Source organism: Hyaena hyaena, unplaced genomic scaffold (genome assembly GCF_003009895.1).
Source record: "Hyaena hyaena isolate Hyena2069 unplaced genomic scaffold, ASM300989v1 scaffold_1224, whole genome shotgun sequence".
Taxonomy (NCBI): domain Eukaryota; kingdom Metazoa; phylum Chordata; class Mammalia; order Carnivora; family Hyaenidae; genus Hyaena; species Hyaena hyaena.
In genome coordinates, this window is record NW_024081846.1 from 436,984 (window position 1) to 499,926 (window position 62,943).

The 62,943-nt window shown below is 36.3% G+C and overlaps 1 protein-coding gene and 1 pseudogene across 1 annotated transcript; one reads left to right on the forward strand and one right to left on the reverse strand.

Moving 5' to 3' along the window:
- Window positions 1-8,549: 8,549 nt before the first annotated feature.
- Window positions 8,550-10,238, reverse strand: PGK2 (phosphoglycerate kinase 2). The gene has a single exon (XM_039222908.1). The coding sequence runs from the start codon at window positions 10,132-10,134 to the stop codon at window positions 8,881-8,883; it is 1,254 nt and encodes a 417-aa protein (XP_039078839.1). The 5' UTR covers window positions 10,135-10,238; the 3' UTR covers window positions 8,550-8,880.
- Window positions 10,239-19,384: 9,146 nt separating this feature from the next.
- On the forward strand, window positions 19,385-48,437 carry LOC120224639 (annotated as a pseudogene).
- The last annotated feature ends 14,506 nt before the right edge of the window (window positions 48,438-62,943 follow it).

The window sequence follows — 62,943 nt, forward strand, 5'->3', positions numbered from 1 at the left end:
AGTGTATCATATAGGGGTGCCTGGGTGGCTCAGTCAGTAGTGTTGGACTTCAGCTCAGGTTATGATCTCATGGTTCCTGGGTTCAAGTCCTGCTTCAGATTCTGTGTCTCCCTCTCTCTCTACTCCTTCATGCTCTGTTTCTCTGTCTCTCAGAAATAAACATTTAAAAAAAGCATGTCCGTGTAGTGATTTAAATTTTTTTAATGTTTATTCATTTTTGAAAGGTTGAGAGAGACAGAGCATGAGTGGGGGAGGGGAAGAGAAAGCAAGAGACAGATTTTGTAGATTTTGTAGATTCCTAAAAAAAAAAATTAATCAAGAAAGATTCAATATGAACATTTAGACATATAGTGATTTATTTCCACATGAGAAAACAAATATAGCCCATGCCATTGGAGAAAACCTATGTGATATTTCAAATTTAATGTACAAAGCCAGCCTGGCATTGTAGAAATAAAAGGGTTAAAAAGCTGAGTTATATTTTGGACTGAGGGATAGCTATGTGCTGACTGAAAATAATCCCATGCATAAAGTTTCTAGTGGATGAGTTTTGCTTGAAGAATGGATAATTTTAGCCAACTTAAAACCTATTATTTCATTGCCCTAATTATAATGGATTCCATAATATAATATCTATAAAATATGTTAAGATATCAAGAATATGTTTGAGTCTGAAAACAAAAATAAAATCTTCAGTCTGTTGTCCAGCATGGAAGAACCTTACAAAGTGAACAGTCTGTGCTAATATAAATAAGGCTGAATGAACTGAAAAATAAGCTCTTCTTAATTTTTTTAAAAGTTTATTTATTTTTGAGAGAGAGAGACAGAGTGTGAGTGGGGAAGAGGCAGAGAGAGAGAGGGAGACACAGAATCTGAAGGAGGCCCCAGGCTCTGAGCTGTCAGCACAGAGCCCGACATGGGGCTCAACCCCACGAACCGTGAGATCATGACCTGAGCTGAAGTCAGACACTTAACCAACTGAGCCACTCAGGTACCCTAGAATAAGCTCTTCTCAGATATGTCAGAGCTATTAACCCATGGGACAAACTGCTGCTTCCAAAACTATACAGAGAATATAGACAGATAGATACAGATCATCACAGCTTACCAGAGTGGAAATCCATTAGCAAAACTGTGACTGTAATTGAAGAATTGCCAGAGGCTCAGGGTAGACAAGCCCAAGAGATGAAGACTTCATCTCAGCCCCTAGCTACTTGGTCCCCAACACTCTTCGTGTTTTAACTCCAGAAGGTCTGTCAGTCCTCACAGTAAAGATCAGAGAAAAATCCACTCAGGTTTCTGGCTAGAGGTGGGAAGAAACTAGCCATTTCAAATTTTTTTTTAATGTTTTATTTATTTCTAGGAGAGAGAGAGAGACAGTGTGAGCAGGGGAGGGTCAGAGAGAGAGGGAGTCACAGACTGAAACAGGCTCCAGGCTCTGAGCTGGCAGTCAGCACAGAGCCCGACGCGGGGCTCGAACCCACGAACCGCGAGATCATGACCTAAGTGAAAGTCGGACCCTTAACCAACTAAGCCATCCAGGCGCCCCAGAAACTAGCCATTTCAAAATATGACAGAGTGTTCGGATCTACTTAACAAAGCTTGCCTTCAAGAGAAACTATTTTACCAGGGCATAATTTGCTGGGGACTTTTCAGAGCTTAGAGGACTTGGGGGAAGAAAAAAACCCAACTTCGGTTGTTCTGGCCTTCCATATAGGGTAAGTTCCATACCAACTCCAGCCCCCGCAACTCCCTTGTACCACCAAAGGGGTTGAAAACAAAACAAGTCACCAAAGACCTGACACTGAATCATAAGACTATAGAATAATTCCTCTATGCCCACACCTTCCAAGTATATTACTGAAGGCCTGTTTGCCACAGTTCCTTGTACTTAGTACATCCTGTCTTTCCACACAAAAATCTGCCTATAGATGTTTATAGCAGTTTTGGTCATAACCAAAACTGAGAAGCAATCAGGATGTGCTTCAGTGGGTAATGGATAAATAAACTGTGGTATATCCTAAAGAGAAAGGAGCTGTCAAGCCATGAAAAGATATGAAGGAATCTTAAACGCATACCATAAGTGAAAGAAGCCAACACATCATGATTCTACCCGTGTGACATTCTGGAAAAGGCAAAACTATGGAGATAGAGGGGGTATCTGGGTGGCTCAGTATGTTGAGCTTTGGACTCTTGATTTCAGCTCAGATCATGACCCCCAGGTCATGGGATCGAGCCCTGTCTTGGGCTCCACACTCAGTGAGGAGCCTGCTTGGGATTTTCTCTCTCTCTCCCTCTACCCCTCTCTCTTGCTCTTGCACATGCTCTCTCTCAAATTAAACAAACAAACAAACAACTATGGAGATAGTACAAAGGTCAACTGTTACCAGAAGTTAAGGTCAGGGAGGGATGATTAGTCAGAACACAGAGAATTTTTAGGGCAGTGAAAGTATTCAGTATGATATACTATAATGATGGATACATATTGTAACATAGTTTACAAAACCCTTGGAATGTACAACATCAAGAATGAGCCCCAATGTAAACTATAGACTTTAGAAATGATAATGTGTCAATCTAGGTTCATTGATTGCAACAAATGTACCAGGCAGTTGCTAAACATTGATGGTGGGGGTTGTACATGTGTATGGAGACAGAAGTACATGGACACTCTGTACTTCCTGTTACATTTTGCTGTGAACCTAAAACCACTCTAAAAATATGTTTTCAATATGACCTTCCAAAAATACAAGTGACTCTGACCAAGAAAAAAATATATTTTCTTACCAAAATTAGAAAAGAAAGGATGACAAATTTAAAAGCTGGATCTTTAAAAGATTATTAGTGGAAAACTCTGAAAATAAATGATTCAACCCTCTTACTTCTGATTCAGGTGGAATAGCAGAGAGCAGATACACCTTCTCATCTGAACAAGTGAAAACCAGGCAAAAAATATGAAACAACACTCAAGGGGGAAGAAACAAAGAAGGTAAGCCCACAGTTGCACTGTTTACTGTCAGGCCACCAAATAAGGAAAGGAATCTTGGGGTCTCTATGGGAAGGATATACCAACTAAAATTTTATATATAAACTCACATGCTTTTCTAATTTGTCACTTTCCAAATATTTCACTCTTAGTTTTTATCAGACATTCCCCACCTTTCTTGGTTTATTATCAACATGCATTGAATTAGGAAACCCAAGCTTTGCTACAATCCCTAGGAGACTTCTAGTAACTAAATAAAATATGAAATTACTTAAAAGCAAAGTTAATGGAAGCATAAGGCCATGAAATACAGAACCTGCTTTTTAAAGCAAAGCTTCTTCCCAGCTTTATTAATTAACATTGCTTGAAATAAGCTACATAAATAAGGGATTTTTAAGTAAAAAAATAGAAAATTGGGCACCTGGGTGGCTCAGTAGTTTGAGTGTCTGACTCTTGATTTCGGCACAGGTCATTATCTCACAGTCGTGTGATCAAGTCCCGCATCAGGCTCCTGACTGTGTGTGTGGAAACTGGAAACTGCTTAAGATTCTCTCTCTCTCTCTCTCTCTGTCACTCTCACTCTCTCTCCCCCTCTGTCCCTCTCCTGCTCCCACTTTCTCTTTTTCTCTCAAAAGAAAATGCACAGAAAATAAGTGAATAGTATCCTCCAAGTGTGTGTGTTAAGTAATTCAAGTTGCAACCTTGGAGTAAACAAGTAAGTCCCACACTTTCAATTTGAACCAAAAGCCTAGGGCAGTCCCACCATCCTGTGGTAATACCTTCATTTTCAGTTTCTTTTTAAAATTGGTTTTGGGCACCTGGGTGGCTCAGTTGGCTGAGCATCTGACTTTAGCTTAGGTCATGATCTTGCTATTCCTGAGTTTGAGCCCCACAATGGGCTCTGTGCTGACAGCTCAGAGCCTGGAGCCTGTTTCAGATTTTGTCTCCCTGTCTCTCTCTCTCTGCCCCTCCTGACTCATGCTCTGTCTCTCAAAAATAAATAAACATTAAAAATTTAAAAAATTGGTTTTAACAAGTAGAAAACTAAGTATTTTTAATGTATATAATTACTAAATGTAACTATAAAATTGGGTTAAATAGGTGATGGAGATTAAGGAGTACACTTTTTGTGATGAGCATCAGTGATATATGGAAATGTTGAATCACAATATGGAAATATTGTACATCTGAAACTAATATTACACTGTATGTTAACTATCTGGAATTTGAATGAAAACTTTAAAAAATAAAAAAAATAAAAAAATAAAAAAGAAAATTTCCATTACAACTATATACTATATACTATTCATAAATATATATGTGATATATGTATGTATGTGATATGTAGGTATGTGTATATATATTAACACACACACACACAAAAATTTCTTACTCTCTAGTTCTGCTTGAATTCTGTTTTTTCCCCCAATCTTCTAATTCAAGGCATTAATTCTTTCCCTTGCAGTTTTAATTCTTTTATTTAACCGTTCTAACACCATTTAATATTTTGTGCTTGCAGTACTTGAATTTTACCTTTTGCCAGCTTATTTTCAATCTCATATTGTTTTCTTAACTCATTTTACTTCCTTCATATTTTTTTTTGTCCATGAAGTGTACTTAGTCTCTAAGTGTACAGAAACATGATCTTGAGGATCTCTCAGTGTCTTCTAAAGTTTTAATAGGTCTTTCTGTTTGACTTGTTTTAAATTCAACTTTACTTATTCTTTTTTTTTAGTAATAGTTTCATCTGAGCCCATGGTCACTTAGTCAAAGAATGCCTTGCCTTTGTTCCCTGTGAGCTAGATATGATCACATTGCTAAGTTCAGACCAAAGGAACTCCTTGTTCTTTTTCTCAAAGACATGATGCTTGCTCTGGATTCCACTTTCCCTAACCAGCTGACTGGAGAATGTTGACAACTGAAGTGATCTTCCTGTTCCTAAAGAAGAAAGCCAGGCGCAGGGGTTAACAGAGCCATTTTCCTAGCCTGAGTCTTTGGATCAACTCAAAAAGTGCCTACTTACCCACAACCACCCTGGGGAATGTCACATGAGAAAGAAAGAAATCTCTGTGTTGACATTTTGGGTTGGATCATTCTTTGTGGTGAAGGTTGTGCTGTATTGCAGGTTGTTTAATAGCATCCCTAGCCACAGCAACAAGATGCCTATAGTTAGTTCCTCTTCTAATCCCAGTTGTGACTAACAAAAAATGTTTCCATTCTTTGGCTAATATCCTCTATAAGGAAAAATTGTCCCTGGTTGAGAATTAGTAGTATAGAGACTAATGTAGAAATTGCTACCTGTAGGTGGGGTGCTGCCTTAAAAAAAAAAAAAAAACACCTCATACAACATGACATTCACATAGGGGTCAGGTGGAAGGAAGCGAGTAAACTGGCACGGAAGGCTGGGAGGTGTGGATCATTTTTCTGCTGTGGCATTTGGTAAAGCTGTGTAGTGGGCACAACACATTCCTATAGAGCTTAAAGCTACAGAGAAAGTGTTCAGAAAGAGGCAGAATATCAGTACATTTTGGTTATTACATGCTGTCTTAAGCAAAATACTGCAACCCCAAAAGTTGAGAGTGTTCAGGAAATGTTGGACAACTTCTTTATTGCCTGAGACCTACATTGGCTAATCCACCAGGAAAGTAAGTTCTCTCAGAATTGGAATAGCTCACTGTCTCCTCCCACAAACCACATGAGGAAGACTGTTACGATTTTACTCACAGGACTCCCATTTGAACCTTTCAGCCAAAGATAATGAGGAGGCCACAGGCAAATATTAGGTGATAGGCAGTGCCTTCCCACTGCCTATTCTTTTGGAGGGCCACAGGTTAACTAGTCTTAAAATGAAGAAAAGGAAGTGAGCCCACTAAAGCAGCCAATTAATTAAAAGCAAGAGTCAGGAGAATAAGAAACACTAGAAGATACTTTTGGGTGTGCTTCTTTCACACAGAGATCTTGATTCTTTTTTTTATTTTTTTTATTTTTGAGAGAGAGATAGATACAGTGTGATCGGGGAGGGTCAGAGAGAGAGGGAGATACAGAATCCAAAGACAGGCTCAGATCTGTCAGCACAGAGCCCGACATGGGGCTCGAACCCAGAAACCGCGAGATCATGACCTGAGCCGAAGTCGAACACTTAACCGGCTGAGCAACCCAGGCACCTCGAGATCTTGATTCTTAAGATAGTTGAAAAGTCACTAGTCTGGCCTTCATTTGGATTTCAACTGTGTGATGTATGAAGAAATCCTTGATTTTTTTAAAACGACAGCAGCAGAGAAGCTAGGAGAGCCATGCGTTGGGCTAATGTGGTCCAACCCTCCAACATCAGTTTCAGAAGGTGGTATGGAAGATTAGGAAACAAAGAAAATTCCCTGGGGATCAAACTTGGGGCCATAAAAGGGACAATAGAAAAGAAAGTTCCTCCCAGAGAAGAAAACGAGTCTAAGCACAGAAGCTGTTTCACTGCCAGGTGAGGGAGCTTTTGAAATTCTGAGCCAGCACTATTTATTTCACAATCATAATGAATCAGTGACTTTTTAGGTGAGCGTTTTTAATTGCTGCTTTCCTATTTCTTCGCCACCCTTGGGTACTGCGTGTGTATGAGTACTGGAGGTAGGAGGAAAATAAATGACTGCACTTTTCTGTTCACCAGACTGTTGGGCTCCCACTGGGATAGTAAAAAGATTGTGCATCACCCAGAGATACTCAGTTTTGAGTGGGATACAGTAACTGGGCATTTCATTATATCTCTTGGAGAAAGGGTATTTTCTTTTATGTAGGAAGAAGGATATGTGGATACTCACACATGGATACTGGAGTGGCCAGCGTGAAAGTCTATCAGGAGACGTTACTTTTCCCCTGGTATTTATCGCCCCTCCACTTCCTTTTAGAAACAGAATCTGTTTATTTTTATGTATTTATTTATTTTTTTAAATTTACATCCACGTTAGTTAACATATAGTGCAACCATGATTTCAGGAGTAGATTCCTTAATGCCCTTTATCCATTTGCCCCATCCCCCCTCCCACAACCCCTCCAATAACCCTCTGTTTGTTCTCCGTATATGAGTGTCTTATGTGGATTCTGTTGACTTTTAGTTGAGTACAAGGTATCCAGCTACAGATACATTCCCAGGCCTCTCTTGCAAAATGGGCCTCATCACACAACTAATAGCCAACAGAACACAAAATGGCCAATAGAAGAAAAATTCCTGAATTTTTTGGGACATGTGTGTAAAAGAAACACATTGCCTTTCACTAACGTCTCCTTTGGGCTGGATATCAAGTAGTAAAAACACAGACTGACACCTCACACACAGAAATGTAACTTACTGGGGCACCTGGGTGCCTCAGTTGGTTAAGCGTCTGACTTTGGCTCAGGTCATGATCTCATGGTTCATGGGTTCGAGCCCTGTGTTGGACTCTGTGCTGACAGCCAGCTCAGAGCCTGGAGCCTGTTTCAGATTCTGTATCTCCCTCTCTCTCTGACCCTCCCTTGCTCACCCTGTCTCTCTCTTTCTCTCTCAGAAATAAATAAAACATTAATAAAATATAAAAAAAAAAGAAATGTAACTTACTTATCTAGAGTAACAGATTTGTTTCACTAGGTTGGTTTTCTACATGACCTCATGGAGAAAAGTCCACCTCTTTGCCCTGAACTTTTATGCAAGAAAATAATATTCTATAACCTTTTTTCAGCTACTGTAATTTTGGTTTTTTGTTTTACTTCTTTTTAAGTTTTTATCTTAACTCCTATATTTTCTCTGGAATTATCATGGCATTATGAATACTGTCCTCAGAAATATGTTGAGTTTTGGGCATATTACCATTATATTTTAAGTTTAATTTTTTAATTAAATCTAGTTTAATTTAAATAAGTTAATTTATAGAATTGATCTAGTGCTATGGGCCATAGCCCATTACAACTGGGATAAATTTCCCTGCATTTTTACTCTAAAATTGTTAACAGCATTGCATTGTGACAGCTCTTTGTCTACAGAACTAGGTAAAATATTTTCCAGTAAGTATTTTCATTTCTTCTACATTTCCAGATATTTTCTCATTCTATTTTCTAATAGGAAAGAATTTTTATATCCCTATTTTTCTCATGAATATAAGTATATATTTTTATCTCAAAAATCTAGGTTTAAGATTTAGCAGTTATATATATTAAGTATTTATTTAAACTATATCTGCCTTAAAAATTAAGCAATTCTTTATTTAAAACATAGATTGAATTTGTGCCTCCCGTACATGAGAGTACACAGACGTATATATGTACAATAGTGCCTCCACACATACAGATATAATTCCTTTCTTGGGTTTCATTTCTTTCCTTTTTTTAACTTCTTGACTTTAATAAATATCTTTTATTTCTCTTCTTTCCTATGTAGTAAGAAACTTCCTTTTAGCTAAACAAGAATTTGTTTACCCACAAATTCTTAAACACAATTACTTTTCTTCATTTATTTAGACACTTTTATTGTTTAAGAGTTTGTTAGCTTCTACCCAATCCTTCCCCAACAGTTTGGGTTTTCTTTTGTTTTCCATGTTTCAAGTAGTGAAACAGTAACAACGCTGAAGTAAAATAAAAGAGAGAGAGAGAGAGAAAGATTAAGCTTTATTCAACTCACTTTAATATGCAATGTAAGAATATGTCCTTCCTATGAATCACAATGGTAAAATTCAAATGAGATCTTGAAGAGAGCAGGCAAATGCATGACCAAATCGAGTTGCATTGCTGTACTGATGTAAAGAGGTCCTGAGAGCCAATATCTTAGTCATTGCATAGGTCTTGATATGGAGGTAACTAACAGAAGTCAAGTTGAAATGTAAAGCACTAAGTTGAATTAAAGCCTATAGACAGGAAATGGTAGAAAGGAATATTGTCAGCTATAGGTTGCTGAGGGCTTCCACGCCAGGAAGGACTTTACCTTCCAGAAGTTCCAGACTAGCACCTCCTCCAGTGCTCACGTGGCTTACTTTATCTTCGGTGTTCCATTTGGCACAGCAAGTAGCAGTGTCTCCACCTCCTATAATGGTGATACAGCCCCGGGAAGTGGCCTTCACAATTTCATCCATGAGGGCTTTTGTTCCATTAGCAAAGGCATCCCATTCAAATACCCCTACAGGTCCATTCCACACAATTAGCTTGGCATGGGCCACAACTTGAGCATACTTCTTGCTGGTCTCAGGACCACAGTCCAAACCCATCCAGCCAGCAGGTATGCCTGATTCTACAGTGGCGTGGCCAACCTTAGCATTCTCCTCAAACTTGTCACCAGTGACAAAGTCAATAGGAAAGGTAATGTTCACACCATTCTTACTGGCTTTAGCCATGATATCTTTGACAATCTTGGCCCCCTCTTCATCAAAGAGGGATGAACCAATCTCCATGTTGTTGAGTACCTTAAGGAAGGTATAAGCCATTCCACCACCAATAATCATCTCATTGACCTTGTCTAGCATATTTTTGATGAGTTGGATTTTGTCTGCCACTTTGGCTCCACCAAGTATAGCCAGAAAGGGTCTCTCTGGGTTTTCCAAGGCTCTGGCAAAGTACTCTAGCTCCTTTTTCATCAAGAATCCAGATGCCTTCTGGGGCAGATTTACTCCCACCATCGAACTGTGGGCCCGGTGAGCAGTGCCAAAAGCATCATTGATATATACATCCCCTAGTTTGGAGAGTGATGCTTGAAAGGCTTTTATTTTGCCTGGCTCAGCTTTAACCTTATTTCCAGAAGGATCTTGGCCTTTTCCTTCTTCCTCCACATGAAAGCGTAGGTTCTCCAGCAGGATGACTGAACCAGCAGCCGGGTTGGCACATGCTTTCTCTACTTCTGGGCCCACACAGTCCTTTAGAAATAGAACATCCTTGCCCAGCAAGGATTTGAGCTCAGCAGCAACAGGCTCTAAAGAGTATTTCTCAGGCATGGGAACACCATCAGGTCGACCTAGATGACTCATAAGAACTACTGAACTGGCTCCATTATCTAGGCAGTACTTGATGCTTGGGATGGAAGCTTTGATTCTCTGGTTGTTTGTAATCTGGTTCTTCTTCATGGGAACATTGAAGTCTACTCTCATGATGACTCGCTTTCCTTTAACATCCACTTTGTCCAAAGTTAACTTCTTAGAGAGAGACATCTTGATAATACAAAGACAGATGCTAATACCTGGATCCCAATACGGAAGAACCACTTCACTGCTGTTGGGAGGCTGGATGGGTGGTACTTTCCAACGCCTTTCCCCTTGGCCCGCCCCTTTTTTTTCATCACGAAGTCCCCCACAGGGCAGGCTTGATTGAATAGGTGAAAAGGAAACCTGGCTCTGTGATTGGTTAATGGCCCTGTCAATCTGGACTTGGAATCTGTTGCCATGAAGATTCAAACTGACCGTGCGGAACACGAACCCCAAAGAGTGAGTGGTACCAGGCTTGGAGTGAGAGCTGGTGAGGTGAAGAAACCCTGGAATAAGACAGCTTGGAATCTGGAGTCTACTTCAGTTTCTGTGTCTCCCTCTCTCTCTGCCCCTCCCTGCTTGCACTCTGTCTCTCGAAAATGTATAAACATTAAAAAAATTTAAATATGATCCAACTGTATACAGTCTACAGAAAACTCAGCTTAGATTCAAAGGAAAAATAGATCAAAAGTGAAAGTATAGAAAAAAGATATTCCATGCAAATAGTAACCAAAAAAGAATAGGAGTAGTTATACTAAAATTAGAAAAAAAAAATGTACTTTAAATGCAAAAGGATTATAAGCAACAAAGAAAGACAATATATATTAATAAAAGGGGCTTAATACAGAAGCACCTGGGTGACTCAGTCAGTTAAGCTCCAGCTCTTAGTTTTGGCTCAGATCATGACCTCACAGTTCATGAGTTTGAGTCCTGCGTGTATCGGGCTCCAAGCTGGCAGCACACAGAGCCTGCTTGGGATTCTCTCTTTCTTTTCCTGCCCCCCAACCCGGCCAAATTCACATGCATATGCACATCTGTGCCCTCTCTCTCTCAAAATAAATAACTAAACTTTTTAAAAAAGACTTAATACAGCAAGAAGACGCCCAAAATTATAAACATTTGCACATTTAATAGACTATCAAAATATACAAAGATAAAACTGGCAGCATTAAAGGGAGACATACATTTCAATAACAGCTTGAGATTTCAATAACCCATTCTCAATAATGGATAAAACAGCCAAATAGAAGATAAGTAAGGAAAGAGAAGAAAACCTAATAAACCAATTATATCTAAAGGACATACACAGAACATTCTACTCAACAAGAATATACACATTTTTCTCAAGTGCAATAGGACATTTTCCAGGATAGACCACATATTAGGCCACAAATTAAGTCTCAATAGATTTTAAAAAGATAAATATACAAAGTTCTCTGGCCATAACTAGATGAAATTAGAAATCAATAATAGAAGGAAAACAGGAAAACTAATAAATTTGTAGAAATTAAACAACACACTTTTAAACAACCAATGAATTAAAGCAGAAATCACAGAGAAATTAGAAAATCCTTAGAGAAGAATGAAAATAAAACAATATGATTAAATTTATGGAACACAAAAAATGCAATACTAAACAGAAAATTTTTTGCCATAATGCTTAAGTTAAATAATAAGATTTCAAATTAACCACCTAAATTTATAGCTTAAGGGATCAGAAAAAGAAAAACAAACTAAACATAGGTTGCAAAACAACTCATAGGTTGCAGAAGAAAGGAAATAATACAGATAAGGGGAGAGAAAAATGAAGTTGAGAATAGAAAAACAATAGAGAAAATCAATAAAATGAAACTTGGGGAGCATCTGGGTGGTTCAGTCAGTTGAGTGTCTGACTCTTGATTTCTGCTCAGGTCATGATCTCACAGTTTATGGGATCGAGCTCCATGTCAGGCTCTGTGCTGATAGTGTGGAGCCTGCTTGGGATTCTCTCTCTCCCTCTCTCTCGACCCCTCCATATCCCCCTCTCAATAAATGAATAAACTTAAAAAAATAAATGGACTAAGTAAAAAAAAGACTCATATTACTAAAACCAGAAATGAAAATAGAAACATTACTATTGATTTTACAGAAAGAACAGTGATAATAAGAAAGTACTATAAATAATTTCCTATCAACAAAACAGATATACTAGGTTAAATGGTCAAATTCCTAGAAACACATACCTTACCAAGGCAGAATTATGAAGAAATAAAAAATCTCAATAGATTTCTAATTAGAAGGTGTTAGAATCAGTAATTGAAAATTTCCTGACAAAGAAAAAGCCCCAGACCTGATGGCTTCACTGATGAACTCTATCAAACATTTACAAGCAACTAAACACCCATTCTTTAACTTTTTCAGAAAAATGAAGAGGAGGAAGAACTTCCTAGCTCATTCTGTGGTGTCAGAATTACTCTGATACCAAAACCAGAAAAAGGAAATTTAGAAAAAAAAACCTTGCGGATCAACAACTTTTATGAACATTGAAGCAAGACTTCTCAACCAAATGCTAGCAAACATAATTCAGTAGCATATTAAAATAATTATATAGCATGGCCAGGTGGGATATATTCCTGGAATGAAAGAATGGTTCAATCTATGAAAATCAATCAATATAATACACCACATTAACAGAATGAAGGAAAAGGAAACACATCATCTCAGTTGATGCAGAAAAAACATTTGACAAAATCCATCACTGAAAATGATAAAACTCACAACAAACCAAGAATAGAAGGAAAACTACCTGACATAATAAAACTAATATGTGAAAAATCCACAGGAAACCTCATATTCAATAATGAAGATGGAATACTTTTTCTTTATTATCAGGAACAAGCAAAGATTATTTATTATAGCACTGGGAGTTCTAGCTAGAGAAATTAGGCAATAAAAAAATAAAGGTTATCTAAATAGGAAGGGACAAAGCATAATATTGCAGGAAGGGGCAGAGAGAGGAGGGGAATAAAGAAAACACTAATTACTCCACCAAAAACCTATTAGAACAAACAAATGAATTCAGAAAAGTAGGATACATAGTAAACACTTAAAAATCTGTTGCATTTTTATACATTAATAATAAACAATCTGAAAAGGAAATTGCAAAACAATTGCTTTTATAATAGTGTCAATAAGAATAAAATACTTGAGAATTAACCAAGGAGGTAAAAGACTTGTACAATTAAAACTATTAGGTGCAACTGGGTGACTCAGTAGGTTGAACGTCGGACATTGACTCAGGTCATGATCTCATGGTTCTTGAGTTCAAGCCCCACATCAGGCTTGCTGCTGTAAGCACAGAGCCCACTTCAAATCTTTAGTCCCCTCCTCTCTCCACCCCTTCCCCACTTGCATGCTGTCTCTCACAAAAATAAATAAACCCTTTTTAAAAAAAATTGCTGAAATAAATTTAAAAAGACATAAATAATGTTAAAGGAAACATGTGTTCTTAGATTACAAATCTTAATATCGTTAAAATGTCAATGCTACCCAAAGTTATCTACATATTCAAAGCAATCTTTATCAAAATCCCAAAGATATTTTTGTAGAAATAGAAAAAACTATCCTTAAATTCATGTGTGATTGAAAGGGATCCCAGATAACCAAAACAATTTTGGAAAAGAATGAAGCTACAGGAATTGCACTTCCCTTCAAACTTACCACAAGGCTATAGTTACCTAAACAGTGTGGTACTAGCATAAAAACACACATACTGGCCAATGGACTAGAATAGAGAGCCCAGAAATAAATCCTCACATGTAAGGTCAAATCATTTTTAACAACAATATTAACAAGACCATTAAGGGGCACCTGGGTGGCTCAGTTGAACGTCAGACTTCAGCTCAGGTCATGATCTCATTGTTTGTGGGTTCGAGCCCTGTGTCAGGCTCTGTGCTGACAGCTAGCTCAGAGCCTGGAGACTGCTTCAGATTCTGTGTCTCCCTCTCTCCCTGGCCATCTCTTGCTCACGTTGTCTCTCTCTCCCTCTGAAATAAATAAAACATTAAAAAAAAAAAAAAAGACCATTAAATGTGGAAAAAACCAGTCTTTTCAACAAATGGTACTGGGAAAATTGAACATTCACATGTAAGAGAATCAAGTTAGACTGTTATTTAATACCATATATAAAAATATCTCAAAATAAGTGAAAGATCTAAATGTAAAATTTAAAACCATAAAACTCTTAGAAAAAAACATAGGGAAAAATTATGTATATCCATAATATACATAGAATTCCTAAAACTCAACAACAGAAAAGCAATCTTATAAAAATAATCAAAGGACTTAAATAGCCACTTTGTTAATAAACACCTAAAAAGGTGTTCAACATCATTAATCATTAGAGAAATGTAAGTCAAAAGTACAATGAGATATCACCTCAGACAGTGAGGAGGGTTACTATGAGAGAAAGAAAAAAAGGAAGGAAGGAAGAAAAAAAGAAGAGAGGGGAAGGGAGGGAGGGAGAAGTGTTGGCAAAAATGTAAAGTCGATCGAACTTTGACACACTGTTGGTGGGAACATAAAAAACACACCTGCTGTGGAAAAGAGTGTGATCTTTCCTCTAAGAATTAAATATATAATTATTATATGATCTAATAATTCCTCTTATAGGTTTATATCCAAGATAATTGAAATAGAATCTCAAAGATATATTTGTATATCTATTTTCATAGTAGCATTATTCATAATAGCTAAAATATGGAAGCACCCTTGGTGTCCATTGACAGATAAGTGAATTAATAAAATGTGGTATATACATATAATGGAATAAAATATAATTTTACTGATATTTTTAATTTTTAAAATAAAAAAAATTTAAAATAAAAAAAAAATTAAAAAATTTAAAAAAAAAAAAAAAAAAAAAAAAACATTTTATTCCATTAAGGAAATTCTGGCACATGCTACAGCATGGATGAAACTTGAAGACTTTCTGCCAAGTGAAAAAAGTGAGTGACAAAGAGACAAATATCTTCAAGTTTCACTCATATGAGTGATTAGCATAGTCAGAATCATAAAGACAGAGGGTAGAAAGGTGGTTGTGAAAGGCCGAAAGGAGGCAGGCATGGGGAGTTATTGCTTACTGAGTACAGGGTTTCAGTTTTACAAGATGAAGAGTTCTGGTGGTGGTGGCCCTACCATATAATGGATGTATTTTAATATCACTTGAACTGTACACTTCAAAATGGTTAAGAGGGTAAATTTTACACTATATATATTTTGCCATAAACAATTAGGAAAAAGTAAAAACATTCTAAATCAAACTCACCATCAAGAAAATGAAAGGCAAGCATATATTGGAAGAAACAGATTCATAAAACATGCATCTAATGACAGTGTTATCCAAGATCTACAAAATATACTCAAAATTTAAAAATAAAAGATAAGCATCCCAACTTTAAAGTTGGATAAACAGGCAAAAATTTGAACAGACATTTCCCAAATGTGTGTGTGTGTGTGTGTGTGTGTGTGTGTGTCTGAGTGTGTGTGTGTGTAATATATGTATCTAATCAGGACATGAGAAAGTGCTTAATTTCAATAACCATCAAGAAAATGAAAATTAAAACCACAATATGAAACTATTACATACACACGAGAATGGTAAAGTCACAAAAGATTATTAGCATCAAACATTGGTGAGAATGTGAAGAAACGAATTCTCATTCTTAGTGGAATATAACCATTTTGAAAGAAGATCTGGCCGTTTTTATAAAAATTCTACATCAAGGGCGCCTGGGTGGCTTAGTCGGTTAAGGGTCCGACTTTCGCTTAGGTCATGATTTCGCAGTTCGTGGGTTCGAGCCCTGCGTCGGGCTCTGTGCTGACTGCCAGCTCAAAGTCTGGAGCCTATTTCAGAGTCTGTGTCTCTCTCTCTCTCTGACCCTCCCCTGCTCACGCTCTCTCTCTCTCTCTCTCTCTCTCCTTGAAATAAATAAAAATATTTTAAAAATTCTACATCTATCCTGTGGCCCATCGGTTCTAATTTTATATATTTATCCAAAATAACTGAAAATATATGATGACAAAAAGGCATGTATGGGAATGTTCATAGCAGCTTTGTTCATAGTAGCAAAAAAAAAGAAAGAAAGAAAGAAAAGAAAAGTTCCAGGTATAGTCCTAAGTTGGAATGCTACTTAGAGAAATAATATTTATAAACTCTGATACATATAATACCATGACTTTAACACAAAAAGTATTGAGGTATCAAAAGAATTCTTCTGTAAGTGAGTGCATATTGCATGATTAAATTTTATGAAATAAAGAAAAATTAATCTATAGTGAAGATAGAAGAGTGACTGCTTCTGGAGTAGAAGTAGGGGGACTTATCAGGGACATCAGGGAAATTTCTGGAATGATAATACATTCTTATATGTTAATAAAACAGTTTGAGTTACACATACATGTTTGTAAAAATCCTCAAAAATCTGCAAATTACTTTGAAATGCATCAAAAATAACTTGGAGTAATGCATGAGTAGAAGGATGGCCATGTGGATGGATACATGATAAAATATATGTAGTAAAATGTTAATGATAAAATCTAGGTGGTGTGTATATGGGTATTTTCTGTGAAATTCTTCTATTTTACTGTTTATTTGAAAAATTACAAGATTATAAAAACAGAAACTTCTTAATGATGTTTATGTTGTTTATTAGTAATTCTCCTGAAGTCATTAAATATTTATATTTACATGGTGAAGAACAGGACCGCAAAAAGAAGAATGTCAAAAAAAAATTTTTTTTAAGTTGAGATTGCTTAGATACATTTTAGAATTTACAGTAGTACTTGTATGTGCAGTTATGTAATTTTCTAGAGCTACACTTAAATCCCAAGTGCAAACATGAAAGATTTGCATAGTTGAATATATTTGTTTGTCGTTTTATGACAAAGATATACAGTTGGTGCTTTTTAAATGTAAGTTTCAGAAGCAAGAATTGGATCCAGCCTATTTACTTAAGCCTTATGGATTTTCAACTGAAACTAAAAGAAAAATTGCCCTAAAAAAGGAAGGAGCAGAAAGTTTGACTCCTATTTCTGGAGCAGTTAAAAGAAAGGGAAACAGTGCAGAGGAAAGACTGAACTATCATTTTCTTAGGCTGATTTGCATTTAAGGAAAAGCAAATGTAAATATAAGTAACTACTATACTTAAATAGAAAATTTGAGTCAGAAGGGGCGCCTGGGTGGCTTAGTCGCTTAAGCGTCCGACTTTCGCTTAGGTCATGATCTCGCGGTTCGTGGGTTCGAGCCCCGCGTCGGGCTCTGTGCTGACTGTCAGCTCGGAGCCTGGAGCCTATTTCAGAGTCTGTATCTCCCTCTCTCTCTGACCCTCCCCTGCTCACGCTGTCTCTCTCTCTTTCCTAGGAATAAATAAAAATATTAAAAAAAAAAAAGAAAAGAAAATTTGAGTCAGAAAGTGCAGAGTTCATTGTATTTAATACTTGGACACATTGTTTCATCATTTAACTCCTTCTAAATCAGTATGGTTCTTGCATTAATAGCATTTCATTGTGTTTTTATTTTCTTTTTAGTGACATAAAATAGTACATCTTAGATGAAATTTGTGAACCATTGATATCCATTCCAAGATTACCATGCTTCATTAGTTTACACTTTAAAACACTTGAATTTTTCATGTTTTATTTGTGGAAGATGTTAACAGAGCATAGCAAGGAGTTGGTACTCATAGAGACAAATTTAATGGTTGTTTGTACAGGAGAAAAGTCTAGCCAGCGTGTGTAGGAGACTCGCAGGGGAGGCCTCTCTGTCACTTTTGCTCCTTCATTCTCACACAGTGCTTCTTTGTCCCAGCCCTAAATTTACTTTCTCAACTTCCCTCCACAACGAAACATTACCTTCTCTGTCAAAACCGTTTCACCAGTGCAGGATTTATTTTTGGAATTTTTTAAATAATAATGCGACCTGAATTTGTTGGTATACATTCATTTGGAAAGTTACATGAAAGTGTCAATTCTTGCATGACTCATCTGTATAATGGAGATAATTCCTACTGCAAAAAGCAGTCTGGATCAATAAAATACCTGATAAAAGTCAGTCATTAAGGTGATTAATAGGTTCTGATTGTTCAGAGAAGTAATAGATATTAGTTGTAATTCTTAGGTATTAAATACCAAAAACTGAAATATGATGTTCTGTATTGGCATCTTTCTATAAGGACAACTTGCAGTGTACCCTGTATTGAGCTAAATAACAAGACCTTTTGTCTCTCCCCTTTCCTTCATGTAACGAGATCAAGCCCTGAGGATATTTTCTCCCCAAATTAAAAGTCCTGATGGCATACATCATACCACTTATAGGTCAATCTGAAATGTCTTCTTAACAAAACCCAATTTTCATCTATGTTTACAAACCTTTACATCTTCCTGCTTTTCTTGGGCTGGTTTTCTAGGTTTTCCTTGTACAAATATCCTCTATTTTTCCAGCAAGACCTTAACATGCTGCTAGCCTGACTTCCTTTCCCTACAGTGCTGATTAAACTCTACGGTGAACTGGTGAGGATGTGGAGAAACGGGCACCCTCCTACACTCTTGGTGGGAGTGTAAACTGGTGCAGCTGCTCTGGAAAACAGTGTGGAGGTTCCTCAAAAAATTAACAATAGAACACCCCTATGACCCAGCAATAGCACTGCTAGGGATTTACCCAAGGAATACAGGAGTGCTGATGCATAGGAACACATGTACACCAATGTTCATAGCAGCACTCTCAACAATAGCCAAAACATGGACAGAGCCTAAGTGTCCATCTACTGATGAATGGATCAAGAAGATGTGGTTTATCTATATGATGGAATACTACATGGCAATGAGAAAGAATGAAATCTGGCCACGTGTAGCAACATGGATGGACCTTGAGGGTGTTATGCGGAGCAAAATGTGCAAAAAAAGAAAAAACATATGTTTGCACGGATAAGTGGATTAGGAGGAACTTAATGGAGGACCATGGGGGAGGACAAGGGGAAAACTAACTGGGGAGAGGGAGGGAGGCAAACCCTGAGAGACTCATGAATGCTGAGAACAAACTTGAGGGCTCATGGGGGGGAGAGGAGAAGGGGGTGATGGGCATGGAGGAGGGCACTTGTTGCGATGAGCATTGGGTGTTATATGGAAACCAACTTGACAATAAACTATTTAAGGGAAAAAAAAACCCTCTAAGGTGAAGAGATCTCATTACAGATTCTTAACTTTTGGAGATATTTTAAAAATCCTGTGAAAATTGATGCATGTTAGTATAATTCATTAATGTCTCTAGTAGGAAGCCTTTGGAAAATTTGGAGTAGTTTAGCTTAACTTTACCTTTCTGTTGACCTTAAAATATACATTCCAGATTTGGAATTCCTGTGTTGACAGGCAAAGGATGGCCTGCGTTGTCCATCATGGAGTCATGGAAGTGCACTTTGTGGATGACTGGGACTTGGTGCAGACCCTGGGAGAAGGTACCTATGGAGAAGTAAAGAATTGAAGAAGCAGTTGCAGTCAGGATTATAGACATTAAGCATGCCATAGACTGCCCATAAAATGTCAAGAAAAAGATCTGTATCAATAACATGTCAAATTATGAGAGTGTAGTGAAATTCTATGGTCACAGAGGAGTAAGCAATATCCAGTATCTATTCCTGGAGTACTGTAGTGGTGGAGAACTTTTTGACAGAATAGAGCCAAACATAGGAATGCCTGAAGAAGATGCTCAGAGATTCTTCCATGAAATCATGGCAGAGTGGTTTATTTGCATGGTATTGGGATAACTAATAGGGATATTGAGCCAGAAAGTCTCCTTTTGGATGAAAGGGATAACCTCAAAATCTCTGACTTTGGCCTGGCAACAGTGTTTCGGCATAATAATCATGAGTGTTTATTGAACAAGATGTGTTTACCTTATGTTGCTTCAGAACTCTTAAAGAGAAAAGATTTCACGCAGAACCCATTGATGTTTGCTGCTATGGAATAGTACTCATGGCAATGTTGCCATGGGACCAGCCCAGTGACAGTTGTCAGGAAAATTCTGATTGGAAAGAAAGAAGAATACATACCTGAACTCCTGGGGGAAAAATTTTTTTTTCTGCTTTTCCAGCTTGGCTGCATAAAATTCTAGTTGAGAATTCATCAGTAAGGATTACTACCCCAGACATCAAAAAAGGTAGATGGTATAACAAACCACTCAAGAAAGGCCCTGAGTCACTTTAGGTGGCATATATAAGTCTCCTAGTGGATTTTCTAAGCACATTGAATCCAGTTTGGACTTCTCTATGGTAAACAGTTCTTCTAGTGAAGAAAATGTGAAGTACTCTAGTTCCCAGCAAGAATCACGGACAGGTCTTTCCTTATAGGACACCTACCGTTCATAATATTGATAAAGTAGAACAAGAGATCAGTTCTTCCCCACTCACATGTCCTGATCATATGCTTCTAAATAGTCAGTTACTTGGCACTCCAGGCTCCCCCCCCCCCCAACCCCAGAACCCGTGGTAGCACTTGGTTAAAAGAATGACATGATTTTTAACAAACTGGATGCAGACAAACCTTATCAATGCCTGAAAGAGACTTGTGAGAAGTTGGACTATCAGTAGAAAAAGAGCTGTATGAATCAGGTTACTGTATCAACAACTGATAGGAGAAAAAATAAACTGATTTTCAAAGTGAATTTGGTAGAAGTGGCTGAGAAGTTTTTGGTTGACTTTCAGCTTTCTAAGGGTGATGGATTGGAATTCAAGAGACATTTCTGGAAGAGTAAAGGGAAGGTGAATGATGTGAGCGGCCAGAAGTTCTGGTTTCCCGCCACAGGAGAGATCCATTGGCTTCCTGGTGAATATAGTGCTGCTATATTGGCATTATTCTTCCTAGAGAAGATTAGCTTGTTCTGCAAACTACAAACAATGTCTCTGAAGAGTTGTCCTCCCTCTAGCCAAACATTTTCCAATTCTTTTTGTATATTCTTCATACAAACAATACCTATGTCTCCATTGTATGTAAAGCCTTTGGGAAGAGGTGGGTAGAATTCATTAGATATTTCTTCATTTTGTGTTTAGTGTCTGAAGACCCATGTAATGAAAACAAAACTCTGGAGACTACATGAGCTTACCAGCTTTCATACCAATGTAATGAAAAATGATATTCTTGTCACATCGTTAACAAAACATTTGGTTTCATATAAAAAAATACATGTTTCCTCCATGTTGATTTAACTATATGGGTAGAATAGTAAGGAAAGCAATGTTTATGACTTTTGGACAGTAGATTTATCAGTCTATAAAATGAAGCCAACTTCAAAAAATATATCTTCAAGATTTGTACTTATGTTTTTGCAAAGGCCTGACTTAGTGTATAAATAAATTTGTTTTTGAATTATAACTGTTAATTAAAATTGCAATTAATATGTTTTTTCTAGCATAGTTAATAATATATAAAATACTCATTTGTCTTTCAAGTAGAAGTTGAGCATAAACTCTAGTGCTTAACTGTGCTTAACTACCTTTAATCTAAAATTACTATTGTACATTTTAAATATTCTATATTGGGGAACCTGAGTGGTTCAGTTGGTTAAGTGTCCGACTTTGGCTCAGGTCATGATCTTGTGGTTCGTGGGTTCGAGCCCCCCCATCGGGCTCTGTGCTGACAGCCAGCTCAGAGCCTGGATCCTGTTTCGGATTCTGTATCTCCTTCTTTCACTGACCCTCCCCTACTCATGCTGTCTTTCTCTCTCTCTCTCAGAAATAAATAAAACATAAAAAAAAGTATTCTATATTATTTTCTACTTTCAAGTCGTATTTTAATTCTTTATTACAGAAATAAATTCTATTTAGAAAATGAACAGCCAACTCTCTGGACTTATTGGTGACGAAGCTTCTAGATGGTAGGAAATTAAAAGGGAGGGAGAAGTAAGAAGCCACGATAGAAATGGATCTGATTCCTAGTTCTTTTACTCTTAGATTTACTAAGACTTTGTTCTTCTGATAAAATTTATATTAATTTTTGAATTTATTAGGCTGAGGCCTGTATTCCTTTTTTCTTTGTAATTTAAAAAATGAATCATCTTGGTCTGAAGCTAAGAACATATGAAATTTTATGGTCAGAATTTATCACTTAGCGTATACTGGTAAATTATGTTACTGCAGTATACCCATAGGAGAAATAAATTTGAACAAATATGTGGCTCCCAAAAATGAAGTCAATAAATTCTCAAATATGAAAGAAATTTTGTTCTTGAGAATTATCATTAGTAACTCTCAAAAACAAAGTTATTGCTGGCTTTGACCTCTCCCTTGAGCTCCAGGATTTTATAGCCACAGCCGAACTGACATTTCCAGTTGACTAAAACTTTTGGTCTCTGTGCTCCAACCTGTTCCTCCCTAGTTTTCCCCATCCCAGTAAACATTACAGTCAACTCTCCAGTTCCTTAAGCCAAAACCCGAAGAATCGTCTTTGACATTCCTACTTCAGGGTCTTTTCTTTTTATTGTTGTTGCTGCTGCTGTTGTTGTTCCCTTCTCTAGAGTGCTCTACTCCCAAAATCTGTGTAGCTTGTGCGTCACTTGGAGTCTTTCCTTAAGTGTCACATGCTATGCAAAGTCTTCCCTTGATATATCTAGAATGTTAGCCCATTTCTATCATTGTTGCCTTTGTTTTTCATCGTAACAGTTATTATCTGACATTATAAGATATTCTTATTTACCTATTAAATGTCCGTTTCCCTCACTTCAATATGTAATAGATAAGTTCCTCGAGGTTAGGGATCCTACCTGTCTGTTCAGTTCTATGTCCCCAGCACCTAGGATGGGGCCTGATGTATAATAGCATGCAATGAATAGTCGTTTAATGAAGAAATAGACACTCAGTTTTGCGGATTCACCAGCAGAATATACCAGGAAGCTGAACACTTCTCTCCTTTTTGATTGTTACCACTCTAGTGTAAGTTCCTTCATCTTCTCCTTGGATTTCTTACTAAAAACTAATGTCTTCCAACTTCTACTTTGCTGTTTCTCAACGCTCTCTCTCTCAAAGTCTTTTCTTGACATAGGCCCCAATTTTTTTAAAGATAAATTGTATGGCAACACTTCCTTTGCTTAAAAAACTCCAGCAACTTCACATTGTATCAAAAATGGAATCTAAATTCTTTGTTTGGACTGACCTGGATACACCTTCGGTACTCTTTGCTCACCATACTACAGGTAGAGTAGTCTTCTACTTCTGCTTCTATTCATTGAATATATGAAGGCTCCTTCCCCTTTCAGTGCTTTGATGTTTATAGCTGCCACTGTCTGAAACTCCTTCCATTAGTTTGCATGACTTATTTAGCATTCAAAACTCAGCCCATGTTTCTACTATCCCTAGTCACTGTCCCATTGTTTCAGTTTCTTTATGGAACTGATTACTATCTGAAATTACTTATTGTCTATCTTCCCCACTAAAATATAGGCTTATACTTTGCCATATCTTTTCACTTTTGTGTATCTCTTTTAAAAAAAATTTCCTGCTCCTCCCCCTCATTGCCCCTTCATATATCTTGTATGTGGAAGAGTACCTGGAATGTAGTAGGTACTAAAAAGATTTGTTGAATAAATGAATGAATGAAGTATCGGATGAAGAAAATGTTACAAAATATCATAAAGGGAAGGTGAATAGATGGATGGTCAACAAACTTTTTCAGGTATTGGAATTTGTATAGAATAGTGGGGAAAGTTCCAGACAGACTTGGACATATTAGGTCTCACAAATATAATTATGTGCACATTGACAACCTCTGTAAAGAGACTGATAGTAACTACATTTTAGGTTGTTTTTAATCTTAAATGAGTTTTTTAATGTGTGTGAAGAGTATAGTATGATGTGTTGCACAAAACAAATTCATTAAACATAAGCTGCCATAATTTTTCTGCACAGTTCATTATGTTATTGGGAGAAGGTATATACTCCCATTATTAAAAAGTAAAATTTGGGGCGCCTGGGTGACTCAGTCGGTTGAGCGTCCGATTTCGGCTCAGGTCATAATCTCACAGCTCGTGCGTTCCAGCCCCGCATTGGGCTCTGTGCTGACAGCCAGCTCAGAGCCTGGAGCCTGCTTCAGATTCTGTGTCTCCCTCTCTCTCTGATCCTCCCATGCTCATGCTGTCTCTCTCTGTCTCTGAGAAATAAATAAAAACATTAAAATTTTTTTTTAAGAAAGTAAAGTTTGTTGGGGTGCCTGGGTGGCTCATTCGATCCGACTTCAGCTCGGGTCATCTCACGGCTTGTGGGTTTGAGCCCTATGTTGACAGCTGGGAGCCTGGAGCCTGCTTCGAATTCTGTGTCCTTCTCTTGTTCTGACCCTCCCCTGCTCATGCTCTCTCTCTCTCCTTCTCTCAAGAATAAATGAGAAACATTTTTTAAAATCTTAAAGTAATATTTGCTTATCAATGAAAATTTGTAAAATGTAAAAATGGAGGGAAAGGAACTACTACTCAAAGATAACAGCTAAAATTTTTTAACAAGATCAACACATGCTCTGTGTGTGTATGTGTGTATTGTGTGTGTAGTATGCTGTGTGTAATGGATGTGATTGTTGAGATAAATATAAGTATATAAAATATGTACATTTTAACAAGGAGATGTAAAATTAACTGTTTAACCAAACTCAACTGAAGAAAGATAATTTCTGGACTGTCACAAATTCCCTTGTACCCCTTCCCAGTCACAATCTATCCCCTTCCCCCAGAAATAATCATAAAATTTACTTTCATAATAATCCTCTCCTTGGTTTTCTTTAGTTTTCTCAGCTATTTGTGCATATTTAAATGATATAGTTTAGTTTTGTCTCTTTTTGAACTTGCTATAAATTAAAGTTATGCTGTGTATAATTTTTATATGTTACTTTTTCTTTATACTCATACTATTGCATGTATTGAATGCATTGATTTTAATTACAGTATAGGATGCTATTTATGAACACACCACTAATTATGTATTAATTCTACTGCTAACAGATGTTTGGATTATTAACAGTGTGATGCTATCATTAATATCTCCTGCTAAGAACATTACGTATGTGTCTATGAATTTCTCTAGGTCCTCTAGACTAGGGTTTATACCTGAGTGAAATAGCTGGGTTTTAGGATATGCGTATCTTCAACTTTGGTAGAATGATGGCAAACTGTTTCCTAAAATGATTGTATCAATTTATGCTGCCGTATGAAAAGAGAATGTAATTGCTGGAAAAAAACAGTTTGGAATGATCTATTAAAGTATAAGAATTTTCTAGCAGCAGAATATATTTCTAGGATTTTAGACTTTCACCTACATTTGATATCATTAGTCTAACTTTTGCCAAGTTACTGATGTGTAATATCTGTTTGGTGTTAATTTGCTTGTTCATAAGTTTAAATGAGGTTGAGTATTTTATATATATGTAGGGGCGCCTGGGTGGTTCAGTCGGTTAAGCATTCCATTCTTGATTTCTGCTCAGGTCATGATTCTGTGGTTCTTGAGATCGAGCTCCCTGTTGGGCTCTGTGCTGACAGTGTGGATCCTGCTTGGGATTCTTTCTCTCCCTCTCTCTCTGCCCCTCCCCTCCCTCTCCTGTCTTTCAAAATAAATAAATAAACATTAAAATATCTATCTATCGATCGATCGATCGATCGATCTATTCCACTATGTTAGGCACAGATTTTGGTGCTGATCTGACCAACAACCTAGTCATGCAAGTTATTTTAGTCACTAACTTTTATGAATTAAAAATAAAGCTATCTCCCCTTTGAAGAATATTTTTAAATCATTTATGAAATTGTAAACTTTGTTTTGATACTAGCAGCAAATACTATTTTTGCAGTCTAAAAAATGTCCAAGAGCACTTAGGATCACTCTAAAAGGTTCACTAGGGGCAGTGCAATGCCATGTAACTTCTTGCAGAGTGCAGAATTTGTTTAAAATAATTCACACTGTAACATCATGCACAGATTAGCCAATACATAGATTTTAAAGTATGTTCTTACTGTTTTGTATATTATCCTATTGTGCCTGCATCTATTCATCTATCTTCTAATATAATATTGTTTCATAAATATTAGGTAAAGCTAATTTTTATAATATGATTTTAAATAGAACATACAAAGGATACACACAAATATGTCCCAAATTAAATGGTTAAATTGTCCAAATAACGAATGGATAATTGTTTTAGAACTTTCACACACTGAATTCCTACAGATCTCTTTTTTTTATCATCAGTTCAGGAAAGCACTTAATAAGACAAATTCTTGATGGGAGGGTAAGACTGCAACTTTAATCACAATGAGATTAATAAGACATTATCAATAAAGATATTATAAATACTAACTATAAATTCACTATAACAAGTTATTTTTAACATTTAATAACTTTGGAGTTGTTTTTCCAAAGCTATTTCAAAAACTTAAAAAAATTAGCTTGAAGCATATTTTGTTATTCTAAAGTAAAATAATGAATTATTTCATGACAATCAAAAAAACTCAAAATATCTGCTTACTTGCCACATATTCAGGAGATACAACTTATTAGATAATTTTTATTAATGCAAAGCTCAAAATTTTTAATAACAAACAAAATATGTGGTATTTTTGAGCAATCATCCTCTGAATTTTCATAAAAGCTATTTTATCTTTTAAGACCACTGACTTTCTGGGGCGCCTGGGTGGCTTAGTCGGTTAAGCGTCCGACTTTCGCTTAGGTCATGATCTCGCGGTTCATGGGTTCGAGCCCCGCGTCGGGCTCTGTGCAGACTGCCAGCTCAGAGCCCGGAGCCTGTTTCAGTCTGTGACTCCCTCTCTCTCTCTGACCCTCCCCTACTCACGCTGTCTCTCTCTCTCTCTCCTAGAAATAAAAAAAAAAAAAAAAAAGACCACTGACTTTCATAGTTGTGATGAATCTGATAGTGATTTGCATAATATAAAGTATATTTAACATTATATCCGGTTGATTAATTTTTGATGGAATAAAAATATTTGCCGTCATTCTAGAAACAGCAACTCCTCTGGGGCGTATGTTCTCCAGGCAGCCACCGGGACACCCCCCCCCCCCCCCCCCCCCCCCCCCCCCCCGGTCTCGCCATGCTTCACTGCTTCAGCTCATGCCAGCTCCTCTGAGAACTTCTAAGAACTTCTGAGAATTTGTGTTTATGTGTGTGGGGACAGGGGTACACAGCGCCTCCCCACCTCCCACCTCCCGGCACCAGTGAATCCCCTCAGTCCTAATGTAGAGGCTAACCAAACTTTTTCAGAAGATACACCTTAGTGGACGAGTTGGAGTCACTAGAGTCACTGAGGACATTCTGCTAAAATATTTCAGGGCTCCTTGGTTTGCCTGGAGAAGGTGTCTGCTAATATCCCTGCATCTATGAAGCAAACCTGAGTGAAAACCAGCCTGAAACTCATCTGATGTGTGAGTCAGCCTGTTTAGTTGAAGTGTTTAGTTGTGACAAACATGAGTTCGTGAATGCGTGCCATTTTTAAAGAAATTATGCCAGAGAATGAGATGATTTTTGTTTGATGATCCTACCTAAATTTCCCCCCTGTTTTTTAAATAAATGTTATTTCTTGAATATTTTAGGAAACTCTTGTATCTTTGGTAAACCAAAGTGATTTTCTTGGTCTTTCACAAAGTTTAGACTATTAGTATGATGCCACTCACAGATTCCTTTTTATGTTTCTTTTTTCTGTTTTATTTTTTATGACTTTTATCTTTTTGTGTTTCCAGTTTCAGATTCATTTGTATGGATCTAAGGGAAAAAAGTTTATATGACCTGATCTTAGAATCGAAGGATAAGAATCTCGGTTGTAGGCTTTTTATGATAATCACTAACCAGTGGTCCTGTAGAAAAACAGGTCAATTTGTGTTTCAAGACGTCATACTACCACAAGAAAAATGCAATGTAACAATGTTTGTAATACTTCCATAACACTCAGATTTAAGATGTTTTGTAAATGGGTCAGAAGAGGATTATAATATCCGAGGGTAGTGCAGTAAAATTACAGTAGGATCTTTAAGTTGATATTGACTTTTATTTGGGGGTATGTTTATAATTTGGGTGGTGTTTATTTATATTTTTGGGTGAGGGGATACTTTGTTATGTTCTGTTATGTTTAATTCACAGGATAGACCTTGTTCTCAGTAACATGACAGAAGCAGCATAGGGGAAATAGAAAGGGTTAACTCTTATGATTATCTCTTTGAGTTTTGAGTTTTGTTTGGCTGTGTCATTTTTGTTTTCCTTTTCTGGGGCAAAATTTTCCATGAAGGAAAGTTCTTGGTAATGGATGGTGTTGATTCAAGGGACCGGGGCCTCAGGGTAAGGTGTGGGGTGCAGGGCAATTTACCATCCACAAAGAGCATGTCGAGCCTCAGCCTTTGTGAAGATGTTTGGCCCACTTATGGGTTACGCAGGCTAACAAGGTTCTCTGTTGAGCGACTGTTGAGAAATATAGACCAGCATTGTGTCTGGCTCTCCTTGGATGAGATCTCTTGTTCTCTCTTGTTTATAGTCTCGTCTTGGATTACATCCCTTTATCCGAAACAAACACTCCACTGTCTTATGAGCTGGCAGTACTTCTGCGACTAGGTGTCCTGACTCTTGTTTTCTCCAGCCTCGAAGACCCCTCCTCACATGCATTGACATCCATGTATGGTCCTGTCTGACCTGGATGTGTCTGGTCCCTGAAACTTCCTAGCACCCTTTCTTGCTGCACCCCCTGGACACGAGAGTCCCATCTTTCTACTTACCTTGCTTGGTTCTCCCTTGGGTGGTAGGTCAAATTGTATTTGTCTCTTGCCCCTCATGAGCATTAGGCATCGTTCCCCTCTGAATATCCTGGGAACACATATTATTTATCTTTTATACTTAATACTACTCTTTTTTGTTTGTCTGTGGACAAGAGAGAGATAAATAGCCTGAGGCCAATGAATCCCCACAGTTACAATGTAGAGGTTAAAGAAACTTTTTCAGAAGTTGTTTTTACCTTTACTCTATGACTTCAAGGTTGTTAACCTGGTCATATTGTGCTAATTAGAAGTTCTGATTGGCAGTTTTAGATATCTTGATTTTTTCCAATTATTTTTGTATTTGAATTCCTCTCTGAAGCACTTCCTTGCATGTAAGCACCCCATTCTTATAGCATATCCCAACTGTACTCATGACACAAATATTTTTGAGGAAATCAACAAAATATCAATTTTAATTTTTGGTGAGGGAGAAAAGAACTTTTATTTTATTTACCATGCCATTCACATCTCTATAAAATGAATACAAATTTGATAGAAATGTAGGATATTTTAGAAACAGTTTTTTTTTTTTTTTTTTACACCAAGTGATTGTGAATTAGCCACACATACCTGAACCAGTCACATCCCTTATATCTTGTGGTCTGTTATGCTCTCAGCAAGTCTCTAAACAGAAACTATTTTATGCTGCTCTGGCAATAGTCCTATACTTCTAGTGTGACTTTTGGAACTTATTTATTTTTAATACTGTCATATTGTTCATATATCTTTTGTAGTTCCTTGGAAATGAAGGGGACTACCTCCCATCTATATGCATTACATTTTGTTTGTAGTTACTGCTCAACAAATATTTTAAATTAAGTACATGTGGTGTTCTTTATTCCTGCCTCTCACATGTTTATAGGGTTACAATGAATATACAATACACTTAAACCACTTCCAATTAAGTACTATTTACCTTAATTATTAAGTAATGAGACTGGACTCTGTTTTGTATCTGCTTTAGTGATTGATTTGAAAGGGAAGTAAATGAAAAGCGAGGAAAAAGATTTAGTTATAACATCAGTTGAATTATGTCAACCTTAACAGCTGTAAATTACATGATTTAATGAGTTATGTTAAACTCCATCTTTAGCTCTAGCATTAATAAAGGTCACAACAGTCTTATCTCAGGCTGTATCGAGACAGTAGATGACATTGATGTTAGTAAACTCAGGCCCTGTTGATTATTATAAATTAGGATTTCAGGTGCCAATTAAACAAATAAGATTCAATAAGTGCTACTGAAGAAAAATAAGGTAAAAGATACGATCTAATAAGCATCTCTCCATCGTCACAACATAGTACATGAACAATGAGTTGTTTTATCTCAATAAAATAGCAAGTAGATTTGTAGATCTGTTCTTCCACCATGTGACCTCATTCAAGACCTTGTATTTTTTCATGACAGCTATTGACTTCATTAGCATAGGAATGGGAGCTAACTGAAAAAATTAGCATGGTTATACAACATTGTCTAAAAAAAATCTGATTTGCATGAGTTAATTCAATCTGTATTGAATACACATGATGGGTTAAATCAAGTCAGTTATCAAAAGAAAAGTTACAATTCTCATCTTAAAATAGGTTTCTTATAAGGTGTCATTTTTGCAATATAAACATGTACCGAACAATTATATTGTACACTTTACATTTACAAAATGTAATATGCCAATTATATCTCAATAAAGCTGGAGGAAAGATTTTTAAGTACTGCATGTTCCCCTCCTTTGGAATAGTGTTATTTCAGTGAATGGATGTATCCAGCATTGTGTAATGTTTGTAATACAAGGCTTAAAATATTTGTAAAAACAAAGTTTCTGAAGTGTTATTTGTTTCTACGTTGAGAACAGTGTCAATTTAGTAATGGATGTTGCAACCAAAAAAAAAAAAAAAAGAGTAAGATTGCTTTCTTCAAAATTTGTTGTATGAAGGCAGAAGCTAGATTAAGATTTTTTTCTTTTCCTCTCTTTATTGTAATAAAATATACATAACAGAAAATGTACCATTTTTAAATCATTTTTAAGTGTGCAGTTTAATGGCATTAAGTAAATTCACATTGTTGTGTGACCATCTCCACCATTAATCTCTAAGACTTTTTTCCTCTTCTCATATTGAGGCTTTTTACCTTTTAAAGAATGGCTTTCCATATCCCACTTTTCCCAGCCCTTGGAAATCACCATGCTACTCTCTGTCTCTTGAACTTGATTACTCCAGGTCACTCACCTAAGTGGAACCTTACAGTATTTGTCCTTGTGTGACCAGCTTATGTCATTTAGCATGTCTTCAAGGTTCATCCACGTTGTAGCAAGGATCAGAATCTCCTTCCTTTTAAAGGTGGTATTATATTCCATTGTATGTACACATCACCTTTTGCTTATCCATTCATCCATTGATGGACATGAGTTGCTTCCACCTTTTTGCTATTATAAGTAATGCTGTTTTCAATTTGATTGTGTGAATTTCTAGTCTAGTCTCTGTTTTCAGTTCTTTTGGTATAAGACCTGAAAGTGGACTTTCTCAATCATAGGCTAGTTCTATGTTTAATTTTTTGAGGAATTGGCATATTGCCTACCACAATAACTGCATCATTTTACATTCCGACAGCAGGACTCAAGGGTTCCAATTTCAACACATCCTCACAATTGTTAATAAAACTTGTTTATGCACACATACAGCTTGAAGTGATGGCAACCAGGCAGAGAAAATCATATTGGCAAAGGAAGGTGACTTGATTATTGCCATTTTTTCTATTTATTGTGATTTTATTTTTCTTTGGAAATATGTTGACCTTTGGATGTACTTTCTATTTTAAAAATCCCCACATTCATTTTCTATGGGATATGAGTGATGAGTAGAGGGAAATTATAAGTAAACAAAGAAGTGGCATTGATCACTTTGTAACGAACAGACCAGTGTTCAAAGGGAACTTGAATATTGATATACTCTGCATAGAGGATGTGAATGGCTGTGTATGAGACTAATTTCTCTATCATTTTACCTAGTATATTCAGGGACGATCAGAACCATGTGTCAACCCTCCCCGACTCATTCTTTTTGAAAACAGAAAGTCTATTTATGAGTTTTCCCTAAGAAATATGTGTAACTATCATCAACTCTGATTCCTTCTCTTTTTCTTGTAAAAGCTGCATGGAAAATCAGATAACATGAAGATGCTTGCTTGGTTGTTATATAAAAATCAAGGGACATACAGTCATAAACACCACATAGTGTAGGCATAAAGACAGACATGTAGACCAATGAAAAGGATAGAGAGCCAGAAATAAACTCTTACATATATTGGCAAATAATATTCAGAAAGAGTCCCAAACCATTTAATGGGGAAAACAGAGTTTTCAACAAATGATACTGGTGAAACTGAATATCCGAATGCCAAAGAATGAAGTTGTATCCTGACCTTATAACCATATTAAAATTTAACTCAAGGGACACATAGGCAGCTCAGTTGGTTAAGCGTCCAACTCTTGATTTCAGCTCAGGTCAGAATCTCCCAGTTGATATTGGGCTCTGTGCTGACAGAGTGGAGCCTGCTTGGGATTCTCTCTCTCCTTGTCTCTCTGCATCTCCTTTGCTCATACTCTCTCACTCTCTCAAAAATAACCATTTAAAAATTAACTCAAAATGGATTAAAAGCCTAAATATAAGAGCTAAAACTGTAAAACTCTTAGAAGGAAAAAGGAAAAACTTTATATTAGATTTGGTAATGATTTCTTGAACATGAGACCGAAAGCATAGGCAATAAAGAAAATAGATAAATTGGATGACAGCAAGTTAAAATTTTCTGTGTAGTAAAGGACACAGTAAGCAGAATGAAAATGCTACCCATGGAACAGGGAAAAGTATGTGCAAAACATGGACCTGAGGAGGGGTTAGTATCTAAAATATAAAGAATTCTGCAACACAACTATAATTAAGGGGAAAAATCTAATTAAAAAATGAGCCAAAGGAAATGAAATTAATAAGTCAGAGAAAGACAAATACCACATGATTTCACTCATATGTGGAATTTAAGAAACAAAACAAATGAACAACAACAACAAAGAGATAAACCAAAAAACAGACTCTTCTATAGAAAACAGATGGTAAACAGACAGGGGTGTTGGGAGGTATGGATGAAATAGGTGAATAAGGGAATTAAGAGCACACTTATTTTGATGAGCACTGAGTAATGTATAGAATTGTTGAATCTCTATATTGTACATGCAAAACTAATATAATATTGCATATTAATTATACTTCAATTAAAAATAATTTTTTAAAAGTGGGCTAAGGACTTGAATAGAAATTATTCCAAGGACTACACACAAACAGCCAAAATGCCCATGGAAGTTGTTCAATACTACAGATCAAAACCTCAATATGATGTCAGCTCATACGCATTAATAAGTTACTATAAGAAAAAAACAATATTCAGGTGTTGGTGAGAAAGTGTTGAAATTGGAGTGCTTGTGAACTTTTGGTAGGAATGTAAAACTGTATAGCTGCTGTGAAAAACAGTATGGTGGTTTCCTCAGATATTGAAAATACAATTACCAATAATTCAGCCCTTTCACTTTTGTGTGTAAAAGTATCGGAAGCAGAAACTCAAAGAGATATTTGCTCTTCCGTGTTCTAGGAGCATAATTTGCAATAGCTGAAAGGTGAAAATAAGCAAATTGGCTCTTGACAGATCAGTAGATCAACAAAATGTGGTCTATGCATCCAATGAAATAGAATTCTGCCTTAAAAAGAAATGATATTCTGACACATGCTATAACATGGATGAACACAGTTTGGAGGATATTTACTATGTGAAATAAGTCGGTCACAGATGGACAAATACTGTGTGTTTCCATTTATAGGAGGTAGCTAACATAGTCCAAATGATAAATATAGAAAGTAGAATATAGAGCTGGGGTCAGGGAGAAATGAGGAGTGATGGCTTCATGGGTATGGTTTGAGTTTGGAAGACTAAGAATTTCTGGCAATGAATGGTGGTGTTGCACAACTGTGGCTGCAACAGCAACAAAAAAGAGACATCTCATATTTCACAATGATGTGAATGTATATAAGACCACCTGATTTAAAAATGGTAAATGTGGCATATTTTATGGTGATCTCTCTACTATAAAAGAATTAGAGGCTATTGTCCTTATTATTTGTAAGTATCACAAATACAACTGACAAATGAGAGCAATATTTTATAGTTTTGTGACTTCCTATAAAATCAAATGTGTAAGGAGAGAAACTGAGGAAGTTAACTGTCTTCTCTAAACCATATCATTTTTCCCTGGGTTCCAAATTATCAGTGGGACTCGAGTGTATAATACATGTACAATAAGATACTAGAATGACTTTTTTGTTGTTCATACCTTTTTGTCACACGCTTGTATTCCTTAAATAAAATGTATATTTTCTAGCACACAGGTTACCCATTTATTATAGTTATTTGTACATATTGTTCCAAGATATTTTCCTGTTTTTACTTTTTATTTATTTATTTTTTAAAGTTTATTTATTTATTTTGAAAGAGAGAGAGAAAAAGAGCATATGAGCAGGTGGGAGGGGGGGGGAGAGAGAGAGAGAGAATCCCAAGCAGGGATTAGCTCACAGCCCGATTGGAGTTCAGACCCATGAACCATGAGTCCTGACCTGGGCTGAAGTCAAGAGCCAGACATTAACCAACTGAGCCATCAAGGTGCCCCTTGTTTTTACTTTATAAAATGTATTACTGGGGTGCCTGGGTGGCTCAGTCCATTAAGTATTTGACTTTGGCTCTGGTTATTATCTTTGGGTTCATGAGTTTGAGTCCCACATCAGGCTCTCTACTGTTAGCTTGGAGCCCACTTTGGATCCTCAGTCTCCGTCTCCTCTGCCCCTCCCCCCACCTCAGATATGTGATGCCTCCTCTCTTTCTCTCAAAAATAAATAAACATTAAAATTTCCTTTAAAAAATGCATCACTGATCATACAAACACCCTCTGAAAGGAAGCAAATTCAGCAGTATCTCTCTACTGGTGAGTGAACTTTTGGTGCTCAGGTTTGGTGAGAAATTGACAGTATTTGATGGATGATGAGCAAACTCTGAAATCAAACAAACTAAGATTTTAGTCTCTGCCTCTTGAGAAGGGTGAAAGCAAATCAGAGAAGCCTATGGGTATGACTTGAAAGGAACCACACAGAGGTGTTCATAATGCAAGGACCTTAAAATAAACATCTGTTCACTTAGCCATTCATTCATGGCGTGGGCTTTGACGGAGCGCGGTATGCAGGAGTGATCTCTCCCCAGGACAAAGAAGGCCACATTGCTAATTCCTCAAGTCTCCGCATTGTCTCCCAGGTCTAACAATTGTGTAGCCCCTCACTCACCAATTCACTCCAAATCCAACCGCCTTCTGCATCCCAAGTCCTTACAGCACAGTGGCCATGAATTTCAGTTGAGAGTGACTCAAAATATGTGGAAATCAAGTCCAGGGGCTCCACCTGACAATGACGTCTGCCTTCCTCTGCACTGTGTCTTGAGTCTCTCCTCTCAAAAATACCCCAACTCTTATTTGCACTTTCCACACCAACGATGTCAATGCAGCTTCATGAAGGAAAGTGTATTCATGTGTTGTCCTTACCACATTACATCAGCAGTGGGCATCTCAGGTATTGAGATGCTTCTCTAGGGCAGGCAATGTACATCTTTATTAATCTAGGCTACGTGAATCTCTGCCTCACATCAGGAAATAATGAATCTGAGTAATTGAAAAGCCTGACATGAGTACATTCTATACCATGAAAATTATAGAAAGAAAACAAGACAGAGCACAGAAGTTAAGCAAGAAATGAGTAGAGAGAGATTTGCCAAAGAAGGAAAACACATTCCATTAATTCATGCAGAACTAAGTTTCATAGATTTGTAGAGATTTAACAATAAATAAATTGATACTCAGAGTTCTATCAGCCCATGTTGTGAGTATGAAATGTATGAGAATATCCACAACTACATTTCCTGACACCATTTAATTTTGTTATTTTTAATTATTGATCTCATCAATTATAAAGAAAAGCTTTTGATAGAGCAAAAACTTTGAGGAGTTGGTCCAAAGGGTAACAATGTTGCTTCAATCAGAAATTACAATTCTTTCAGTATGTAGAGAAATGAAAAATTATTTTATAGAGATGATCATACAATTTTTGGGGTCTGTTCTCATATTCTTAATATAGGATATCAATCTGAAACTACATTCCCAAATTGGAAATCTATGATAAGTTACTATGGAATTTTATGGAATATAGACTAGACTATAGGACCATACAGACTAGAAAACACCACCAACTCTCCAGAGAGAGTTAGCTATTAGCATTATTTTTTAGAAAGTTTAATCTGCTTAATGAATTTAAGAACCCACAAGTAATTGAAAGTATATCTTAGAAGCGAGTTCTAATTATTTCAGAAGAAATTCCTTTGAGAATGTAAAATATTGTCTCTATTATTGGGAAGAATCTAGAGGTCTGCAAGTTTTACATACACATACAATTTTTTTGCAATTGTTTGAAAAGCTATTGTATTAGGATAAGAATGTGCATAGATAATCAGATAGCACGACGATATATTGCTTATGTAGGTTCAACCCCAGCTTCTGTTAATGTTCTAACAACAATTTGTTTAAGTCATCCTGTTTGGGTGGGGTGTCTCACAACTTTGCAGTGATAAGTAGGTTAATTTTTATCCCAATCATTGTTCCAAATACAGACCGTCATGCTTACTTTTCCATCACTCACTTTCTACACCAGAAACTCAGAGTTCCTGGCTTCAGCAACATTTCTATTGTATCTCCAATTTTAATCACAAGTAGGGGCATTATGGGTATTTTTTGACAGGCTGATGTATTCTTACCCATGCTTCCAAATCACAGCTATGTGTACCTGCTGGTTTTTCAAATTCTTGTTCAGTTGAACAGAGGGAAAACTTACTTCTAATTATTTAACATTACCTAGAACATTGGATGGCTCTTATTCACCTACTGCTGTATTTAGAATAGTTTCTGGATTTTTACCATCAAAGAAAAAGTTGTTATGAAGGTTCACATATAAATCTTTGTATGGATATATGATTTCATTTTTCTTAGTTAAATACTTAGGAATGGAATGAACGAGACTGATAGTGGTTAATTTTTTACTTCTGAGAAGCTGCCAACTCTTTTCAAATATGGCTGCACCAATTAACATTTCCAGCAGCAGTGTGTTCAGATTCCAATTGTTATACTTTCTTGTACTTAGTCTTCTTAAATTTTTGTTGTAATGGGTTATAGTCGTATTTCATCATCTAATCTGGAATTCTCTAATGATAAGTGATGTTGAACATCTTTTCATGTGTTTATTTCCTGTCTGTATCTTCTGCAGTGAAACATGTGTTCAAAACCTTGCAAATTATATATATTTGCAAAAATTTTGCCAGAATTTTTATGTAAACCTGGAAACAACTTCAGTATCACATATGCAATTTTGAAGTAATTTCTACAAGTTTCTGAATTGTGTTTATTATCATTATTTATTTATTTATTTTGAGAGAGAGGCAGAGAGACAGGAAGAGAGAGAATCCCAAGAAGGCTCTGAGTTGTCAGAGCAGAGTTTGTCATGGGGCTCAATCTCACTAGTGGGGAAACCATGACCTGAGCCGAAATCAAGAGTCAAGGTTCAACCGACTCAGCCACCCAGGTGCCCCCAATGGTGTTTTTGTTGTTTAACAGTGTATCAATTATGCATTCCTAATTTTGAAAAAGGCCAAGTTATCAATTTTTTCACTTAGAAACTTTACTTTTCATTGATTTAAGACAACTTTGCTTACCAACTCACACATATCTTTGCTTGTTTCTTCCAGATGTTTTAGATGTTACATTTATGCCAAGGATCCATTTTGAATTAATTTCTGCATAAATTTCAGTGTATAGAACAAAGTTCAAGTGTTTATGCATGTGAATAGCAAACTGTGCAACATTATTTGTTGAAGGGGCTTTGCTTTTCCAATAGAATGTTTTGCAACTTTGTTGAAAATAACTTGATCACTTATGTCTGTTTGTTCTAGACTCTATTTATCTTGATGAAAATACCATATCGCTTTGATTTCCTAGAATTACGAAATAAGAACTTCCTTCTTTTCTAACATAGGCAGTTAGTAATATAAATTTCCCCATAAGCACTGCTTTAATTTTATCAAAATTACTGAATATTTGTTTTTATTTTCATTTAGTTTCAGTAGTTTCTTAATTTTCCGCTTGTCTTGAGCTTCATAAGCTATTTAGTTGTGAGTTTTTTAATGTCAAAAAACAATTGAGAATGTTCCAGATATTTCTGTAATTGATTTGTAATTTATTTCCATTGCACTCACAGGTTGGTGAAAGTTATGTGCTGTGAATTCATATTGAAACATTGAAATGTCTTATAAGAACCAGAATATATTCTATTTTAATAAATATCTCTGTGTACTGAAAAGTAGTATTTGTATCATAGAGAGTTACTTTTTAAGTAGCATAAAAATCAACTTTGAAACATGACATAAGAAATGGAGATAATCTATAATCTGTCCTAGTCATAAATGGTGAAAAATTTAGTGCATTTTAGCTTTGATTCACATTTGTCTTGAAAATTTATAAGGAACATACACTCCACAGAGTCTGGGTGCCGAGATGACCAATAGTCTGTATGCCTATAAGCCAGTTTAATCATTTGTTTTATGAACAACATGAATCAGTCTCTTATTAAATATTAACATTTCCTTTTAATGAAGCAATAATCTCTATTAGGAAACTAGCCAAGAGCTACTAAGTTGGCATTGTAAAAAAAGTTCCATGAGCTTTTCTCATTGCTAATAAAGGTAAAAAAATGTAGTGGTATAGTCCTCTTTCCTGGTTATTTAAGCAAAACTAGTTTTAGCAAATTACTATAAAATGTTACAGTAACACTGTGGGTAGATGAACAACACAAGCATTTTATTTTATTTTATTTTATTTTATTTTATTTTATTTTATTTTATTTTATTTTATTTTATTTTATTTTTTACAAATAGTTTATTGTCAAATTAGTTTCCACATAACACTCAGTGCTCATCCCCAAAGTGCCCTCCTCCATGCCCATCCCCCCTCCCCCCCACATCCATCAGTCCTCAGTTTTTGTCAGCATTCAGGAGTCTCTCATGGTTTGCCTCTCTCCCTTTCCCCCACCATTTCCGCCCTTCTTCTCCCCCTTGGTCCTCCGTCAAGTTCCTCCTAATCCTCCTATACGTGCAAACATATGATATTTGTCCTTCTCTGCCTGACTTATTTCACTCAGCGTAACACCCTCAAGGTCCATCCATGTTGCTACACATGGCCAGATTTCATTGTTTCTCATTGCCATGTAGTATTCCATGGTATAGATAAACCACATCTTCTTGATCCATTCATCTGTTGATGGACACTTAGGCTCTTTCCATGTTTTAGCTATTGTTGAGAGTGCTGCTATGAACATTGGAGTACATGTGCTCCTATGAATCAGCATTTCTGTATCCCTTGGGTAAATTCCTAGCAGTGCTATTGCTGGGTCCTAGGGGAGTTCTATTGTTAGTTTCCTGAGGAACCTCCACACTGTTTTCCAGAGGGGCTGCACCAGTTTACATTCCCACCAACAGTGTAGGAGGGTGCCCGTTTCTCCACATCCTCGCCAGCATCTCGAGTTCTCTGATTTGCTCATTTTAGCCACTCTGACTGGTGTGAGGTGGTATCTCAGTGTGGTTTTGATTTGTATTTCCCTGATGAGGATGCTGAGGGATCGTTTCATGTGTCTGTTGGCCATCTGGATGTCCTCTTTGGAGAAGTGTCTGTTCCTATCTTCTGCCCATTTCTTCACTGGGTTGTTTGTTTTTTGGGCGTGTAGTTTGGTGAGTTCCTTATAGATTCTGGATATTAACCCTTTATCTGATATGTCATTTGCAACTATCTTTTCCCATTCCGTTGGTTGCCTATTAATTTTCTGGGTTGTTTCCTTGGCTGTGCAGAAGCTTTTAATCTTGATGAGGTCCCAATCATTTATTTTTGCTCTTGATTCCCTTGCTTTTGGGGATGCAACACAAGCATTTTAAAGTACCTGTTTTATTTACCTAAAATTTTTATCTATTTATCTAGGCTTTTCAGTAACATACTACTCTTACATAAACATTAGGACAAATTACTAAATAATAAGACAATTTAGTATTGTTTAAATTTTGTCCAATATGGGCGCTTCTGTGTTCTTTTCCTAAAACATGTTCATAGCCACAACCATGATGTATTGAGCAGTTTTGGTGTTCTAGGCATCCTGACAGCAGTTTAACATGTGTGATCTCATTTAACCCTCACATTGAAACTGCTGCAATCTGTCCCCAATTCCCTATTATAGGTGAGAGAGCTGGGATTTATAGAGCATAAGCAATTTTCACAAGAGCACATGTCAAAGGTGGCAGAGCTGGATTGTGAGTGACTCACCTGTTAGCCAGGTGGCAGAGCTGGATTGTGAGTGACTCACCTGTTAGCCATCTAACCACAAGGACACATTTCCCCACTGTCAGTACAGATGACTTGATCATGACTTCCCAAAAGCAAAGTGGAGACCAGGAAAATGCTCCACACGGTTTGTGGTGTTGTACTGACTATTTCTTTATTTTCAGGTTTTAAATCTGGTGCCTGAGCACCAAATTTGTTTTCTTAATAAATGCAAAGGACCTCAGATAAATATAGGGATAAAATGAAATGACTAAACCACACAGATCACAAATATATATTTTTTTCTGTAAGATCTTTGCACACTAAATTCTTATTGACCTCTCTTACTAGTTACTAATTCAGGTAAGCATGGAATGGGACAAACTCATGATATGAGGACTAAGGTGGGAATTTTAATTTTATTACATTGCTGTAAATGAGAATCATTTAAAAATAAATAAGGCAAATAATTTCTAGTTCAAACTAATTCTAGGAAAGGATCGGTGTGCTGGTGAGAATAGATTGTGTTTCATATTCAATTAAAAGTCTAGCATGTGGGGTACCTGGGTGGCTTAGTCATTTAAGCATCTGACTCTTGCTTTCCACTCAGGTCATGATTTCATGGTTTTTGAGTTTGAGCCCTGTATTGGGCTTTGCATTGACAGAATTTGTAGCAAAAATTAATGGGAAAATAAAACAGTCGATATAGAAAATGCTTTTGACAAGTTGGTTTACTCTAAGGGGAAAAAATAGATCCTATGTTATCTAAAGTATTTTTGAAAAGATTTTAATATAAAAAATAATTTTTAGGACCGCCTGGGTGGCTCAGTAGGTTGAGTGTCCAACTTCGGCTCAGGTCATGATCTCACAGTTCATGGGTTCGAGCCCCACATTGGGCTCTGTGCTGGCAGCTCGGAGCCTGCAGCCTGCTTCAGATTGTGTCTCCCTCTCTCTCTGCCCCTCCCACCTGGCTTGCACTCTGTCTCTCCCTCTCTCTCTCTAAAATAAAAGTAAACATTAAAATTTTTAAAAATTAAAAATAAAATGGTTTTAACAATATCAAAATTATTCACATGTGATTTCATGAATGTCTACAGTGAAACAAATATAATTAGATATTGTTTTCTAAAAATATAGCCTTGGTTTTGATTGTAAGAAAGACGTGTATGTGTGTGCATGCAGGCTGGGCATCCTGTCATTTTTGAGCTTAACTTTTCCAATAGACTATGTAGATATTTATACTAGTGGTACTATCATTAAAGTTGATATTCAACTTCAGTGTTTCAAAATTTTCTGAAAGCAATTTGAAAGGAGAGAAGAGGTTGATTTGCAAATGATCATTAGAGTATGGGATTTTACTCTTACAACATCTTCAGTTTTTATACAGTATGAAACTGGGCTGTAGCTTTCCATTACCAAAAGCTAACTTGGTTAGCTAAGACCAATCACAGCACCTGATAATATAGAGGTGAGTTAAGGTTTCCTATTATACATGTATTTACTTTCTAAGAAAAAATATTACTATTTTGATAAGGTTTTTATAATGAGTTCTAGTTAATAAATATGTCAGCTCCAAAATGCCATCCTACTTAAAGCATCCCAGGGGTGAAAATAAATGTTCTCCTGACATTAGTATGCCTGATAACTCTCTTGACAATTACTCAAAAGATCAACATATGGATAAACCAATAATGGATAAACTGAATACAATCAATGGATAGATCCAATACAATGAACATGTAGTCTTTTCATTGACTGTATTTTATGTATGTCACAGAATGGGAGAGATATGTCTCACTTTCGTAATGCACTTAATTTCCCTGTATCCCAATATTGAAATGAAATGAGTAGAGAAATATAAAAATAAGAGGACTGGAGTACTGATTTTTTTCAAAATGTTAAAATTTGAGCCAATATTTCTAGCACTCACTTTCTCCAGAACACTCAATGTTCCTCAGCCTTCCAGGCATTTTAAGTTGGTAGACCATGTGCTGTTCCATTGTCCTCAAATAATCCCACCCCTTGCAATTTTGTTTACTTGTAAAATCTTTCTTATTCTAACTTGTGGGTTTCTGACTGTCAAATAAAAGCAATTTATGCTTGTCTGGCACTAATAATAATCTGTGGTATGACTTTAACATTGCAGTCGCTTTTGTTAAATATATAACTTTTTTTAATGTTTGTAATTTTTTGAGAGAGAGAGGGAGAGAGCATGGGTGGGAGAGGAGCAGAGAGAGAGGGAGACACAGAATCTGAAGCTGGCTGCGGCTCTGACCTGTCAGAACAAAGCCAGGTATGGGGCTTGAACTCAGGAGCCATGAGATCATGACCTGAGGTGAAGTTGAATACTTAACTGACTGAGCCACCCAGGTGCCCCTGCAATAGTTTTTCTATCCTAGCTCTTTCCCATGGACGGGAGCACACAGACATCACTTTTTTTTTTTCATTTTCTAAATCAGTTAACCATCATTCTTCCAATATCTTCTGCTATGCAGTATTCCGTGGAAATATGATGTCAAATGTTTCCCCCCCTTTATAAGTAACATATCTTTTCTTCATTTTCTAAGATTTTTATCTCTTTCTTTTAGCCTTTAGTTTTAACTCATGTAATTTCCCCTGTTTTTATAAGTAGGAATGTTGTTTACATAAATTTTATTTCACATGCACTAGTCTGACCACATCTACATATCCAGGTATTGCATTTTAAGTTGTTTTTGTTCCAAAGTGTCCCATTCTTAGGGACACTTAGAGTTATGTAAACTAAAATTTTAAATAATGAGATTACTCTTAAATATTTTGGTAGGAAGAGGAAGACAACATTTCAATATAACAGATCATCCATTGCGTCACAAAATCAAAATTTGGTAAGCATGTTCAGATCTAGTAAAGAGTTGATGCAAATGATTCCAATAAGCCAGAGCAGGGTTAGAAATCCATTCTAGTTATTTATTAGCAGCTTTACCTCAGATGTGTTATTTAGTCTCTTTGCATCTCAGTTTCTGAATCTATAAATGTGTCTCATTATTCACACCAAGTTTGGTCCAAAGATTTAATGAAAACGCCATGCAATACGAATGTGATATGCTACGTCTTTTACTACATGCACAATGAATAAATGACAGCTTAGATTAGAAGCAAGTATAGTGTTAGACAGCTGAATTACAAATTATGAATAATAAATATTAATAGCTTATACAACATAGCAGGATCTGTTATAGATTCAGTGTATATTTTCCCTTACTTTATCCTCACAGCTTCTCTACAAAGGAGGCAGTAGTACTATTGTCCTTAATTGTAAATGAGGAAACTGAAGCACATATCGGCTGGGTGTCAGCGGGAGCTATTTTACAAGTAAGATGCTGGTAAAATCTCTCTATCAGAAGACTCTCATCCCTCCTTCATTGTGTATGTCTCCTTGAAGGACGGCAACATATCACCAACAATGTTGGAAGCTTTTTGTTTGTTTGTTTGTTTGTTTACTGTAAGCTTTGATGGAATCATTTATCTTCTCTTTAGAATAGTTTTAGGATATCAGAGTTTAATTTTCCTTGGCTGCTAAAGTAGTTTAACTATAGTATGTATATGCTGCCATCATGTGGTTATTTTCAGGAATTAGCCTTCACGTGAGCAATTTTCTAAACCAAGAGATGAATTAAAGTACAGCCTGGTACAGAGCGGGGGAAATGACGTTGCAGCTTTTAATTATTTCATACCAAAGTTACATATTTCTATCAAAATTCTGTTAGTTTTTGGTGACCGAAAACACCCGATCTGGGTGTGGGATCTCCTGGCAATGATAATAAGTAATGCACTCACTGGCAAAGACCTTTATGACCAGGGTATCAAGTGCTTAGATCTGAAATTTACCTGGCTAATCAGGGATGATTGCATCCATACATCCTGTGATGCTTATCCCGGTCTCTTTATGCACTAAAATACATATTACTCTAAGAACTGGAAGTCCTGACCACAGATAGCTCTACTGTTTGTCTTCTCTAAAAATTGCCCTTATTCATGGACATAGACTCTTATCAATGTTTGTTCTTCCACTCCATGAGCATGGAATGTTTTTCCATTTCCTCTGTCCTCTTCAATTTCTTTCATAAGTATCCTACAGTATTTAAAATTTGGTTGGGTTTATTCCTAGGTATCTAATGGGTTTTGGGGCAATGTAAATATAGGATCGCTTTCTTGATTTTTCTTTCTGTCATTTCATTAATGATGTATAGATTAATGATGTATAGAAATGCAATAGATTCGGGGCGCCTGGGTGGCTTAGTCGGTTAAGCGTCCGCTTACCGAAAGCGTACGACTTTCGATTGGGTCATGATCTCGCGGTTCGTGGGTTCGAGCCCCGCGTCGGGCTCTGTGCTGACTGCCAGCTCAGAGCATGGAGCCTGTTTCAGTCTGTGACTCCCTCTCTCTCTGACCCTCCCCTGCTCACGCTGTCTCTCTCTCTCTCTCCTAGAAATAAATAAAAATATTTAAAAAAGAAAAGAAAAGAAATGCAATAGATTTCTGCACGTTGACTTTATATCCTGTGACTTTGCTGAATTGTATTAGTTCTACCAATTTTTTAATGGAATCTTTGGGTTTTCTATGTAGAGTATCATGTCATCTGCAAATAGTGAAAATTTGACTTATTTCCTTGCCAATTTGTATGCTTTTTATTACTTTTTGATGTCTGATTGCTGAGGCTGAGACTTCCAATACTATTTTAAGTGGTAATAGTAAGAGTGGACGTCCCTGTCTTATTCTTGAATATAGGGGAAAAGCTCTCAGTTTTTGCCCTTTTGATATTAACTGTGTGTCTTTCATATATGGTATTTATGATACTAAGGTATATTTCCTCTGTCCCTACTCTGTTGAGGGTTTTTCTCAAGAATGGATTCTGTAGTTTGCTCAATGCATTTTCTGGATCTATTGAGAGGATCATATGGTTTCTTATCCTTTCTTTTATTAATGCATTGTATGATGCTGATTGTTTTGCAGATATTGAACCAACCCTATAGACCAGAAATAAATCCCACTTGATCATGGTGAATAATACATCTAATGTACTGTAGGATTTGATTTGCTAGTATCTTGTTGAGGATTTTTGCATCCATTTATCATGGATATTTGCCTGTAATTCTCTTTTTTGTGGGATCTTTCATTTTGGAATCAAGGTAATGCTAGCATTGTAGAATGAGTTTGGAGGTTTTCCTTCCATTTCTATTTTTTTGGAACAGTTTGAGAAAAATACTAACTCTTCTTTAAATGTCTGGTAGAATTCCCCTGGAAAGCCACCTGGTCCTGAGCTTTTTTTGTTGTTGGGATATTTTTTATTATTGATTCAACTTCTTTACTGGCTATGGGTCTTTTCAAATATTCTATTTCTTTCTTTTTCAGTTTTGGTAGTTTATATGTTTCTGAGAATTTATCCATTTCTTCCAGATTGCCCAGTTTGTTGGCATATAATTTTTCATGATGTTTCTCATCTTAGAGGAAAGATAATCTACCAACCTCACCATTGAGTAAGATGTTAGTTGTGGGCTTGTTATATATCACCTTTATTTTCTTGAGGTATGTTCCTTCTCTACCTAATTTGTTGAGAGTTTTTATCACGAAAGAATGTTGAGTTTTCTCAAATACCTTTTCTCCATCTATTGAAAATATGATATTACTTTTATCTTTTTCCCATTAGGGTGATGTATCATATTTATTAATGTGCATATGTTGAATCATTCTTGCATCACAAGGATGAATCCCACTTGATCACATGTATGGTACTTTTGATGAGTTGCTAAATTTGGTTTGCTAGTATTACATTGAACATTTATGCATCTATATCCATCAGGGATATTTACCTGCAGTTTCTTTTCTTGTCATTTCCTCATCTGGCTTTGGGATGAAGGTAATGACCTGCTAAAATGAGCTTGGGAGTGTTTCCTTCTCTTTTGCTTTTTTGGTTTTTGTTTTAGTTTGTTTTTTGGCAGAATTTGAGAAGGATTAGCATTAATTCTTCTTTAAATATTTGGAGAAATTCACCAGCTAATCCATCTGGCTCTGGAGCTTCTTTTTTTATGGGACATTTTGCTTACCAATGCAATTTCCTCACTAGTAATTAGTCTGTTAAGATTTTCTATTTCTTCCTGATTCAGCTTTGATAAGTAGTATGTTTCTAAGAATTTATCATTTCTTCTAGATTGTCCAGGTTGTTGGCATTTAGCTCTTCATAGTACTCTCTTAACATTATTTTTTATTTCTGTGGTATCAGTGGTATTTCTGTGGTATTGTCTTTCATTTATTATTTCGCTGATTGGGCCCTCAATTTTCACATTAGTCTAACTACAGTTTTGTCACTTTTGTTTATCTTTTCAAAGTAACAACTCTTAGTTTTATTAATCTTTTTTCTTAATTTCTTGCTCACTATTTTACTTTTTTCTGCCCTAATCTTTATTATTTTCTTCCTTCTGAAAACTTTGGGCTTAGTTTGTTCTTCTTTTTCTATTTCCTTGATGTGTAAAGTTATGGTCTCTCTCTCTCTCTATATATATATATGTATATATATATACATATATAATACAAATATATACATATAAATAATATATATGTATAAAGTTAGACTATATATTATATATATACTATATGTGGTATATAGAAGTAAAATAAACTATATGTAGAGAGACTTTTACTGCTTCCCCTGAGATTATTTAGACTGTTGTGACTATATCATAATTCAACTTCTCTGTGTGGCAAGATAAATTTCTTGCTCCCCCCCCCACCTCCACAAGAAAGTGTAAAACTGGATATCTTTCCTCCATAAACATCCTAAATGCTAATCTCTATGTCAAAGTCTGCTTAGTATATCAGGCAAACTAACTGTAACACTCATTATTTTTATTTGCAGTTCAGACATCTTGGAAGATGCTCTCTAGAACATCACCTCTTATTAATGTTGGTATGATACTCCTGTTGTTCTAGTTCATCCATGATTAAAATTACAAATGAGTATTCATTGTTATTGCAGTAAGCCATGAAATCTGGCCTTTCCGGGTGGTTTTATGTTCCCATTTCCTAATCCTATAGATTGACATGTTGTTTTTCCTCTTTTGAAAATCTCTGCCTGGCAGTTGTGTTTATCTCTTCAGTCTTATTCTTGCTCCTTAAATTTCCTGCTGCTAATTCTATTACTTTGTATCCACGTCCTATGCCTTGTTTACCGGAACAGCTCAGCTCCCATATTACCTTTGAAATGCTTCTCAATTTTACTAGTACATGATGAATCATCTCATCCATCTCATTCCTATGCAGTTTAGTACTTAAATTAATTCATTTCTTTCTTATTTTTTAGTATTTTCTTTGTATTTGGCTTGAATGCCCAAAATTCAGATTTTTGAAATCAGAAGCTACGCTGTCCATTCATTCTTTTACTTGTTAAGCACCTCCTACTCACACTTACTTGCTCATCTGGAAACCAAGGGGCTTGGTGCCTATTTGTCCTAAGGGGTTAAACAGTTAAGAGCAGGTGCTGGGAACTGGTCCATTTGCATTTGTATCTGGGTGCCAAGACTTATAGTTTCAGATAAACTAGCTAATTTCTCTGAGGTTCAGATTTATAATCTGTAAAGATATTATCCACCCTCTGGGATTCTTGAAGAAATTAAATGAGTTTATGGAATAAGGTTCTAGAAGAGTGTCAGTAGTAAGCACCATATATGTGTCAGCTGCAATAACTTGCAATACAATGATGCCTATGATAGCTATTGATCTTAAATGTTTTGGTCCAGTAGCATCTTAGACTAAGATGACCAAGAGATAAATTTCAAAATCATTTTTCTATCCACCTGCTTCCTCCTCTTTGTCATTTGCATGAGGAAGTTTCTTTTATAATCACCCTCCAGAGCCTGCACTGTTTCTAATCCTTATTATTCTAGGCCCTTCCGGAGTTAAAGGAACCAGGATAAGATTGCCCAAAAGCCAGAGGGACATCTTTGGGAGATAATGAGCAAAAGGCGAATCACCTGGTACATCTAAGACTGCTCCCAATTTGTTTTGTTTTATAGCACCTAATCTGCTCACACAGCAGGTTTATAGTGCAAAGACAATTTGTCTTCTCTTTTAAGGGATGCAAGGGAACTGGGAAATCGATTTGTCGGCATTTGTTTATCTGGCAGCACCCCCTGACTTAGAACCTGGACATCTTGAGTCTCAGGTGAGGGTCTAGCCTCTGAGCTGCTGCCCAAGGAAGAGTTAGGAAACCCCTCTCTCCCTTACAGCTCGCTATGCGGACAATCCTGGCTGGCAGCGTCAGCTTCAGCTGGGAGCTTGTAGTGGTCTCTACCCCAGGCTACCCCACACCAGGATCTCAGACAGCAGAGCCCAGGAATCTGTGCTTTACCGAGGTCTTGAAGTAATTCTTAGCATGCCCAAGTTTATGAAGCACTGTTCTGGGTATATTATGAATGGAGCTAGACTGTCTGAGTTGGAATAGGTGCTCTGTCATTTAATAACTGTATGATTGTGGGAATGTTGTTTACTACCTCTGTGTCTCCATGTCTTCTGCTGCATTATAGGCTTGTTTTTGGAAAACAAATTTTTTGTATATTAAAAGTACTTAGAACTTAAAAAGAATCAGTTAACAATATTACTATATTTATGGTATTACTGTTGCTGTTTAATCAATCTTACCTTCTTCAGCTTGTTGCTGTCTAATGGATAATGTTATGTAGTGTAACAATTTCTACTTGAACAATTAGTGAATGAATGGACAGTGTATTATATAGGTTTTCTGGCTATTTTTCCTGTTACCAGAATATTGCTATTTAGTCTTCCTTTAGACAAAATTCATCACATTAAATATAGAACTTGGATACCTAAAGGCAATTTGAATTCATCATTCAAAATGAATAAATAGTAATATAGAGTATTTCTTAATTAATTATTTCTCAGTGTATTAGTATTCGTTTCTATAGTACTAGTTTGGAGAATTTCTGAATCAGCCTGGATTTACACTAGCCCAAAGCATAACATACTGGACAGTCTGTGAATCAGGCTTTTAATCAAATGTTTGGTTCTTTGTAAAGTGTGATGTGAGGTGATGGGTTGTTAACTAAATGTATTGTGATAAATATATGTGTGTGTGTGTGTGTGTGTGTATACATACGTATATATATTTATATAATGTTTTCACCCATATGTGTAATTTTAGAAACAAAATGAACTAAAGAGAAGGAGAAAAAAGAGGCAAACCAAAAAACAGACTCTTAACTATAGAGAACAAATGGAGGGTTGCTGGAGGGGAGGTGGATGGGAGGATGGGCTAAATGCGTGATGGGGACTAAGGAGGGCACTTGTGATGAGCACTGGGTGTCATATGTAAGCGATGACTCACTCAATTCTATCACTGAAACTAATATTACACTGTATGTTAATGAACTGGAATTTAAAATAAAAACTTAAAAAGAAAAAAATACATACAACATACACACATATCAAATAGTTACGTTGTATGCCTTAAAGGCATACAATGTTATATGCTAATTGAATCTCAGTAAAGCTGAGGGGAAGGCATAGACATAAAAAAGGTAAAGGGTTAAACACTAATCAGAAGATAAAATTATCTTCTATACAACAAATCCAACAAAACCTATATACAAAAGCAACTAGAATTAGTAAGCAATTTTAAACAGGTTACATATGTATACAAAAATTGATGATATTTCTATATATTTACCCCAACTCATCAGAAATGAAATTGTATAATGTATTATAGGATAAAATATGAAATTCTTATTAATACATTTAAGAAACGATATTCAAGACCTGTACTCTGATAACAATAAGACATTGCTATGAGATATCATCTAAATAAAGATGGATGGTAAAACTCAATATTGCACAAATATATGCAGATTTTCATTGCAATACCACCAATAATTCCAATTTTAGGAGAGCACATCTTTTTTAGAAATTGGTAATCTGAGTTTGAAATTTATATTGAAAAACAAGGGATGAGTAAGACCAAGATAATTTTGACATAAAGGATAAAGTTAGAGGACTTACACAATCTGACTTTAAGACGTATTATAAAGCTATACAAATAAGAAAGAGTGCTACTGGAATAAAAACAGTCATATAGTTCAATGAATCAAAATAGAGTTCAGTAATAAATGAACACATGTGGGCAATTGAATTTCAAACAAGTGTCAAGGCAATTCAATGGAGGAAGGATACTCATTTCAACAAATGAAGCCGAAACAGTTAGCCATACACTAAAAAATCAGTCTCATCCCTTACTTTACAAAGCATATGAAAATTAACTTGAAATCCATCATAGATTTAATAGTAGACATAAATCACACCAGCTCTGAGAGAAAACAACAGATTAGATAGTATTATACATGTTTAGATATGTATAAATACATATAGATATGGACATGTGTATAAACATATACATATTTATAAGTCTATTACTCAATCCAGTTGTGATATAATAAAAATCACACTAATCCTGAATTTAAAATGCTAGAGATTTGACATGAGTTTTCTTATTACCTGTGACACTGATATGTCATACGTTTTCTAAAAATCAACTTCCTCATACTTAGAATAAAGCACACACGTTTAAAATTAATTGATTTCGTACTTCTATGTCTGTTTCAGTACTAAAGGACAAAAAGTAACTTAATGACTGTCATTTACCAAGGGATATTTTTTAAAGCAACTGAAATTATTTCTGCTTGTTTTATTATTATTATTGATTTGTACATTCTATTCTTTCAGAAAGGAATACTAACAAGTCAAAAACCAAACAAAACCAAGCGTTGAAAGAAGAATGTTCACTTTTAAGGTAGAAAATATATAAATATGTTTTATATAACCTTTCCTGTTCCCAGGGAACAAATGACCTTGAAGCTGAAGACACCTGGTTAAGGTGAAAGGATTCCCAGGGTCGGACAAATCCTGCCCCTTGCAAAGCGCGCCTTATGTGATTGATGTCATCAGAGCTCATCCCCCACTCAGAGCATCTTTTCATTCCCAGATTCCCCCAAGGTCAGTTAGCTCTTTTTGTTCCATTTTCTCAAATTTCCATTCTAAAATTCTCTCAATATAGAAATTTCCAACCAGCCGATAATGATGTGGCCCCTATAAGCACTGCCCTATGCAATTCTAGGGTCTCTCTGAGATTAAAATCCAGGAGTTCTCTTTACCTGCACACGGGTAATTCATGAGTGAGAAGGCTTTGTCTCTGCCACACTGAATAGGTACATATGGGGAAACCACATTTCTGTCAATATCATTACACAAGTTGCTGTTTGATGAGATTGGAGCCAAGCAAAACACATGGGAAAAGAAATTTGGAAAGGAGTTAGGAAATATTTGCTTTCAATCTAGATTGGAAAGGGCTGTCTTGGGTTCTTCTGTTCACACAATATTTCTGCTCACCATTTCCATTGGAGGACAGGGAAAACCAAAATGGAAACTATCAAAAATATTTACCCCCTGAAAATACTGCAAGCAAGAGTCAGACTGAGAAACTGTCCTTCAACAATTTTCATTCTTCATGAAATGAAGAATCTACTTTACGCTAGTGTAGTTCTTTCCCTCATCTTCGTTCCCAAATTGAAAATTTGTGGATGTGTTCATTTGGAATTTTTTGGATGACAGATACATTTAGTGTTAAAAGGTTAGAAGGTGTATGGACCAGTTTTAGACAGCAGACTTAGCAATAGAATGTAGACCAAGGCAAAGGGGCCCACAGTGAACACCTGGCTGAATACAGATAGTCCTGTCAGGAGACACACCTCAAAAATATCCATGAGCCCTAACTGACCAATGGGCTACTTACAATCAGGCACAGTTCCCAAAAAAGGAAAAATTCCATACAGTCTCTACACCTCCTTTAAAAACAAACCCGCCCATTGCCCATTGAAAAGCCATTATCTAGGTTAAGAATATGCACAGAAGATTAGATAACATTACTGTGTATTGCTTATGTAGTTCTAGGTTGATAGCCTATGCAAGATATTTGAGAGCAGACATTAGAAAATGTGTCATCAGCTTTATAAAATAATTTTTCTTTCCCATTCTCAGAAAATTTGAGTAAATTTCTGGTCAAAGCAATATTGTTTCCTTTGGACCTACTTCTTAATGATTCAACGGTAGTAAATTCCTTATGTATAATTGATGAGATCAACATTTTTAAAAGTAGGAACATTGAAAGGTGTCAAGAAATATAATTATGGAATGAATGTTTTTTCATACATTTCATGCAGTCACAACATGAACTAAGAGCACAGCATGTAAAATGTCTACAAATGTAGGAAAATCAGTCCTACATAAATTTATTGAAACTATGTTTTGCTGCATTGTCAAATCTTTTCATATTCATTTCTTGCTTCTGTTGATATTTTAACAAAAACTTATTTAAGCCACTCTCTTTTGATGGAGTATGATTATGCAGTGGTAAGCATGTTAATTTTTATTCTAATTGGTATTCTGAATCCAAACTGTGTTTTATTGGGCTTCTTCATTTAGCTTTGCAAATATTGTGTTTTTTACACATTGAAGGTTTGTGACAACTCTGTGTCGAGCAAGTCTTATCGGTGCCAGTTTCCTAACAGCATTTGCTCACTTTGTGTCTTTGTGTCACATTTTTGTAACCTCGCAACATTTCAAACATTTTAATTATTATTATATTTGATATGGTAATCTGTGATCAGTGATTATGACTTGCTGAAAGCTCAGATGGTGGCTAACATTTTTAGCGCTAAAATATTTTTTAATTAAGGTATGTACTTTTTCTTTAGACATCACGCTATCATACACTTAATAGACTATAGTGTAAACACAAATTTTACATGCACTGGGAAACCAAAAATTCATTTTACTCCCTTTATTACAATATGTGCTTCACTGCGGTGGTCTGGAACCAAACCGTAGTATCCCCGAGGTGTACCTGTGTAGATAATCATGTTTACTTTTTTTGTTATTCACATTCTACACTGTACTCTTGGAGAAGCTCATGGATATGCTGGCCTTGGCTATATCTCTATTGTATCCCCAATTTTAATCTCAAACGGATCTCTGTAGTGATTTTTGAGAGGCTAATGTTTTGTCTTCTGTGCTTCTGGTTCAGTAACTGTGTACCCTGTAATTTTTCAAATCCTTCTCCAGTTGAACTGAAAGAAAACTCATAACTCTGAACATTAGTATTATGTACAAAACTTGAAGGCTCTTATTCGCCTGTTGATAGTTGAGTAATTTCTAGTTTTTGGCCAATGGAATAAAAATGCTGTTAACATTCATGTAAAAAACCTTTTCATGGACTGTGATTTCCTTTTTCTTGGTTAAATTCTTAAGAATGGAAGTCAAGTCCTGTGGCTGATTAATCTTTAACTTCTAAAAAGGATGCTACACTGTTTTCAAAAGTTGTACCATTTAACATTTCCATCACTAGAGCGTGGGAGTTCCAGTTACTCCACATTCTCATGAGCATTTGGTCTTAATTTGTCTTCTAATGATATGTAGTTTTATCTCATTTTGATTTTAATGCTAATGTCTTTAATGGTGAGTGTTGTAAAACATCTTCTCCTGTTTTTTTCTTCATAAATATATATATATAGTTAATTATCTGTTCAAAACTATGCAAACTATAAATTTTTTGTCTTAGTGTTGATGTGTCAGAATTTTTATGTATATCTGGATATAGTTCTAATATTATGCCTGCAATTTTGAATCAATTTATACCAATTGGAATTGTGTTTCTGTAACTTAATAGTGCCTTTCCAAAATCAAACACTCCTAAATTTGATAGAGTAAATTATAAATTTTTTAAAATAAATACTATTCTTGGTATTGATTCTAAGAAATATTTGCCTACCAAATGTTACAAGTATTATTGTTGTTTCCTTCCAGATGTTTTAGAGTTTCACATGTTACATTTATCCGAAGAAATCATTTTGAGTTACATTTTAAAACAGTTTCAAAATGTGTATCAAAGTTCAAATTTTTATATATGTGCGTATCCAATATTTCAACCTCATTTGTTGAAAGGTCTGTGCTTTTCCCACTAAATTCAAGTAGTTTGAAAATAAATGGATTATTTATGTCTACATCTATATCTGGACTCTTCTATTCCACTGATTGTCCCTTTATCTTGATACAAATACCATACTGTCTTGATTAACTAGAATACTGCTAATAATAATTTCATCCTTTTCTTATTTAGGCACTTAGTCTTATAAATTCCCACATAAACACTTCTTTAACTTCATCCTGCAAATACTGAATGTTATATACATTGTTTCTAATTTCATCAGAAATGCTTTCTAATTTTCTATTAGAATTCTTCTAGGTTATTAGATGTGAATCATTTAGATTACAAACAGTTAAGAATGTTCGAGGTATGTTTCTGGAATTTATTTATAATGTTTTTATATTAAAGATCAGTGTACCTTATATAGTAGGAATTAGTTTTGAAACATTGCAGTTTTTAATAGGGACCAAAGGGTCCCTCTTGATAAGTATCTATGTGTACTATAGAGACCAAGGACAGGTTACCCCAAGATGGGCCCTTTTGGCATAAAGACTATTTTGAGTTAAAAGTAATCAAACCCTAGGGCACTTGGGTGGCTCAGTTAGTTGAGGGTCCAACTCTTGATTTCAGCCGAGGTCATGCTCCCAGGGTCCTTAGATCAAGCTCCATGTTGGGCTCTGTGTTGAACATGGAGCCTGCTAGAGACTCTCTCTCTCTTTCTCTCTCTCTCTCTCCCCCCTCCCCCCCTTCCCTTCCTCTGCCCCTCTCTGCTGCTCTTGCTTCTAAAATAAAATTTAAAAAATACAATTAATGAAAGCCCAGTAGATGCAGGAAAAGCTGTCCGCCTCCTGTCAACTGCCTAAATTTACACAGGAAAGGAGGGCTTGTACCAGGAAGAGAGCTATTAACAGAGACTTCTCCTCACTTAAGAAACTGTAAAGTTTTGCTTTACAAAATGACTTCTGCTTTGCTTTACAAAATGGCTTCTGCTTCACTTCCATCTTCCAAATCTTCCACAAAAATCTCCCTGTGTCCCCAAATGACCAGAAATTCATAAGAATGACCATTATGGGAAATGTATTTCAGTCTATTCAAGTACACGCATAACAAAGTAGCATCATGTTTTCTGCTGATGTTGGTTAGAGATCTAACAAGTGTCCCACGTTCTTGGACAGCTGATAAGGTTACATCCTTTATGTTGACACTAGTGTCTGTACATGTTGTGGCAAGTTTTGAGAGAGGGATGTTGAGTTCTCTATATTCATGGGATATTTTTCTGTTTCCTCTTGCAGTATATACCACATTTTTTTCTCAATAGAACATATAAAATAACCATTTAATCAATATTTGTTACTTTAGTAGTAAAATTTTTTCAGTAAATGTATCAAATATTTAAATGGTGGAGGATGGAACCACCAAGAACAATATGAAAAAAATAAAAACACTCTATATCAAGGCACCAGCGGATATTGCTTTTAGAAATCGTATCATTTATAGTAGTGCTTGTATATTCAGGTATGTAATTGTCTATAGATATACTTAATGTCAGCTACATGTTTATTTTGCACAGGTAAATATCCACATGTATGGTGTTAGTATACAGACTGATGAAAGTTCCCTCAGCAGTGCCCATTTCTGTTAACCACAGAAGCAGGAAGTGAGTTCAATATGTTTACTAAGGTTGGTTCCATTTTCATCCACACTCCAGGCATTTTTGGTTTGAGAAGGTTTGGAATATCACTCTTCTGCTGAAATTCTAGAGTAGTGAAATATTGATAACGCTATGCTTTATTATTGTTACCCAGTGGGAAGTTTTAACAACCTGGTGCTTATAAAGACATCAATTTTCTGGCTTCTGCACGCAATGCTACCTTCTAAAGTTCTGTAAGAACTAATTTTTTTCTGCTATTTATAAGGTGGGTAGATGAGGGAGTGGGAAAGCCATCTATATGCTGTATACCATAGTAAACTTGAAAATTTTTAAATAAGTACTTGACTGTGCTCAAGTATAATATAAAAGAATTACTTCACGGTGAGTAACTAAAACACTTTGGTTTTCAATTTGGCTGTTGGAAATTGATCTTCAGCAATATTGGACTAAGATGCCCAATAATATATACACGTGAAATTTACATCAGTACTTTTGTATTATGTTATAATAAAATATTTTTGAAAAAGTTATTAAAGAGTGCTTATGTAGAAAATGCTAATGGATTTTCTGAATATAAGCAGTAAATACTCACTTTTATACAGTTTTCATCTTGCCATGAGATGGGCTCATTTTACAGCACTGAAAAGGTGCCTTATGGGCACCTTAGTATGGTTGCATATCACATATTTCACAAAGCAAAAGAAATCCCCGCGGTGATATCACGGGCAGCTGAGAAAACTATACACAGTGGTAACTTACTATCTGTCATCAGTCTTGTCACCATTGCATTACTCAAAGTGTTCTGTCATTCTTAGACTTGTCTTTTAGACTCTTTTGTGTTGCTGATCAATATCTCTAAGATTTAAATACTCAAAAAAAAAAGACAGTGCATTAGGTCACATTCATGGTCATGGAAGGGTGCAAAGGCAAATACAGATGGGTTGACTGATTTCATCATTGCCAGGTGACTTAATTGCTGGTGATTTTTGAGCACAGACTTGGCTCAAATGCCATACACCTACTTATAGCTTGCCACTCCTTTGTGTCGTTATCTGTGAGTTTATGCTGTTTTGACAATATTCTGGAATTTTGTGCATTTGCACTTGACCCTACAGTAGAAGATTAATAACCAAGCACAGAGTCTTATTAAAGTTTCCATAGGATACTAGTTTTTTTTTTTCTAAGAATTCAGTGCTAGAAATATAGGATTCTTCTGATATCTGTTACTATGAAGGTAGAGTTACTATGAATGTTCTTGTAAGCCAAACTGGCATAAAGAGAAGAAGCATTACTTTATATGGAAAAAAAATTGAGCGTTCCAGACCTAAAGAATTAGCCTCTCCTAGGACTTTCTGATACTGTAGGATGCATCTTGCTAATGGATGCACAAAATAAATGGAAATAAAGCCCAGATGCTCATAAACAAGGTTCAGAGCTATGGCAGCTTGATGCTGAAATGCTGAATGTGAGTCCCAGGAAGAGGCTTGGAAGTACTACTCTCACTGCTCGGGGTGTGAGCTGCCCCATAAAAGGTTAATGCAAAATGAATGCTGAATATTATTTTCACTTTTTGTCTTTTTTCTATAAAAGCGAAACTCCTCTGGATTTCTTTCAGTTAGTGAAAACAAGTAGAAATGTAGGTCTTTGACACAAGTGAAGTAGTATAATGCAAACTCAAAAAGTATGCTCAGTTGTTCAGGTTAAACTTTTAAATAATGATACTATTCTTTAAAAAATTTTTTTAATGTTTTATTTATTTTTGAGAGAGAAAGAGAGAGAGAGAGAGAGAGAATGTGAGCAGGGGAGGGTCAGAGAGACAGGGAGACAGAATCCGAAGTCAGTCTCCAGGCTCTGAACTAGCTGTCAGCACAGAGCCCAACACAGGGCTGGAACCCACGAATAGTGAGATCATGACCTGAGCCGAAGTTGGACGCTCAACCGACTGAGCCACCCAGGTGCCCCAAATAATGATACTATTCTTAAATATTCTGGTTGGAAGAAGAAGAACGACATTTCAGTTTCATGTATCAGCAATTGATTCACAAAATTAAGATTTGAGAATCTGGTAACTTGGTAATAACATTCAGATGTAGCTTTTCTTTCAGATGCAATAAAGAATGGAAGGAGATGCTTCCAGTAAACCAGCTGAGGGTTTGCAACCCACTGTAGTCATTCATTAGCAGTTTTACCCCAGACATGTTAATATTCAGTCTCTTTGTATCTCAGTTTCTGCATCTGTAAATGTGATCTATTTTCACACCCCCAATTTTTCCAAATATTTAATGAGGTACCACATGCGGTACAATTGTGACAGCCTAAATCTTGCACTACATGCAATTAATAAGTGACAGCTTAGATGAGAAGCAAGTATAGTGTCAGACATCTCATTGGAAAATTGTGCATAATAAAAATTGATAATACAATACACCAGGCTCGTTTATAGATTTAGTATGTGTTCTCTCTTCCTTTATCCTCACAGCAGCTCTACAAGGGAGGCACTAGTATTATTATCCCCATCTGAAAACAAGGAAACTGAGGCACAGATGCTATTAGGTGGGTGTCAGCAGCAGCTATTCTACAGGTAAGAGGAAAGGTAGAGCTTCCCTATCAGATGATGTGGGACAAATAATCTCTCTAACGTTCTCATCCCCTCTTTGCAGGACTGAAACATACTGCCGATAAAGGGTACAGGTTGTTTTTACTATAAACTTTCATGCCAGTCATCCACCTACTCTTCAGAATAAGTTTAGGATGTTTATCTAACAAAGATTCATTATCTTCCTGGGTGTTACCTAAGTGTAGCTATTGTATGTATATGCTGCCATCTTGTGCTCATTTCCAGGATTACCCTTTTTGTTACTGAATATTCTAAGTCATGAGATGAATTAAAAACTCAATAGCCTGGCAAAGAACAATATTATGACTTTGTAGCTTTTCATTGTTTCACACAAAAGGAATGCTTTCTGTCGGGGTTATATGTAACTGAAAAGTAGAGATGAGAGAACACACCCCATCCAGGGATGTGATCTCCTGGCAATAATAATACTAACACACTGACTACTAAGGAAATCTTGCCCATCATGATCAGGGTATCATTATTTGGCATTTATTTATTTGGCAGATTATTTATTGGAATGTATCTGGCTAACTCAAAGACGACTGCATCCATGCATGGTGTGACACATTACCCAGGTCGGTCCCGTTCTGTGCTGCAAGAGTTAGTCCCCTGGCCAATGGAAGTCCTGTTCACAGACAGCTTTACTGTCTGCCCTCTCTTAGAGTTGCCCTTATCCAGGACAGTAATCCCTTCTGTGGAGAAACCCACATTCAAGACAGGTAGAAATGGGAACTGTAAACAGCAAGCTATATATATATTTCTGTATCTTTCTGGGGGGTTGTTAGGTCTCTGACTACATCCTAAGCCATCTTCCCCATGTGCCCAATCTTGTTTCTCTCACTTTCTCCACAAGAAGCTGTAAAACTGGAGATCTTACCCCCCAAAATATCATGCATGCTAATCTCTATCAGAGTCTGATTATCTTATTGGACAAGTTACCTATAATATGCATTATATAGTTTGCAGTTCACACGTCTTTAAAAAAGATCTGTGGATATTACTTCTTTTAATGTCACTATGATATTCCTTTGTGTGATATAACCATATTTAAAATCAAAATTCAGGGTTGTAGTAGGCCATGAATTCTAGTCTTAATGAGTGGTTCTATTTTATCATATCCTAATTCTATGTAAGGACTTTTTTCCTTTTTTTTTTTTTTTTTAACTTCTGGCCAGCAGTTATGTTTGTCTTTTCATTTCTACTCCTGTTCATTTAATTAGCTGCTGCTAATTCTATCAGCTTCTTTGTATCCATGTCCCGTGCATTATTCCTGGAAAAACTCTGCTCCCTTGTTCCCCTTGTAATGTTACTCCATTTTACTGTGCACTTAATCTCTCATCTTCTTGATCTTTCCTACTTTTGCACCATACCACTTAAATAAATTCATTCCTTTATTATTTCCTAGCGTTTTCTTTGCATTTGTCTTTAATCCCCAATATTAAGGTTTCTGAAATCAGAACTATACTGTCTTTTTATTCTTTTACTGTAGAGCACCTCCTAGACACACTAATTTGCTCATCTGAAAACCAAACAGTTTAAACCCTTTTGCCCTAAGTGAAGTGAGCACTTAGGAACAGGATCCCTGGAGCTGGCCCACATACATTTGAATCTGGGTTCCAATACTTATTACTTTGAATAAATTACCGAATTTCTCTGACATTCAGATTTATAATCAGTAAAACGGAGCTGATAATATTATCTATGCTACAGAAGTATTGAAGGAATTAAATGAGTGACTGTAACAAGGTTGCTAGTAAGCACCAGAGGCATGTCAGCAAAAACACTCACAATGTAAAAATGCTTATGATCGCTAATGGGTTTTGTGTTTTTGTTTAAATAACACATTGGCTTTTAAGATGGCCAAGAAATACATTGTGAAGTATTTTTCTATTCACTTCCTTTCTCCCTTTTGTCATTTGTGGGAGGAAGCTGTCCCTCAGAGTCACCATCTAGAGTCCACACTATTTCTAATCCTTCTTAGTTTACAGCAGTCTAGGGTTAAGGAACCAGCGTTGGGATCCCAAAAACCTAAGTGATACTTCAAGGAGATAATACATGCTAGGCTAATCAACCTCATGAACCTGAGACCTTCTTAAGTTTGTTTTGTTTTATATCACCTATTGCACTCACACAGTAGGTATATAGTGAAAAGACAGTTTCTCTCCCACTGTGTGGGATACAAAGAAACTGGGATATAGATTTTCCAATATTTACATGCCCAATGAAGACAGCTATAAAATGCCTCTATACCTCAAATTTTGTTACACTGATGGTACTGATGGGCAGCATCAGATTCAGCTGGGACATGAGCATGATCTCCATCCAGATATCTTGAATCAGGACCTCGGAGTGTGGGGCCCAGGAATCTGTGATTTACAAAGTTCTTCAGGTGATTCTAAAGCACACTCAAGATTGAAAAGCACTGTCCTAGGGTGAATGAAGATTGAAGTTAGTCTAGGGGCACTTGGGTGGCTTAGATGGTTAAGCATCTGACTCTTGATTTCGGCTCAGGTCATGATCTCATCGTTCATGAGATGCTGCCCCATGGTGGGCTTTGCACAAATGGCATGGAGCCTGCTTGGAATTCTCTCTCCCTCTCTGCCCCTCTCTTGCTTGCACACATGCATGCATTCTCTCTCTCCCTCCCTCCCCTTCTCTTTCTTAAAATAGATAAACTTAAAAAAAAGAATGAAATTAGTCTGAGTTGGGATTAATGTTCTGTCCTTTACTTACGTCATTTACCTCCTCTGGGTCTCTCTTTCTTCTTCTGAAGCAATAAGCATCATCAAGGGCTCCTGTTACCATAACATTTGGGGGATTGGCCAAGAGCTTCCAAGATTCTAAGATGGAATCCTCAAAATCTACCCAGTAACCTAACACATGGTGGATTTCTTTCATCCAGAGACTTAACTGCTTTCTACTTTGTTCTTTTTTATTTGGCATTTGAAAGTATGAACACCACTCATTTCTCTATTAAAACTGACAGCAGCTTCTCTTAAAAATATGTTTTGTAGGGGCACCTGGGTTGGCTCAGTCAGTTAGGCATCCAACTCTTGATTTCAGCTCAGGTCATGGTCTCATGGTTTGTGAGTTTGAGCCCTCTGTATTTACCTGATAAGTACTTATCCTCTCAGAGAAGAAAAAAGTGATATATTTTTGTCCATTTAGTCATGGAAAATTCATGGAACAGTTTGTAATGAAGTAGCTTCTGAGTTTCTTAGCACTTTGGTGTTAGGAAGAGGAGCTCTATTAAATAGACATGGAGCTGTAGAGCTAGATTGTTAATGTTGTATGACCTTGGACACATGACTTAGCTTTTCCCTTGGTTCCTTCAACTGCAGAATAAGACAAAGAGTAGAAGTTGGCTAACAGGACACTTACAAGAATTGGTGAATAAGGTACCTCATGCCAAACAATTTCTGTACCATAATAAGGTCTATTTAAGTGTTAACTCTTATTCTTACCTTGAAAGTAATAAGGCAACTTGGGGGGCACCTGGGTGGTTCAGTCGGTAAAGCATCTAACTTCAGCTCAGGTCATGATCTCATGGTTCGTGGGTTCGAGCCCCACATCGGGCTCTGTGCTGACAGCTAGCTCATAGCCTGTGGCCTGTCTTCAGATCCCATTTCTCCCTCTCTCTCTGACCCTCCCCTGCTCATGCTGCCTCTCTCTTTCTCTCAAAAGTAAATAAAACATTTAAAAAAAGAAGAAAGCAATAAGGGAACTTGAATCTGCACATATTCTTACCATCAGACAGGCAGGAAAATAGCAGCAGGCAAAAACAAGAAAAATTTATTGCCACCCAGAAAGAAAATCAATAATTTTAGAGTTATTCTCAATTTTGTGGTCAATGTTTTATGATATGGCCTTTTCTGAACTACTTTGATGGGTGTTTGTATTTATCTATTTTTGTGAAACAGAGAGAGACTGAGCATGAGCAGGGGAGGGACAAGAGAGAGGGGGGCACAGAATCCCAAGCAGGATCCAGGCTCTGAGCTGTCATCACAGAGCCTGACACAGGGCTCAAACCCACGTAACATGAGATCATGACCTGAGCTGAAGTCAAACGCTTAATCAACTGAACCACCCAGGTACACCCTATAGGAGATATTTTGAGAGGCAGCTCATTCTTTCTTGTACTATTTAAAAGTATGGGCAAATTAAGATTTTTCCAGTCATATGGGCAGCAGCTTCTCAATGCCAGGAGATGAGTATACATTTTAATGTATATGATGTGTCCTGTTCGTGACTTTGGCAAAATGCTGCACTTTGAAATTGCTCATCACCTTTTTTTTTTTTTTTTTACAGTTTATTGTCAAATTAGTTTCCACATAACACTCAGTGCTCATCCCCAAAGTGCCCTCCTCCATGCCCATCCCCCCTCCCCCCCCACATCCATCAGTCCTCAGTTT

Excerpts from the sequence above, each read along its gene's own strand:
- PGK2 (XM_039222908.1), bottom strand. The coding sequence starts at position 10,134 with ATGTCTCTCTCTAAGAAGTTAACTTTGGACAAAGTGGATGTTAAAGGA.